Source organism: Giraffa tippelskirchi, chromosome 3 (assembly GCF_054371585.1).
Source record: "Giraffa tippelskirchi isolate mGirTip1 chromosome 3, T2T-mGirTip1v1.2.pri, whole genome shotgun sequence".
Classification (NCBI taxonomy): Eukaryota; Metazoa; Chordata; class Mammalia; order Artiodactyla; family Giraffidae; genus Giraffa; species Giraffa tippelskirchi.
In genome coordinates, this window is record NC_137277.1 from 48,643,622 (window position 1) to 48,708,513 (window position 64,892).

The following is a 64,892-nucleotide window of genomic DNA, read 5'->3' on the forward strand; positions in this document are numbered from 1 at the left end:
AACTAATCTAAATAATTATGTGCAGAAAAATATATGATACTACTAAGAAAAAAAATTAACTATCTTATAAATGGAGAGAGACACCATGTTTCTGGATGAAAAGATTGTGTCATAAAAATATCAGTTCCCCCACCCCAATAAAGTTAGTACTATCCCAGTCAAAATCATAGAAGAATTTTTCACAAAAATGGATAAGCTTATTCTAAAAGTTTATATGAAAGTCTCCCCCAAACCAACAATAATCGAGAAAATAAGATAATCTTAAGCAAAGCTGCAGAACTGAAGTGCAATTGGGTTAACTGGATTGTTCATATATATATTTTTAAAAAGTGATCTTGTCTCTTACCTCATACCACACAACAAAATCTGTTCCAAATAGGTTATAGACCTAAGTAAAAGATAAAGCAATAAAGCTTCTAGAAGATATGGTAACAGATAGCTTTATGATCTCCAGATAGGCAAGTATTTCTTAAATATCACAGAAGTATTACTGACCATTAAAACAGATAGGCAGATGGAATCTCATTAAAATTAGGAATGTTTCTTCATTGAATGACAGCATTCAGAGAGTGAAAAGAAAGCCACATTAGCAGAAGCTGTTTATAATCCATGCATACAACAAACAACTTGCATCCAGAATTCCTTATAAATCAATAGCAACAATTGATAACGTAACAGAAAAATGGGCAAAAGGATCAAGCAGACACTTCATAAAGGCAAAAGAAGTTGTTCAACAAAAATAACATCAGATTCTGGAAAAACGGTTTTAATTGTGTAGATTGCATACATTTTTGAGTTCTCTAAAATCTCCCCGTAAAAACACACACAGCTATCAAAATAGCAAACTTTAAAACACGCAGACAATTAAACTGCGGAACAAGGTATCCCCTCAAACTCCAAAATATGAGTGGATGAAAGGAGACACAACACCAAACTCCACCAGAGCGGAGGTGTCTGCCTCTCTGCAGAAATCTGTGGGAAGCAATGCGGTAACTGATGGAAAAGACTTGGGACATCGTTCCCGTGGGAACTTCCTGAGGAATCTACTAAGAATGGATTGTCAGCTAACCCAAGTACTGGGGAGATAGCAAAATGGGGACTAGCATGGCATGGCAACCCACCCCAGTATTCTTGCCTGGAGAATCCCATGGACAGAGGAGCCTGGCAGTTTGCATTCCATAAAGTCACACAAACTGGGACACGACTGAAGAGACTTAACATGCAGGGTAGTAGGTAGTACTCAAAGAACTTAGTATAAGGTAACTGTTTGAACTATTTGGGTATGTGTATGTTAAGCAGTTGAAAGGTTGGGCAGGACCAAGCATATTCCTGTTGAGCTGAGGAATTTGCGCAGGGCTCTCAGCCTTACTTGGTTGTGGAGCTGGTGAGCACACGTGGCCACAGCCATTGCTGATGCACTCTTCTCCTGCCGCGCAGTCCCGGTCTTCTCGACACTGCTCCACACAGACACCTTCACGATTAGAAAAGACTGGGTTGAGACACTTAAATACCATGAATCTTTATCTTGTAAATGACCATGACCTAATAACATCAGGATACACTTTGATCTAGGACTTCACTGTGTAAACATGAGCTCCAATAGAACCTCATCTGACCCTTCCAGTAAATAAGATCTGGGTTATTCGGATTTGAATTCAGGGTTGTTTACCATTAAAGCACATGTCCCTTGTGTTATGCAACTCAGTGAAATTAACCTTGAATACAGAGTTGAGCCCCCAAAGGTCAAGAAACTATTTTTTTTAATTGAAGGTTAATTGATTTACAATATTGTGTTTCTGCCATACATCAACAAAGAAACTGTTTCTGATGGAAGCATTTATTGGATTCTAGTCTTGATACTCACGGAGATAGAATTTAAAGATGGAGGCAGACCATCAAAGCTGCTTCAAAGTCTTGGGCAAAAGAACATCTCAACCAACAAGCACATCACCACCTACAAGAGGATTCTCACTGTGGTTCCTGCCAGTGGTTGACCTGCTTCTGCCACCCTCACTATGAATCTCATTCAGTTTCCCTGTTATCGTCTATAAATGGGGGTTGTCTGGAGTGTGGCTTGAGCAAGTAAAGAGAGGTTGGCCTAGATGAGTGACTCTCAAATGTGGCTGATGATCAGAATCATCTGGGAGCTTTCAAATGAACTACAGAGAGTAGGACCTGGTCCAGACCTGATTACTCAGGTTGTCCATGGTTGAGCCTATAAGTGTATTTTTTCATGAGGGTTCCGGATAATGCTGATGCTGAGGTGGACTAGAGATTCTCCCAGAGACAGCATGTCTCTGACATTTTAGGATGTCATAAGCTGTTGCCAATTTGTGGAGGAAGGTTGGGGATCACAACCCTTGTTAATATTCAGCCATTCATTCATTCGTTCATGGTTTATTTACTCATTCATTCCCTTGTTTCTAATTCATCAACTTATTCTTTAAAAAGTACCTGCTATATGTAAAGAACAGGGACTAGATATTTGAGGAAATAGAGGTATGAGTCAGGTTTCATATCAGCAAGGCAGAAATAATAAGGATGAGAAATCAAAGTTTGCTCTCAACAGACTGTAATTCACAACATTAAACATGTTTGATAGAAAGTGACATGAAAGAGGTTCTGAAAAGAGTGAAGAGGAGTGGTTAAACCATTGCTGTACTAGAGAATTATTAAACACACACACACACAAAGTGACAAAGACCATTCAATGGGAAAAGAATGGGATTTTTTTTTCAACAAATGATGCTGGTACAAATGGACATCCACATGCAAAAAGATAAATTTGGGTTACTACCTCAAACCATAAATGCATACATACATAGTATATACATACATACATACACAAAATTCACTCAAAATGGATCAAAGATATGACTATAAGAGCTAAAACTCTATAACTCTTGCTGCTGCTAAGTCACTTCAGTCGTGTCTGACTCTGTGCAACCCCATGGACGGCAGCCCACCAGGCTCCTCTGTCCCTGGGATTCTCTAAGCAAGAATACTGGAGTGGGTTGCCATTGTCTTCTTCAATGCATGCATGCATGCATGCTAAGTCGCTTCAGTCATGTCCGACTCTGTGCAACCCCATGGACAGCAGCCCACCAGGCTCCTCTGTCCATGGAATTCTCTAAGCAAGAATACTGGAGTGGGTTGCCATTTCCTTCTCCTATAACACTCTTAGAAGGAACCATCAGTGTGAATCTGTGTGACCTTGAATTGGGCAATGATTTCTTAAAAATGACACCCAAACCACAAGCAACAAAAGAGGTAAAGAGATTACACTTCATAAAATAAATGACTTTTGTCCATTAAAGAACACTATCGAGTAAATGAAAAGACAAATCATAGAACAGGAGAAAATATTTGCAAATCATATATCTAATAACAGTCTAATATCCAGAATATATCATGAATTCCTACAACTCAGCAACAAAAGGACAAACACTTCTATTTTGCAAAAGGAGGACTTGAACAGATATTTCTTGAATAGATCTAAGCAAATGATCATTAAGCATATGAAAACGTGTCCAACATCATTAGTCACTGGGGAAATGTGAATTGAAACCATAGTGGGATACCACTTCACAATCACTATCAAGGCTACAATCAAATGTCAGGCGTCAACAAGTGTTGGCAAGGATATGGGAGCAATTGGAACTCTCACTGGTTGTCGCGGTTAAATTGGTGCATGCTCTGTGAAAAACAGCTTGGCAGCTCCTCAAAAAATTAGACATAGACTTGCTATGTGACTATGCCCACTCCTAGCAATGTTTTGTCCTTTCCTAGCAATTTTACCCTAGAGAATTGAAAACACGTTCACACAAAAATTTGTACACAAATGCTCATAGCAGCATTAACTTCATACTAGCCACAAAGTAGAAATAACCCAAATGTCCATCAACTGATGAATGTATAAATCATATCTGGTGGATCTACACAATCCAGCCATGAAAAGGAGTGGAGTACTGATAGATGCTGCAACTTAAATGAACCTTGAAAATAGCGAAAGAAGCCAGACACAAAAGACCACATTATTAAATGACTTCCTTTATATGAAATATCTAGAATAGAAAAATGCTTAGAGATGGGAAGTAGATTAGAGGTTGCCAGAGGATAAGGGAAGGGCAGAACAGGGCGTTGGATAATGGTATGGGATCTCTTTTGGGGGTGATGAAAATGAGCCACAGTTAGATGGTGGTGATGGCTGCCCAACAATGTGAATATACTAAAACCACTGAGTGGTACACCTTAAAATGCTGAATTTTATCTCAGTAAGCACACTCACCCCACACAGAGAAAGCTAGAGCCCTCAGGTAGCCTGATTGGAGGATGTTGGCATTGGTCTCTTTTAACAAGCTTTTTGGGGTGATTCAAAAGTGCTGGCAGAGTCTCTTGTACCTAAAATGTGGTCTGTTGGCCAGGGTTATTAGCATCACCATGAAGCTTGTTATGAATTCATAATCTTGGGCCCCACTCCAGACCCGAATCACAGTCTGCAATTTAACAGGATCCTCGAATGATTCCTGTCATATTAAAGTTTGAGAACTACTGCCCTAATCTAGAAGGAATGAGTATGTTCCTTATGTTTATGGTGGAAATAGCCAGTAGAGTGGGGCTTTCAAGGATTAAGGAGATTTCCGCAGGCAGGAGTTGGGGAGGTCCTCACATTAGAGAACACATTTGCAGTATGAGGAGATCAGTCACCTGATTAGAGCTTCACTTGGGAAGAACAATCTCACATTCATGCATAGATTTGGCTGAAATTCAATACACAGCATGTGTTTTAGATGAGAGAGAGTTCCAAGAGTATTGCAAGGGTTCAGGTATGTAACTAGGGTGGTACAGGTCAGTTTGGAAAGGCTGTAAGAGAAATTGTGAAAGAAAGATTTCACAAAGACTGGTCATTGATTATGTAAAAGTGGGAGAAGCAGGCTTCCCAGATGGCACAGTAGTGAAGAATCCACCCTCCAATGCAGGAGACATGGATTTGATCCCTGGGTCGGGAAGATCCACTGGAGGAGGAAATGGCAACCCACTCCAGTATTCTTGCCTGGAAAATCCTGTGGACAGAGGAGCCTGGTGGGCTACAGTCCATGGAGTCTGAAAGAGTGGGACACGACTTAGTGACTGAGCTCAAGGAAGGAGCAAGGCAACCAGAAAAATCATGTTTGGCTGTGAGCCTATACAGTTGTTGTGGTGGGGGCCGGGGGCAGTGTCGGTAGAAAGAAAAGAAAGCCAAAGGCACAGAAAAGGAAGAGCAAAGAGAGAAGTCATCAGAGAGTTTCAGACTGAAAAGATCCTGAACAATGTCAGTTCTGCAGAGATACCAAGGAGATTGACAACTGAGAAAAATTATTAGATTGTCAACCGAGAAGGTATTGGTGCCTTTGGAGAGTGGAGTGTGGGGTAGGGGTGGGGGGTTGGTAGCAGTGGTGACTGTAATGGTGGTGGTTGAAGATATATTGGAAGGGTTCAGGGGTCAGGGGTTTGGAAGAAAGAGAAGACAGAAGAGGGTTCAGAAAAATGCTTTCTCATCAAAGCAGGAATTTATTTGTTTGTAGGTAGAAGCAAAAGAGTCGGACACGACTGAGCAACTTCACTTTCCCTTTTCCCTTTCCTGCACTAGAGAAGGAAATGGCAACCCACTCCAGTATTCTTGCCTGGAGAATCCTAGGGACGGCGGAGCCTGGTGGGCTGCCGTCTAAGGGGTCGCACAGAGTCGGACACGACTGAAGTGACTTAGCAGCAGTAGCAGGTAGAAGCAAATGGAGAGAAGAAGGTAGAGACTCTGGGAAAAGACCCAGAAGCTGATGGAGCAGAGTCAGAGGAGGAGGTGAGGGCAGTGCAAAGGGAGAGGTTGGCCTTTGGAGAAAGGGAGAGAGGAGGTTGGCAGACACAGAGGCATGCTGGCATGGGGACTCGTGGGGAAAATTAAAGTGTGCCCCAGCGTCTGCTTATGTGGACTGTTCTCCATGTCTACCCATCCCTGCTCCATCCCCTCTTTACACTGCACATGACAGTCCTAGATGTCCCACTTTCTGACTCTCTTGCTCTGAGAGGTGGGATGAGACTTACTGATTGCCTGGAGCCTTGTGTTGAGGGTGAGGAGGATGGCCAGGAGGAAGAGGCCTCCCAACTTCATGTTGCTAGTTGAGGACTGTGTGCTGATGATGGAGCAAGGCCCAGGCAACTGAGATATATACCCTCCTGAACAGAGGGCTGAGCCAGGTTTCATGGCCACTGTCAATATTTAGGTAAGTTGAATCAACCTTTGCCAAGCAGTGAACTTTTCTGGGAAAAAACAAACCCGCAAACTTTGTGGTGTTGGGCAATGTTTGTTTTCCAAACTAGCTTTTGAGACAAAGGGACTATATCTCCTTAGTAATAAAAAAATATATATCAGATGAGAGAGAGAAAGTAAGAGAGGGAGAAAGGGAAAGACAATGAGAGAAGAGAAGATAGATAGATAGATGATATATAAAAGAGGTAACTCCACAACCTCTGTGTGCAAGGTGCTTTCCTCTTTAAGCATCACAACTGAGGTATGACAAGATTAAATAGCTTACTTGAGGTTGTTGTTCAGTCACTAAGCTGTGCCCGATTCTTTGAGACCCCATGGACTACGGCACACCAGGTTTCCCTGTCCTTCACTGTCTCCTGGAGTATGCTCAGATTCATGTCCATTGAGTCAGTGATGCCATCCGACCATCTCATCATCTGTCCCCCCCATCTCTTCCTGCCCTCAGTCTGTCCCAGCATCAGGGTCTTTTCCAATGAGTCTGCTTATTGTGTCAAGTGGCCAAAATATTGGAGCTTGAGCTTCAGCTTCAGCATCAGTCCTTCCAGTGAATAGTCAGGGTTGATTTCCTTTAGGATTGACTGGTTTAATCTCCTTGCAGTCCAAGGGACTCTCAAGAGTCTTCTCCAGCGTCACAATTCCAAAGCACGCGTTCTTTGGTACTGAATCTTCTTTATGGTCCAGCTCTCACATAGGTACATGACTGCTGGAAAAACCATAGTTATGATTAGACGAACCTTTGTTGGCAAAGTGATGTCTCTGCTTTTTAACATGCTATCTAGGCTGGTCATAGCTTTTCTTCCAAGGAGCTAGTATCTTTTAATTTAATGGCTTCATTCACCATCCACAGTGATTTTGGAGCCGAAGAAAATACAACCTGTCACTGTTTCCATTTTTTCCCCCATGTATTTGCCATGAAGTGATGGGACTGGTTGCCAACCAAACTCGACTGATTGAATGTTGAGTTTTAAGCCAGCTTTTCCACTCTCCTCTTTCATCCTCATCAAAAGGCTCCTTAGCTCCTCTTCACTTTCTGCCATTAGAGGGGTATCATCTGCATGGAACACCAGACTGGTTCTAAAAAGGTAAAGGAGTACGTCAAGGCTGTATATTGTCACCCTGCTTATTTAACTTATATGCAGAGTACATCATGAGAAACCCTGGGCTGGAGGAAGCACAAGCTGGAATCAAGATTGCCGGGAGAAATATCAGTAACCTCAGATATGGAGATGACACCACCCTTGTGGCAGAAAGTGAAGAAGAACTAAGAACCTCTTGATGAAATTGAAAGTGGAGAGTGAAAAAGTTGGCTTAAAGCTCATCGTTCAGAAAACTAAGATCATGGCATCTGGTCCCATCACTTCATGGCAAATAGATGGGGAAACAGTGGAAACAGTGGCTGACTTTATTTTTCTGGGCTCCAAAATCACTGCAGGTGGTGACTGCAGCCATGAAATTAAAAGACGCTTATTTCTTGGAAGGAAAGTTATGATCAACCTAGACAGCATATTAAAAAGCAGAGACATTACTTTGTCAGCAAAGGTCCATCTAGTCAAGGCTATGGTTTTTCCTGTGGTCATGTATGGATGTGAGAGTTGGACTATAAAGAAACCTGAGCACTGAAGAATTAATGCTTTTGAATTGTGGTGTTGGAGAAGACTCTTGACAGTCCCTTGGACTGCAACAAGCCCAGTCCATCCTAAAGGAGATTAGTCCTGGGTGTTCATTGGAAGGACTGATGTTGAAGCTGAAACTCTAATACTTTGGCCACCTGATGCAAAGAGCTGACTCATTTGAAAAGACCCTGATGCTGGGAAAGATTGAAGGCAGGAGGAGAAGGGGACGACAAAGGATGAGATGGTTGGATGGCAACACCAAGTCAATGGACATGAGTTTGGGTAAACCCCGGGAGATGGTGGTGGACAGGGAGGCCTGGCGTGGTGCAGTTCATGGGGTCGCAAAGAGTTGGACACGACTGAGCGACTGAACTGAACATCTGCATATCTGAGGTTGTTGATATTTCTCCCAGCAATCTTGATTCCAGTTTCTGACTCGTTCAGTCTGGCATTTCTCTTGAGGTACTCTTCATATAAGTTAAATAAGCAGGGTGACAATATATAGCCCTAACATACTCTTTTCTCAATTTTAAATGATTCTGTTGTTCCATGTCTGGTTCTGACTGCTGCTTCTTGAGCCCCATGCATGTTTCTCAGGAGACAGATAAGGTGGTCTGGTATTCCCGACTCTTTTGTTCAAGGTTACAAAGCTACTAAATGGGATTCAAACTCAGATATTGTTGGCTTCATATTTCATGACTCCTTTCCTGTAACATTCTGTCTATGCATCAGCACCTGGGTCTAAATATTGTATTGCATCGTATGATACTGTTAAGGGACATATCTGTTCTCTCTCTTTCCTAAAGTGGTGCTAAATATTTGTGCATCTATACCCATGTAGCAGAAGAATTCTGGAACAATAACTTCTCAAGTAGTAATAGCACTTACTACCTCTTAGGAATAACTGAGTGAGTTGGGGGCTTTAAGTAATCAAGAGGTCTTTGATGTCAACTGAAATAAGACTAAGGTAAGGAAGAGACATTCATGTATCACTCGCACAATTAACAATTAATGACAAAAGAAAAAACCCCTAAAATATAGAGACTAGGTTGGAGAGTTGCACAACTAGTGTCAGGAAGTGCTGTTAGGAGGGCTTATGAATCATATCATGTTGCTATATAGAGAAACATATCTATCCAAACTGTCTCTCATATTCCTGACTTGCCCTAATCTGATACTGTGTTTACCCTACAGGACTTATGAACCCACCAACTGGTGCTCCTTTCGTTGCTGGGAGAGAGATGAACAAACCTGTTCCTGGATGGCAGGCCTCTTTCTGCAGTCTGGGTGCCACTGAAAGGCATTTACTCACTCTTCCCAGCTTCACAAATTCAGAAGAAATTAGAATTGGAATTCTTCTTGTGCAATCAGTCAAAAAAATGGCTGAGCCAGCTCTCATGTGTAAACAAGGTTTGGCTTTCCTTCCCTGCCCCAGCTGTCCTGCACAGAATGTACCACAGGGGGTTAGAATGTCCGAACTTTCACTTTCTCTGGGAAGACAAGGCTCTGGGGTGATGAATTAAAACTCAGATGTTCTTTCTAGTAAATCACGTGGTTGAAGATCAATGTAAACTCCTCTCTGCTTTCTATTTCTCTTTCTAACCTCTTTACCTTGAGGTACCCTAACCCTGTCCTCTGTCAATAGCACCTACTGACAAAACCCCACTGTTGGACACACCTAACTATGGACTTTATGATTCCCCACACCAAAGTACCAGCCAGGAGGAATGGGTTCCACCATAAATTCATGATCAACAGCTTCATATAGGACTTCAACTTTGCCCTCCAATTTTAGTACAATTACAACACAAACTCTTACTCTTGCAAAGGAGTATTGAAAATCTTGTCTGTGTTTCTCAAGCCTCAATCTCTTTCAGTCCCTCACACCTAGCAGATGTTCTTGCCTACTCCTTTACAGGAAAAAAAACCAAACAACAACAACATTAAAGCTACTAGTACAACTTTTAAGAGATACAGGGTTATCAGGTTATTTAGTTCTTCTTGAGTTAGCTTTGGTATGATACCAATCTGGATTCAACCAGGAGAAAGGGACCATTCAGTCACTTGAACAGAGTAAGTTTAATATAAAGAATGACTAACTGCAAGAGGAATTAGAGTAACAAAGGATTTACTTTGTTGTTATTGTTCAGACGCTAAGTTGTGTTGAACTCTTTGCGACCCCATGGATTGCAACATACCGGGCTCCTCTGTCCTCCGCTTTCTCCCTCCAAGAGTTTGCTCAAATTCATGTCCATTGAGTCAGTGATGCTGTCTAGTCATCTCCTCCTTTGCTGCTCACTTCTCCTTATGCCCTCAATCTTTCCCAGCATCAGTGTCTTTTCCAATGAGTCAGCTCTTTGCATCAGGTGGCCAAAGTATTGGAGCTTCAGCTTCAGCATCAGCCCTTCCAACGAATATTCAGGATTGATATGTTTTAGTATTGACTAGTTTGATCTCCTTGAAGTCCAAGGGACTCTCAAGAGTCTTCTCTAACACCACATTTTGAAAGCATCAATTCTTTGGTGCTTAGCATTCTTTATAGTCCAACTCTCACATTCATACATGGCTACTGGAAAAACCATAGTCCATCCTAAAGGAATTCAGTCCTGAATATTCATTGGAAGGACTGATGCTGAAACTGAAACTCCAATACTACGGCCACCTGAGGCAAAGAACTGACTCATTTGAAAAGACCCTGATGCTGGTAAAGATTGAGGGCAGAAGGAGAAGGGGACGACAGAGGATGAGATGAATGAGTTGGCATCACCAACTCGATGGACATGAGTTTGAGTAAACTCTGGGAGTTGGTGATGGACAAGGAAGCATGGCATGCTGCAGTCCATAGGGTCGCAGAGTCAGACACAACTGAGCAACTGAACTGAACTTGACTATATGAACCTTTCTGGGCAGTGATATGTCTGCTTTTTATTATACTGTCTAGGTTCATAATAGCCTTCCTTCCAAGGAGCAAGTATCTTTTAATTTCTTGGCTGAAGTTACCATATACAGTGATTTTGGAGCCCAGGAAAATAAAACATGTCACCTGTTTCCACTTTTCCCCCTTCTGTTTGCCATGAAGTGATGGGACTAGATGCCGTGATTTTAGTTTTCTTTTTAATATTGAGTTTCAAGCCAGCTTTTTCACTCTCCTCTTTCACCCTCATCAAGAGGCTTTTTAGTTCCTCTTCACTTTATGCCATTAGAGAGGTATCAACTGCATATCAGAGGTTGTTGATATTTCTCCCAGCAATCTTGATTCTAGCTTGTGATTCATCCAGCCCAGCATTTCGAATGCTGTACTCTTCATATAAGTTAAATAAGCAGGGTGACAATATACAGTCTTGATGTACTCCTTTCTCAATTTTGAACCAGTCATTTAGTTGTTCCATGTCTGCTTCTGATTGTTGCTTCTTGAACTCCGTACAAGTTTCTCATGAGACAGGTAAAGTGATCTGATACTTCCATCTCTTTAAAGAATTTTCCACAGTTTGTTGTGATCCACACAGTCAAAGGTTCTAGCATAGTAAATGAAGCAGAAGTAGATGTTTTTCTGGAATTTCCTTGCTTTCTCCATGGTCCAACAAATTTCGGTAATTTGATCTCTGGTCCCTCTAAACTTCCTAAACCTACCTTGTACATATGAAAGCTCTCAGTTCATGTTCTGCTGAAGCCTAGCTAGAAGGATTTTGAGCATAACCTTGTTAGCACTGAAATGAGAAAATTTGTATGGTAGTTTGAATAGTCTTTGATGTTACCTTTCTTTGGAATTGGAATGAAAACTGAACTTTTCCAGTTGTGGCCACTGCTGAGTTTTCCAAATTTGCTGACATATTGAGTGCAGCACATTAACAGCATCTTTTAGAATTTTAAGTAGCTCAGCTGGAATTTCATCACTTCCATTAGCTCTGTTTGTAGTAGTACTTCCAAAGACCCACTTGACTTCACACTGCAGAATGTCTGGTTCTAGGTGACCACACCATTGAGTTTATCTGGGTCATTAAGACCTTTCTTGTATAGTTGTTCTGAATATTTTTGCCACCTCTTCTTAATCTCTTCTGCTTTTGTTAGGTCCTTACCTTTTCTGTCCTTTATTGTGCCCATCCTTAAATGAAATATTCTCTTGATATCTCCAATTTCTTGAAGAGACCTCTGGTCTTTCCCATTCTATTGTTTTCCTCTATTTCTTTGCAGTATTCACTTAAAAAGACTTTCTTATCTCTCCTTGCTATTCTCTGGATCTTCACATTCAGTTGGGTATATCTTTCCCTTTTTTCCTTGCCTTTCACTTCTGTTCTTTCGTTAGCTATTTGTAAAGCTTTCTCAGACAAACATTTCACCTTCTTGTACATCTTTTTCTTTGAGATGGTTTTGGTCACTGCCTCCTGTACAATGTTTTGAACCTTGGTCCATAGTTCTTCAGACACTCTGTCTATCAGATCTAATCTTTTGAATCTATTCATCATCTCCACTGCATATCATAAGGGATTTAATTTAGATCATACCTGAATGGCCTAGTGGTTTTCCCTACCTTCTTCAAGTTAAGCCTGAATTTTGCAATAAGGAAATGATGATCTTAGCCACAGCTAGCTCCAGGTCTTGTATTTATTAGAGTTTTGCCAAGAGAATGCACTGGTCATAGCAAACACCCTCTTCCAACAACACAAGAGAAGACTCTACACATGGACATCACCAGATGGTCAACACCGAAATCAGATTGAGTATATTCTTTGCAGCCAAAGATGGAGAAGCTCTACACCGTCAGCAAAAATAAGACCAGGGGTGGACTGTGGCTCGGATCATGAACTCCTTATTGCCAAATTCAGACTTAAATTGAAGAAAGTAGGGAAATCCACTAGACCATTCAGGTATGACCTAAATCAAATCCCTTATGATTATACAGTGGAAGTGACAAATAGATTTAAGGGACTAGATCTGATAGACAGAGTGCCTCATGAACTATGGACAGAGGTTTGTGACATTGTACAGAAGACAAGGATCAAGACCTTCTCCATGGAAAAGAAATGCAAAAAACAAAATGGCTGTCTGAGGAGGCCTTACAAATAGCTGTGAAAAGAAGAGAAGCGAAAAGCAAAGGAAAAAAGGAAAGATATTCCCATATGAATGCAGAGTTCCAAAGAATAGCAAGGAGAAATAAGAAAGCCTTCCTCAGCAATCAATGCAAAGAAATAGAGGAAAACAACAGAATGGGAAAGACTAGAGATCTCTTCAAGAAAATTAGAGATACCAAGGGAATATTTCATGCAAAGATGCGCTCAATAAAGGACAGAAATGGTATGGATCTAACAGAAGCAGAAGATATTAAGAAGAGCTGGCAAGAATATGCAGGAGAACTGTACAAAAAAGATCTTCACGACCCAGATAATCACGATGGTGTGATCACTCATCTAGAGCCAGACATCCTGGAATGTGAAGTCAAGTGGGCTTTAGAAAGCATCACTACGAACAAAGCTAGTGGAGGTGATGGAATTCCCGTTGAGCTATTTCAAATCGTGAAAGATGATGCTGTGAAAGTGCTGCATTCAATATGCCAGCAAATCTGGAAAACTCAGCAGTGGCCACAGGACTGGAAAAGGTCAGTTTTCATTCTAATCCCAAAGAAAGGCAATGCCAAAGAATGCTCAAACTACCGCACAATTGCACTCATCTCACACGCTAATAAAGTAATGCTCAAAATTCTCCAAGCCAGGCTTCAGCAATACGTGAACTGTGAACTTCTAGATGTTCAAGCTGGTTTTAGAAAAGGCAGAGGAACCAGAAATCAAATTGCCAACATCCCCTGGATCATCGAAAAAGCAAGAGAGTCCCAGAAAAACATCTATTTCTGCTTTATTGACTATGCCAAAGCCTTTGACTGTGTGGATCACAATAAACTGTGGGAAATTCTGAAAGAGATGGGAATACCAGACCATCTGACCTGTCTCTTGAGAAACCTGTATGCAGGTGAGGAAGCAACAGTTAGAACTGGACATGGAACAACAGACTGGGTCCAGATAGGAAAAGGAGTACATCAAGGCTGTATATTGTCACCCTGCTTATTTAACTTATATGCAGAGTACATCATGAGAAAAGCTGGGCTGGAAGAAACACAAGCTGGAATCAAGATTGCCAGGAGAAATATCAATAACCTCAGATATGCAGATGACACCACCCTTATGGCAGAAAGTGAAGAAGAACTAAAGAGCCTCTTGATGAAAGTGAAAGAGGAGGGTGAAAAACCTGGCTTAAAGCTCAACATTCAGAAAACTAAGATCATGGTATCCGGTCCCATCACTTCACGGCAAATAGATGGGGAAACAGTGGAAACAGTGGCAGACTTTATTTTGGGGGGCTCCAAAATCACTGCAGATGGTGATTGCAGCCATGAAGTTAAAAGACGCTTACTCCTTGGAAGGAAAGTTATGACCAACCTTGATAGCATATTTAAAAGCAGAGGCATTACTTTGCCAACAAAGGTCCGTCTAGTCAAGGCTATGGTTTTTCCAGTGGTCATGTATGGATGTGAGAGTTGGACGGTGAAGAAAGCTGAGTGCTGCAGAATTGATGCTTTTGAACTGTGGTGTTGGAGAAGAGTCTTGAGAGTCCCTTGGACTGCAAGGAGATGCAACCAGTCCATCCTAAAGGAGATCCGTCCTGGGTGTTCATTGGAAGGACTAATGTTGAAGCTGAAACTCCAATGCTTTGGCCACCTCATGCGAAGAGTTGACTCATTGGAAAAGACCCTGATGCTGGGAAGGATTAGGGGCAGGAGGAGAAGGGGACGACAGAGGATGAGATGGTTGGATGGCATCACCGACTCGATGGACATGGGTTTGGGTAAACTCCGCGAGTTGGTGATGGACAGGGAGGCCTGATGTGCTGCAGTTCATGGGGTCGCAAAGAGTCGGACATGACTGAGCGACTGAACTGAACTGACTGAATTGAACTTGTATTTATTGATTGTGTGGAGTTTCTCCATCTTTAACTACAAAGAATATAGTCAATCTGATTTTCATGTTGACCAGATATCTAGTGATGTCCATACATAGAGTCATCTCTTGTGTGGTTGGAAAATTGTGTTTGCTATGATAAGCATGGTCTCTTGACAAAACTGTTGGCCTTTGCCCTGCTTCATTTTATATTTCAATGCCAAATTTGCCTGTTATCCCAGGTATCTCTTGATTTCCTACTTTAGCATTCCAATCTCCTGTGATAAAAAGGACATTTTTTTTTTTAGTGTTAGTTCTAGAAGGTGTTATAGGTCTTCATAGAACTGGTCAACTTCAGTTTCTTTGGCATCAGTAGTTGAGGCATTACCTTAGATTACTCTGATGTTGAATGGTTTGCCTTGGAAACAAACAGAGATCATTCTGTTGTTTTTGAGACTGCACCCAAGTACTGCATATTAGACTCTTTTGTTGACTGAGGGATTGACTAGCAGGAGTAAAGAGAATTCTAAAGAGTATGAGGGTGGCAGATATAAGAAACAGCCACTAACTTTAGGACTAAGATAGAGTGCCCGAGGCATCCTTACCCCCAGGGATGAGATGTGGACCTTCTTGGAGAAGGCAAGATCACATTCATGGAATCATGGTCAGTTTGGTGCTGCACCCACAGAACCTGCAGAAATCCACCCTATAGGGGTGGGAAAACTGTTCACCAAAAGGTATCTCAACAGAGGCACTTTGTTATTAAGTGTCCTATATCTCCTAAAGAAACTGATTTAATAGTTTAAATTTTTTTCCTGTAAAGGAGGAGTCAAGGTCAACTGCTGAGTATGAAGGACTGGAAGAGACTGAGGTTTGAGAAGCATGGACGAGATTTTCAATAATCCTGATAAAGAATGGGCTTCCCTTGTGCCTCAGCTGGTAAAGAATCCACCTGCAATGCGGGAGACCTGGGTTTGATCCCTGGGTTGGGAAGATCCCCTGGAGAAAGGAAAGGTCTGGTCTGGAGAATTCCATGGACTATATAGTCCATGAGGTCACAAAGAGTTGGACACGACTGAGTGACTTTCACTTCGCTTCACTTTATGAAGAGTGGGAGCTTGTGTTGAAATTGTACTAAAATTGCAGGGCATCGTTGAAGCTGTTGATCATGAATTTATGGTGGAACCCATCCCCGCTGGGTGGTACTTTGGTGCAGGGAAGCATAAAGTCCATAAGTGTCTCCAACAGTGTAGGTATTGCTAGTAGATGCTATTGACAGAGATCAGAGAGAGGGTACTTCAAGATATTGAAGGAGTTAGAAAGAGAAATTGAAAGCGGAGAGGAGTTTGCGCTGATTTACAACCATGTGATTTACTAGAATAAGCATCTGGGTTTTGATCTCCCCAGTGTCCCATCTTCCCAGATAAAGAAAGCAAAAGCTGAAGCATTCTGACCCCACTGTGGTACTTTCTGTGCAGGACAGCTGGGGCAAGAGGGGAAAGCCAAAACTTGTTTATGCATGAGACTTGGCTCAGCTGTTTTTTCGACTGATTGCACAAATAGGATTCCAATTTTATTTCTTCTGGATTTGTGAAGGTGAAAAGAGAGAGTAAATGCCTTTCAGAGGCACCCAGACTGAAGAAAGAGGGCTTGGCATCCAGGGACAGGTTTGCTCATCTCTCTCCCAGCATCAAGAGGAGCACTAATTGGTGGATTCTTAAGTCCTGTAGGGTAAACACCGTATCAAAGAGTTTAGGGGAAGTCAGGGGTATGGGAGATAGATTGGATAGATATCTTTCTCTATGTTGCAATATGATATGTTTAATAAGCCCTCCTAACAGCACTTCCTGACACTAGTTGTGCAACTCTCCAATCCAGTCTCCGTATTTTAGGTAGTTTTTCTTTATTCCATCATTCATTGTTAATTATACAAGTAATACGTCAATGTATCCTCCTTACCTTCGTCTTATTTCAGTTGACACTAAAGACTCCTTGAGTACCTAAATCCCCCAACTCACTCTGTTATTCCTAAGAGAAGGTGAGTGCTGGTACTACTTGAGAGGGTATTGTTCCACAATTTTTATGCACTCTCATGCATCTATCAATCCACAACCACATACATCTACAAGCATATAGATCCACAAATATTTAGCACCGCCTTTAGGGAAGAAGGAGAAAGGTGTGTCCCTTAACAGTATCATACAATGCAATGCAATATTTAGACCCAGGTGCAATGCAGAGACAGGGGGTTATAGGAAAGGAGTCATGAAACATGAAGCCAATAATATCTGAGTCTGAACCCCATTTAGTAGCTCTGTAACCTCAAGCAAGCTATTTAACCTTGTGGTACCTCAGTTGTGGTGTTTAAAGAGGAAAGCATCTTGCACACAAAGGTTGTTGAGTCACCTCTTCTATCTATGAGCTTCTGTGGTGGCTCATATGCTAAAGAATCTGCCTGCAGTGCGTGAGACTCTGGTTCCATCCCTGCATTGGGAAGATCTCCTGGAGGAGAAAATGGCAACTCGCTCCAGTATTCTCGCCTGGAGAATCCCATGGACAGAGGAGCCTGGCTGGCTACAGTCCATGGGGCAACAAAGAGTCGGACACGACTGAAGCCACGTGGCACGGCATGGCTTCTGTATATCTGTCTACCTGTCTATCTGTTTATCTATATTCATCTATCTTCTATCACTGTCTTCTTCGCCTGCCCTCACATCTCTCGCTTTCTCATCTGATAGATTATTATTTTTTAGTTACACTAAGAACTGTGTCTCAAAGAACTTGCTTGGAAAACAAACATTGCCAACACCACACAGAGTTTTTGAGGTTTTTGTTGTTGTTGTTCTTTTTTTTCCAGCAAAGTCAGCTGCTTGGCAGAGGTCCAAGTTTCAACTTTCCTAAACACCAGTGGTGGCCTTGAAAGCAGGCCAGGCTCTCTGTCCAGAAGCATATAAATCTCAGCTGCCTGGGCCTTGCTGCGTCGTCTGCACACGATGTCCTCAACTAGCAACATGAAGTTGGGAGGCCTCTTCCTCCTGGCCATCTTCCTCACCCTCAACACTAGGCTCCAGGCAATCGGTAAGTCTCATCCCACCTTTCAGAGCAAGAGAGTCAGAAAGTGGGAAATCTAGGACTGTCATGTGCAGTCTAAAGAGGGGATGGTGCGGGGATGGGTAGACATGGAGAACAGTCCACATAAGGAGACGCTGGGGCACACTTTAATTTTCCCCACGAGTCCCATGCCAGCATCCCTCTGTGTCCGTCGACCTCCTCTCTCCCTTTCTCCAAAGGCCAATCTCTCCATTTGCACTGCCCTCACCTTCTCCTCTGGCTCTGCTCCATCAGCTTCTGGGTCTTTTCCCAGAGTCTCTACCTTCTTCTCTCCATTTGCTTCTACCTACCAACAAATACATTGCTGCATTGTTGAGAAACATGCTTCTGAACCCACTTCTGTTTTCTGTCTTTCTTGACAGTTACCAATCACACCTGAGCCCTTCTAATATCGCTTCAACCACCACCACCACTACAATCACCACCAACATCTCCCCCCATCAGTTATCCCCCCACTTCTCTCTCCCAAAGCATCAGTATCTTCCTGGTTGACAGACAATCTAATAATTTTCTTCAATAGTCAACCTCCTTGGTATCTCGGAAGGATCTGACATTGTTGATGAATTTTCAATCTGAAACCCTCTCTCATGGCTTCTCTCTTTGCTCTTCCTTTTCCGTCCTTTGACTTTCTTTTCCTACATTTCCACAGCCAAAGATGATTTCTCTGGCTGTCTTGCTCCCCCCATATAATCAATGACCAGACTTTGTCAAATCTTCTTTCACAGTTTCTCTTACAGCCTTTGCAATCTGATTGCCACCACCCCAGTTACATACCTGGACCCTTGCAATACTCTTGAAACTCTCTCTCCTCTAAAACACATGTTGTGTGTTGAATTCCAGCCAACTCTATGCTTGAATGTGAGATTGTTCTTCCCAAATTGCAGCTCTAATCAGGCAACTGACTTCCTCAAAATGCAAATATGTTCTCTTATGTGACAACCTCCCCCACCCCAGACTGTGGAAATCTCCTTAATCCTTGAAAGCCCCATTGTACTATTTCCATCATAAACATAATGAGCACACTCAGTTCTTCTAGACTAGTGCAGTAGTTCTCAAACTTTAATAGGACAGGAATTACCCAAGGATCCTGTTAAACTGCAGACTGTGATTCAGGTCTGGGATGGGGTCCAAAGTTCTGCATTCTTAACAAGCTTCTAAGTGATGCTATGACGCTGGCCTACAGACCACATTTTGGGTAGGAAGAGGCTCTGCCAATACTTTAGAATCACCCCAGAAGTGTATTAAAAAGACCAATGCCAAGACCCTCGGCTGGACCAATTAAATCAGACTCTCTGAGATCTCCAGCTCTGTGTTTGCTTGTGTGTGTTTACTGAGATAAAATTTACCATTTTAAGGTGTACCGCTCAGTGGTTTTTAATATATTCACAACGTTGTGCAGCCATCACCACAATCTAATTGCAGACCATTCATCACCCCCTAAAGAAAGCCCATACCCATTGTCAAACCCCCCGTTCTTTCCTACCCCCACCCCCCTCTAATCCACTTTTCATCTTCGAAGCATTTTTCTATTCTAGATATTTCATGTAAAGGAAATTATATAATAATGTGGGCTTTTGTGTCTGGCTTCTTCAACATTTTCAAAGTTTATCTAAATTGTAGCATCTATCAGTACTCCATTCCTTTTTATGGCTGGATCGTATAGCTCTACCAGGTATGATTTATACATTCATCAGTTGATGGACACGTGTGTTATTTCTACTTTGTAGCTAGTAAGCAAGTCATGCTGCTGTGAGCATTTGCGTATAAATTTTTGTGTGAACATGCTTTCAGTTCCCTTGGGTGGATTTGCAAGGAGTAGAATAGCTGAGTCATGTGGCAAGGCTATGATTAATTTCTTGAGGAACTGCCAAGCTCTGTTTTCCACAGAGCCTGCACCAGTTTACCCAACATCAAGCTGTGAGAATTTTCATCCCTCCCACATCCTTTCCAACACTTGTTGACACCTGACTATTAGTTATAGCCATCATAGTGATTGTGGGATATCTTACTGTGCTACCTCATTGTGGTTTCAATTTGCATTTTGCTAGTGATTAATGATGTTGAGTGCTTTTTCATATGCTTCATGTTCATTTGTATATGATCTGTTCAAGGAATGTCTATTCAAGCCCTCCCTTTGCAAGATGGGAGTGTTTGTCCTTTTCTTGCTGAGTTGTAGAAATTCATTATACATTCTGGATTGTTGTCATTGTTTAGTTGCTAAGATGTGTCCGACCCTTTTGCAACTGCATGGACTATAGCCCACCAGGCTCCACTGTTCATGGGATTTTCAAGGCAAGAATACTAGGGTGGATTGCCATTTCCTTCTCCAAGGGATCTGCCTAAGGGAACCAACCCATGTCTCCTGCATTGTAGTCAGATTCTTCACCACTGAGATACCTTAGAAGCATGTTTTAGATATTTGACCTTTATCAGACATATAATTTGCAAATATTTCCTCCCACTCTGTAGATTTTCTTTCCATTTTCTTGACAGTGTTCTTTAACGCACAAGAGATTTTAATAATTTGAAGGCCAACTTATATGCCTCTTTTTTTGCTTTTGTTTTGGGTGTCATATTTAAGAAAACATTGTCCAATCCAAGGTCACAAAGATTTACACCTATGTTTCCTCCTACGAGCTTTATAGTTTTAACTCTTACATTTAGGTCTTTGATCCATTTTGAGTGAATTTTTGTATATGTGTGTGTATACTGTATGGGTGTGTGTTACTCACTCAGTCATGTCTGACTCTTTGCAACCCCATGGACTATAGTCCAACAGGCTCCTCTGTCCATGGAATACTCCAGGCAAGAATACTGGAATGGGTAGCCATTCCCTCCTCCAGGGGATCTTCCCGACCCAGGGATTGAGTCCAGGTCTCTTGCATTGCAGGCAGATTCTTTACTGTCTGAGCCACTAGGGAAGCCCATACTATGGGTATGTATGTATACATATGATTTGAGGCAGTAATCTCAATTTATTCTTTTGTGTGTGGATGTCCATTTTCTCAGCACCATTTATTGAAAAGACCATTCTTTACCCATTGGATGGTCTTTGTCAATGTGTATGACTATATTTGTGAGTTCAAATTCCAGCTAATTCTCTAGCACAGTAATCACTAAACCACTCCTATCTACTCTTTGCAGTCCCTTTCTCATGTCACTTACTATTAAACATGCATAGTGCTGTGAACTGTTGTTATTTCAGAGCAAACTTGATTTCCCATCCTACTTTCAATCTGCCCTGTTGATATGAAAACTAAACATCCCAATTTCCTGAAACATCTAGTCCTGTTCCTTACAATGAATTGATATTTTTCTTGGAATAAGCTAATTAATTAGAAACAAGGGAATGAATGAATGAGTAAATGAACCATGAGCAAATGAATGAATGGTTGGATATTGACAAAGAGTTGTGGTCCCCAACCTTCATCCACAAACTGGCAAAAGCTGATGAAATCCTAAAATGTCAGACATACTGGCTCTGGAAGAATCTCTAGTCCATCTCAGCATCAACATCAGCTGGAGCCCTCATTAAAATATACATGTATAGGCTCAACCCTGGAAAACCTGAGTAATTAGATCTGAACAGGTCCTACTATTCATAGTTCATTTTAAAGATGATTGTCATCATCAGCCACATTTGGGAGTCACTCATCTAGTCTGGCCTCTCTTGACTTGCTCAAACCGCAACACCAGACAACCTCCATTTACAGAGTATAAAAGTGAGATTGGAAGAGATTCATAATGTGGATGGCAGAGGCAGGTCAACCCCATGGCAGGAACCACAGTGAGAATTCCCTTGGTGGTGGTGATGTGATTCATGGTGGAGGTGTTATTCTTTTGGCAAGTCTTTGATCAGCTTCCAGGGTTGCCTCCATCTTTAAACTCTGGCTCTAGGAGTATCAAAGAGCCACACTGAGACCTTCTTCAGGGATCAGAATCCAATAAATTCTCTACTTCCATCTGAAATAATTTCTTGACCTTCAGGGGCTCTACTCTGTATTCAAGGTAAATTTCACTGAGTTGTATAGCAAAAGGGACATGTGCTTTAAAAGGAAATGTCCCTGAATTCAAATCCAAATATTCCTGCAAATACTTCAGATATTATTTGATGGAAGGGTGAGATGAGGTTCTATGAGAGATCATGTTTAAACAGTGAAGACCTAGATCAAAGTGTATCCTGATATTATTAGGCCATGGTCATTTATAAGATAAATATTCATGGTATTTAAGTGTCTCAACCCAGTCTTTTCTAATCGTGAAGGTATCTGCGTGGAGGAGTGTCGAGAAGACCAGGACTGTGCGGCAGGAGAGAAATGCATCAGCAATGGCTGTGGCCACATATGCTCACAAGCTGCACAAGCAAGTAAGGCTGCCAGCTCTGCCCGAATTACTGGGCTTAAAACGATTATGTACTTGGTCCTTCCCAACCTTTCAACAAATGTTCAATAGCAATTTATCTTGAGCATGGTTTTGAATGTTTTCAACATAAAACATTAAAAGGATGGGGTGTTCTTTGAACCCTTTCATCACGGTATCATTGTATTCAGTCCTTCTCAGTTTTTTCCAGCACAGTCACTTTATCCCCCCCAAATATGTATCTATGGTGGGAAAGCAAGACTCTATAACCAAAGCTATAGAAACAAATAAATGATACTCACACTTCCATTGCCCAAAGAAACATCATTGTTGGTTATTCCATACTTACTCTGTCCGTGTGTGTGGACATGATAGTGATTGCCCATTTTTTACTCATTAAGATATTTAGCCATCCCTCAGCACATTTTAGTTTTAACTTTTTATTATGGGAAATCTATGTACAAAGCAGACAGACTGGAATAATGATACACAATGTACCCATCACCCAACCATTATCAACATGTGGTCATTCTTCCTTCATGTCTATTCCCACTCACTTCCTCCATCCCTGTTATTTTCAGATTTCAGGCATTATTTTATCACATTCTACATGTATTCTACATGTCTCTCCAAAAGAGATGTATAAGGTTTATCTTAACTGTTTGGTTGTTATTTTATTTACTGTTGTAGATGTATTTATTAGACACTTAGTCTTTCATTATATAACCTATTCTCTTTGTGCAACCTGTCTATCCGTTTCCCTTTCTCTTATTATAAGTTCTGCATTTAGAAAGCTTTATGTTTTTTGTTCTAATAGGTACCTTATATCAAGACCTTAGAGTACTACTCATGGTCCCCACCTTTTTTTATTATTGCCTATAAATCTCCTACTATGACTAATAGTAAATAATACTATAGCATCAGTAAATAGTAAATAGTAAAAATAGCTCATTTCTTTCTTTCCTTCCTCCCCAATTCCCTATCCCCAGCAGTTAAGTTTAAGCAATATCCTTGCATTTGCACTGAATCTTGTTAAGGTACTTATCAAGCTTACTCTGCTTTTCATATGTTCTTTCCTTTGTCCTTCATGATACTTAACAGGTATATTGTCACAGCATATAGATATTTCATAGACTGTCTTCATAAACCATTACTGAGACTTCATTCTTCTGTAAGTATGTATTTAATGAACTTACTGGTCCCAATTTTCGTATCTCTCTAGTACTTTGGTTGGCAGAGGGTCAACCTCTAGTGGGTTCCTTAGGAAGTTCTCGTAGGAATGATGTCCCCAGTCTTCTCCACCAGACACCTCATTGCTTTCCTCAGATTTTTGCACAGATGCAGACACCTCATTGGTCTGGTGGAAGATGGTATTTTGTCTCCTTTCACCCACTCATATTTTGGAGTTTGAGGGGATATGTGGTTCTACAGATCTGTTATCTATGTGTTTTGCTATTTTGATTGCTCTGTTGTTATGGGGAGATTCTAGAAAGTTCAAAAACGATGCCAACATGCACAATAAAAACCATCTTCTCAGAATCTGACATTATTTTTGTCTCACAATTTCGAATCATCTCCTTTATGAAGTGTCTGCTCCATCCGTTCCCCATTTTTCTCTTAGTTTATGAATTGTTACTATTGACTTGTAAGGAATTCCCAATCCAAATTGTTTGTTGTATGTGTGTATTATAAACATTTTCTCTCAGTCAGGCTTTTCTTTGCTCTGTCTTAATGTTGTCATTCAGTGAACCCACTAGAGGTTGACTGTCAGCCAACCAAAATACTGGAGAGATATGAAAATTGGGACTAGTAAGGTCATTAAATACGTACTTACAGAAGAATTAACACTCAATAATATTCTGTGAAGACAGTCTTTGAACTATCTATATGCTGTGACAATATACCTATTGAATGTTTTCCACCCATCTATTTAATGCTCAGTAATATTTCTGCAAAGTTTAAGAAATACTTGCCTATCCCAAGGACTTGAAGCTATCTTTTATAGCATTTTCTAGAAGATTTATTGCTTTACCTTTCCCTTAGATCTATAACTCACTTGAACAGATTTGTTGTGTGGTGTGAGGTAGGAGACAAGGTTTCATTTTTTTTGTACGGAGAGCCCAGTTCATCCAAACACATTTCAGTCCTGCAAGTTTGCTAAACTTATCTTGATTCTTTTCGTGATAATTGTTTGTTTTGGTGAACATTTGCATAAAATTTCAGAGTCAGCTTATCCATTTTTGTGACAAATCCTTCTACAATTTTGACTGCCACTGTATTAAATTTCAGTTTGGGAATGAAACTGATATCTTTAAAACACTGTATCTTTTCATCCATGAACATGGCATCTCTCTGCATTTATCAGATAGTTAAAACTTTTTTCTCGTATCGTGTAGCTTTCTATACATACTGGATAGATGTGTTTCTAGGGAATTGATAGCTTTTGAATGATATTGTAAAGGCATTTGAAGTATTTATTTTCCGATTGTAAGAGAAGAGCTTTTAACCACATATTTCCACTCATCAGCTATCTGTAGCAGCGAGTGCAGTGAAGACAGGGATTGTGGGAGAGGAAAACAGTGCATCCAGGACGGCTGTCGGCGAATCTGCTCCCGGCTGATGACTGCAGGTGAGTCCTGACTTTCTCCAGCCTGCTCTGTCCTGCAAGAGTTAAGTGCATGACGTTATCTGATCTGGCATAATTGTGTGATCATCCAGAGAAACACACTGGAATGTTTATGATAATCAGCTCTTTCTGGAGTCACCTGTCTAGTCCAGCCTCTCTTCATTTGCTCAGGTCATACATCAGTCACCCAGTTACAGATGATAAAAGTGAGCTGGAAAGAGAGGAATAGTGAGGGGGGCAGAATCAGGTCAACCCTGTGGCAGGACCACCAGTGAGAAGTCTCTTGGTGGTGGTGATGTGATTGTTGGTTGAGATGTTGTTCTTTTGCCAAAGGTTTTGCTGCAGCTTCCAGGGCTGCCTCCGTCTTTAAATTCTGTCTCTATGAGTATCGAAAAGCCACATCGAGACCTTCTTTAGGGATTAGAATCCAGTAAATCCTCTAGTTGCGTCAGAAATAATTTCTGGACCTTTAGGGGCTCAACTCTATATTCAAGGTTAATTTCACTGAATTGTATAGAAAAAGGGACATGTGCTTTAAAGGCAGAGAACCCGAAATTCAAGTCCCAAATCTGCCTGGACCAGAGAATCTCTCAAAGGCCTCATCTATAAAATACCAAAAATAAAACCTACTGGTAAAGATCATTGGGGTTACCATTAACCTGCTTTCCTTGCATCTTTCTCTCCTACAAAGACTTCAGTCCTAAGAACTTACTCCAAAACCCCTACAAATACCTCAGCTATTATTTGCTGAAAGGGTCCTATGAGGTTCTATGTGAAATCATATTTAAACAGCGAAGTCCAAGAGTTAAGTATATGCTGCTATTGTTATGCCATGGCTGTTTATAAGTATTTATTTAGTTGTAGTGTCTCAACCCAGTCTTTTCTAATCGTGAAGGTATCTGCGTGGAGGAGTGTCGAGAAGACCAGGACTGTGCGGCAGGAGAGAAGTGCATCAGCAATGGCTGTGGCCACGTGTGCTCACAAGCCCCACAAGCGAGTAAGGCTGCCAGCTCTGCCCGAAGTCCTGGGCTTAAAAGAATTATCGATTTGGTCCTTCCCCATCTTTCAACAAATGTTCAATAGTAATTTATCTTGAGCATGGTTTTGAATGTTTTCAACATAAAACATTAAAAGGATGGGGTGTTCTTTGAACCCCTTCATCACGGTACCATTGCATTCAGTCCTTCTCAATTTTTTGAGCACAGCCACTTTATCCTCCCCCTCCAAATACATATCTATGGTAGGAAAGCAGGACTCTACAACCAAAGCTATAGAAACAAATAAATGGTACCCACACTCCCACTGCCCAGAGAAACATCACTGTTGGTCATTCCATACTTACTCTCTCCGTCTGTATGGACATGTTAGTGATAGCACATTTTTTACTCATTAAGATATTTAATGGTCCCTCAACATGTTTTAGTTTTAGCTTTTTATTATGGGAAATCTATGTACAAAGCAGACAGATTGGCATAGTAATACACCATGTACCCATCACGCAACCATTGTCAACGTGTGGTCTTTCTTCCTTCATGTCTAATCGCACCCACTTCCCCTCATCCCTGTTATTTTCAGATTCCAGGCATTATATTATCACATATTAATTCTATATGTATCTCCAAAAGTGATGTATAAGGTTTCTCTTACCTGTTTGGTTGTTATTTTATTTACTATTGTAGATGTATTTATTAGACACATAGTCTTTCATTATATAAACTATTTTATTTGTGTAACCTATCTACCCCTTTCCCTCTCTCTTATTATATGTTTTGCATTTAGAAAGCTTATGTTTTTTGTTGTAATAGGTACCTTATATCAAGACCTTAGAGTACTATCTGTGGCCCATGCCCTTTTTTATTATTGCCTATAGACTTACTACGATGAGTAATAGTCATAATAAAACTAGCTTATTTCCTTTTGTCCTTCCTCCCCAGTTCCCTATCCCCAGCAGTTAAGTTTAAGCAATATCCTTGCATTTGCACTGAATCTTGTTAAGGTACTTATCAAGCTTACTCTGCTTTTCATATGTTCTTTCCTTTGTCCTTCATGATATTTAATAGGTATATTGTCACAGCATATAGATAGTTCATAGACTGTCTTCATAAACCATTACTGAGTCTTAATTCTTCTGTACGTATGTATTAATGAACTTACTGGTCCCAATTTTCGTATCTCTCTAGTAATTTGGTTGGCGGACAGTCAGCCTCTAGTGGGTTCCTTAGGAAGCTCTCGTAGGAATGATGTCCCCAGTCTTCTCCACCAGTCACCTCATTGCTTTCCTCAGATTTCTGCACAGATGCAGACACCTCATTGGTCTGGTGGAAGATGATGTTTTGTCTCCTTTCACCCACTCATATTTTGGAGTTTGAGGGGATATGTGGTTCTACAGATCTGTTATCTATGTGTTTTGCTATTTTGATTGCTCTGTTTTTATGGGGAGATTTTAGAAAGTTCAAGAACTATGCCAACCTGCACAATTAAAACCATCTTCTCAGAATCTGACGTTATTTTTGTCTCACAATTTCGAATCATCTCCTTTATGAAGTGTCTGCTCAATCCGTTCCCCATTTTTCTCTTAGTTTATGAATGTTACTATTGACTTGTAAGGAATTCCCAATCCAAATTGTTTGTTGTATGTGTGAATTATAAACATTTTCTCTCAATCAGGCTTTTCTTTGCTCTGTCTTAGTGTTGTCATTCAGTGAACCCACTAGAGGTTGACTGTCAGCCAGCCAAAGTACTGGAGAGATATGAAAACTGGGACTAGTAAGGTCATTAAATACATACTTACAGAAGAATTAAGACTCAATAATGTTCTGTGAAGACAGTCTTTGAACTATCTGTATACTGTGACAATATACCTATTAAATGTTTTCCACCCAGCTATTTTAATGCTCAATAATATTTCTGCAAAGTTTAAGAAATACTTGCCTATCCCAAGGTCTTAAAGCTATCTTTTATAGCATTTTCTAGAAGCTTTATTGCTTTACCTTTCCCTTAGATCTATAACTCACTTGAACAGATTTGTTGTGTGGTGTGAGGTAGGAGACAAGGTTTCATTTTTTTGATATGGAGAGTCCAGTTCATCCAACCACATTTCAGTCCTGCAAGTTTGCTAAACTTATCTTGATTCTTATCTTGATAATTGTTCGTTTTGGTGAACTTTTGCATAAAATTTCAGAGTCAGCTTATCCATTTTTCTGACAAATCCTTCTACAATTTTGATTGCGACTGTATTAAATTTCAGTTTGGGAACAAAACTGATATCTTTAAAACACTGTATCTTTTCATCCATGAACATGGCATCTCTCTGCATTTTTCAGGTAGTTAAAACTTTTTTGTCGTATCGTGTAGCTTTCTGTACATACTGGATAGATGTGTTTCTAGGGAATTGATAGCTTTTGAATGATATTGTAAAGGCATTTGAAGTATTTATTTTCCGATTGTAAGAGAAGAGCTTTTAACCACATATTTCCGCTCATCAGCTATCTGTAGCAGCGAGTGCAGTGAAGACAGGGATTGTGGGAGAGGAAAACAGTGCATCCAGGACGGCTGTCGGCGAATCTGCTCCCCGCTGATGACTGCAGGTGAGTCCTGACTTTCTCCAGCCTGCTCTGTCCTGCAAGAGTTAAGTGCATGACGTTATCTGATCTGGCATAATTGTGTGGTCATCCAGAGAAACACACTGGAATGTTTATGATAATCAGCTCTTTCTGGAGTCACCTGTCTAGTCTAGCCTCTCTTCACTTGCTCAGGCCATTCGTCAGTCACCCAGTTACAGATGATAAAAGTGAGCTGGAAAGAGAGGAATAGTGAGGGGGGCAGAAGCAGGTCAACCCTGTGGCAGGACCGCCAGTGAGAAGTCTCTTGGTGGTGGTGATGTGATTGTTGGTTGAGATGTTGTTCTTTTGCCAAAGGTTTTGCTGCAGCTTCCAGGGCTGCCTCCGTCTTTAAATTCTGTCTCTATGAGTATCAAAAAGCCACATCGAGACCTTCTTTAGGGATTAGAATGCAGTAAATCCTCTACTTGTATCAGATATAATTTCTGGACCTTTAGAGGCTCAACTCTATATTCAAGATTAATTTCACTGAATTGTATAGAAAAAGGGACATGTGCTTTAAAGGCAGAGAACCCGTAATTCCAGTCCCAAATCTGCCTGGACCAGACAATCTCTCAAAGGCCTCATCTATAAAATACCAAAAATGAAACCTACTTGTAAAGATCATTGGGGTTACCATTAACCTGCTTTCCCTGCATCTTTCTCTCCTACAAAGACTTCAGTCCTAAGGACTTACTCCAAAACCCCTACAAATACCTCAGCTATTATTTGCTGAAAGGGTCCTATGAGGTTCTATGTGAAATCATATTTAAACAGCAAATTTCCTAGATCTAAGTATATGCTGCTATTGTTATGCCATGGCTGTTTATAAGCATTTATTTAGTTGTAGTATCTCAACCCAGTCTTTTCTAATCGTGAAGGTATCTGCGTGGAGGAGTGTCGAGAAGACCAGGACTGTGCGGCAGGAGAGAAATGCATCAGCAATGGCTGTGGCCACGTGTGCTCACAAGCCCCACAAGCAAGTAAGGCTGCCAGCTCTGCCCGAATTTCTGGGCTTAAAAGAATTATCGATTTGGTCCTTCCCCATCTTTCAACAAATGTTCAATAGTAATTTATCTTGAGCATGGTTTTGAATGTTTTCAACATAAAACATTAAAAGGATGGGGTGTTCTTTGAACCCCTTCATCACGGTACCATTGCATTCAGTCCTTCTCAATTTTTTGAGCACAGCCACTTTATCCTCCCCCTCCAAATACATATCTATGGTAGGAAAGCAGGACTCTACAACCAAAGCTATAGAAACAAATAAATGGTACCCACACTCCCACTGCCCAGAGAAACATCACTGTTGGTCATTCCACACTTATCTCTCCGTGTGTATGGACATGTTAGTGATTGCACATTCTTTACTCACTAAGATATTTAATGGTCCCTCAACATGTTGTAGTTTTAACTTTTTATTATGGGAAATCTATGTACAAAGCAGACAGATCGGTATAGTGATACACCATGTACCCATCATGCAACCATTGTCAACGTGTGGTCTTTCTTCCTTCATGTCTAATCGCACCCACTTCCCCTCATCCCTGTTATTTTCAGATTCCAGGCATTATATTATCACATATTAATTCTATATGTATCTCTAAAAGTGATGTATAAGATTTCTCTTACCTGTTTGGTTGTTATTTTATTTACTATTGTAGATGTATTTATTAGACACATAGTCTTTCATTATATAACCTATTTTATGTGTACAACCTATCTACCCCTTTCCCTCTCTCATATTATATTTTTGCCTTTAGAAATCTTTATGTATTTGTTGTAATAGGTACCTTATATCAAGACCTTAGAGTACTCTCTGTGGTCCATGCCCTTTTTTTATTATTGCCTATAGATTTACTACTATGAGTAATAGTCATAATAAAAGTAGCTTATTTCCTTTTGTCCTTCCTCCCCAATTCCCTATCCCCAGCAGTTAAGTTTAAGCAGTATCCTTGCATTTGCACTGAATCTTGTTAAGGTACTTATCAAGCTTACTCTGCTTTTCATATGTTCTTTCCTTTGTCCTTCTTGATATTTAATAGGTATATTTTCACAGCATACAGATAGTTCATAGACTATCTTCATAAACCATTATTGAGTCTTAATTCTTCTGTACGTATGTATTTAATGAACTTACTGGTCCCAATTTTCATATCTCTCTAGTACTTTGGTTGGCAGACAGTCAACCTCTAGTGGGTTCCTTAGGAAGTTCTCGTAGGAATGATGTCCCCAGTCTTCTCCACCAGTCACCTCACTGCATTCCTCAGATTTTTGCACAGATGCAGACACCTCATTGGTCTGGTGGAAGATGGTATTTTGTCTCCTTTCACCCACTCATATTTTGGAGTTTGAGGGGATATGTGGTTCTACAGATCTGTTGGCTATGTGTTTTGAGTTTTGCTATTTTGATTGCTCTGTTTTTATTGGGAGATTCTAGAAAGTTCAAAACTATGCCAACCTGCACAATTAAAACCACCTTCTCAGAATCTGACGTTATTTTTGTCTCACACCTTCCAATCATCTCCTTTATGAAGTGTCTGCTCGATCCTTTTCCCCATTTTTCTCTGAGGTTTTGAATTGTTACTATTGACTTGTAGGGAATTCTGGATCCATTGTTTGTTGTATGTGTGTGTTACAAGCATTTTCTCTCAATCTGGCTTTTCTTTTCTCTGTCTTAATGTTGTCATTCAATGAAGAAAAGTTCATAATTTTAATGAGATTCCATCTACCTATCTATTTTCATGGTCAGTAATATTTCTGTAAAATTTAAGGAATATTTTCCTATCCCAAGGTCTTGAAGCTATCTTTTATAGCATTTTCTAAAAGCTTTATTGCTTTACCTTTCCCTTAGATCTATAACTCATTTGAACAGATTTGTTGTGTGGTGTGAGGTAGGAGACAAGGTTTCATTTTTTTCATACGGAGAGCCCAGTTCATCCAACCACATTTCAGTCCTGCAAGTTTGCTAAACTTATCTTGATTCTTATCTTGATAACTGTTCATTTTGGTGAACTTTCATATAAAATTCCAGAGTCAGCTTATCCATTTTTGTGACAAATCCTTCTACAATTTTGACTGGGACTGTATTAAATTTCAGTTTGGGAATGAAACTGATATCTTTAAAACATTGTATCTTTTCATCCATGAACATGGCATCTCTCTGCATTTATCAGATAGTTAAAACTTTTTTCTTCATCGTATCATGTAGTTTTCTGCACAGAACTGGATAGATGTATTTCTAGAGAAATGATGGCTTTTGTTTTTAAATTAGTTTATTTATCTACTTTTTAACTTTACAAGATTGTATTTGTTTTGCCATACATTGACATGAATCCACCATGGGTGTACATATCTTCCCCTTCCAGAACCCCCCTTTCACTTCCCTCCCCAGCCCATCCCTCTGGGTCATCCTGGTGCACCAGCCCAAAGCACCCTGTATCATTCTTCGAACCTGGACTGGCGATTCGTTTCACATATGATAATTTACATGCTTCAGTACCATTCTCCCATATCATCCCGCCTTCGCCCTCTCCCATAGAGTCCATAATACTGTTCTATTTATCTGTGTCTCTTTTGATGTCTCACATACAGGGTTATCTTAACCGATTAACTAAATACCATATATATGAGTTAGTATACTGTATTGGTGTTTTTCTGGCTTACTTCACTCTGTATAATAGGCTCCAGTTTCATCCACCTCATTAGAACTGATTTGGATGTATTCTTTTTAATGGCTGAGTAATATTCCATTGTGTATATGTACTACAGCTTCCTTATCCATTCGTCTACTGATGGGCATCTAGGATGCTTCCATGTCCTGGCTATTATAAACAGTGCTGCGATGAACATTGGGGTACACGTGTCTCTGTCAATTCTGGTTTCCTCAGTGTGTATGCCCAGCAGTGGGATTGCTGGGTCATATGGCAGTTCTATTTCCAGTTTTTGAGGAATATCGACACTGTTCTCCATAGTGGCTGTACTAGTTTGCATTCCCACCAACAGTGTAAGAGGGTTCCATTTTCTCCACACCCTCTCCAGCATTTATTGCTTGAAGACTTTTGGATAGCAGCCATTCTGACGGGCGTGAAATGGTACCTCATTGTGGTTTTGATGTGCATTTCTCTGATAATGAGTGATGTTGAGCATCTTTTCATGTGTTTGTTAGCCATCTGTATGTCTTCTTTGGAGAAGTGTCTGTTTAGTTCTTTGGCCCACTTTTTCATTGGGTAGTTTATTTTTCTGGAATTGAGCTGCAGGAGTTGCTTGTACATTTTTGAGATTAATTGTTTGTCCATTGCTTCGTTTGCTATTATTTTCTCCCATTCTGAAGGCTGTCTTTTCACCTTGCTTATAGTTTCCTTTGTTGTTGAAAAGCTGAATTGATGGCTTTTGAATGATATTGTATAAGGCATTTGAAGTATTTATTTTCCGATTGTAAGAGAAGAGCTTTTAACCACATATTTCCGCTCGTCAGCTATCTGTGGCAGCGAGTGCAGTGAAGACAGGGATTGTGGGAGAGGAAAACAGTGCATCCAGGACGGCTGTCGGCGAATCTGCTCCCCGCTGATGACTGCAGGTGAGTCCTGACTTTCTCCAGCCTGCTCTGTCCTGCAAGAGTTAAGTGCATGACGTTATCTGATCTGGCACAATTGTGTGGTCATCCAGAGAAACACACTGGAATGTTTATGATAATCAGCTCTTTCTGGGGTCACTTGTCTAGTCCAGCCTCTCTTCACTTGCTCAGGCCGTACATCAGTCACTCAGTTACAGATGATAAAAGTGAGCTGGAAAGAGGAATAGTGAGGGGGGCAGAAGCAGTTCAACCCTGTGGCAGGACCCCCAGTGGGAATTCTCTTGGTGGTGGTGATGTGATTGTTGGTTGAGATGTTGTTCTTTTGCCAAAGGTTTTGCTGCAGCTTCCAGGGCTGTCTCCGTCTTTAAATTCTGTCTCTATGAGTATCGAAAAGCCACATCGAGACCTTCTTTAGGAATTAGAATGCAGTAAATCCTCTACTTGCATCAGAAATAATTTCTGGAACTTTAGGGGCTCAACTCTATATTCAAGGTTAATTTCACTGAATTGTATAGAAAAAGGGACATGTGCAAAGAACCCGGAATTCAAGTCCCAGCTCTGCCAAGAATCAGACAATCTCTCAAAGGCCTCATCTGTAAAATACCAAAAATAAAACCTACTAGTTGAAGATCATTGGGGTTACCATTAACCTGCTTTCCTTGCATCTTTCTTTCCTGCAAAGACTTCAGTCCTAAGGCATTACTCCAAATACCCCTGCAAATACCTCAGCTATTATTTGCTGGAAGGGTCAGATGAGGTTCTATATGGGATCATATTTAAACAGCAAAATCCTAGATCAAAGTGTATGCTGCTATTGTTATGTCATGGTCATTTATAAGCATTTATTTAGTTTAAGTGTTTCAGCTCTGTCTTTTCTAATCGTGAAGGTATCTGTGTGGAGGAGTGTCGAGAAGACCGGGACTGTGCAGCAGGAGAGGAGTGCATCAGCAACGGCTGTGGCCACGTGTGCTCACCCGCCCCAGAAGCGAGTAAGGCTGAGAGCCCTGCCCGATGTCCTGGTCCTAACATGAATATATGCTTGGTTCTGCTCAACTTTTCAACAATTGTTCAATAGTAATTAACTCTTGAGTATGGTTTTGAAGAATTTCATCATAGAATATTTTTGAAAAGGAGATCTTTTGGACTCTTCCATCATGATCTCATTGCATTCTGTAATTGTCAGGTTTTTTCAGCCTGGGCACTTCTTTTTAAGGACAACTCTTCTTTTTATCCCCTCCCCCCACCCAATATATATTTATGGTTGGAAAACAATACTCTACAGCTAAAACTATATAATCATATAAATGACACCCACAATATCATCAACCCGAGAAACATCATTGTTAATCTTTCCACATTTACTCTGTCTGCCTGTATATGAGCATGTTAGTGATTGCACATTTTTTTACTCATTAAGGTATTTTGAATGTCCCTGAGCAGATTTCAGCGGTCACTTTTTATTTTGGGAAGTTCTTCACACAAAGCAGACACTTTGTAGAATGATAGACCATGTACCGATCACCTAGCTTCAACCATTATCAACATGTGGTGATCCTTCTTTCAAATCTAATCCCACCCACCTCCCTTCATCCCCTGATATTTTTAAGCAAATTCCAGACATAATTTTTTTACATATTATTTCTATATACATATCTGAAAGAGATACGTGAAGTTTATCTTACCTTTTTTGGTTGCTATTTTATTTACTGTTGTAAATATATTTATCAGTTGTATAGTCATTGATTATACAACCTATTTTATTTATGTCATCTGTCTCTCCTTTTCCCTGTCTCTTATTTCATGCTTTGCATTTAGAAAGCTTTATGGTTTTTGTTCTGATAGTTACCTTATACCAAGGCCTTAGAGTACTATCCTTTGCTATTGTTCAGTTGCTGAGTCATGTCCAACTCTTCGCAACCCCATGGACTGCAGCATGCCAGGCTTCCCTGTTCTTCACTATCTCCCAGAGTTTACTCAAACTCATGTCCATTGAGTCGGCCATGCCATCCAACCATCTCATCCTCTGTCACCCCTTTCTCCTCTTGCCCTCAATCTTTCCCAGCATCAGGGTCTTTTCCAATGAGTTGACTCTTCACATCAGGTATCCAAAGTGTTGGAACTTCAGCTTCAGCATCAGTCCTTTCTATGACTATTCAGGGTTGATTTCCTTTAGTATTGACTGGTTTGATCTCCTTGCTATCCAAGGGACTCTTGAGAGTCTTCCCTTTGGTCCCCCTCTTTTTTTAATTATCATCTATAGGTTTCCTACTATGAGTAACAGACATAATAAAATTAGCTAATTTCCTCCTTTCCTTCCTCTCCATGCCTCTGCCCCCAACAGCTGATTTTAAGCAATATCCTTTCATTTCCCCTGAATCACGTTAAGTTATTTACCAAGCTTACTCTGCTTTTCGTATGTTCTTTCCTTTGTCCTCCCTGATTTTTAATAGGTAGATTGTCAAAGCATATAGCAATTTCATAGACTCTCTCCATAGACCACTACTGAATCTTAATTTTTCACGTGAATAACATACTTACTACAGAAAAGTCAGAAACTACAGAACAAATTGTGCTTCCGAGGTGGTGCTAGTAGTAAAGAACCCACCCGCCAATGCAGGAGACGTAAGAGACATAGGTTCAATCCCTGGATTGGGAAGATACCCTGGAGGTGGTATTCTTGCCTGGAGAATCCCACAGACAGAGGAGCCAGGCATGCTACAGTCCACAGGGTCGCAAACAGTAGGACAGGACTGAAGCAGCTTAGCATGCCTGCACAGAACAAATTGATGAAAGATGTGCCTATAATGTTATTACCCAGAGATAAACAGAGTTACATGTATATTCATGTTCTTCCACATATATATTCAGGGGTATGATGCCAAATAATTCTGGCATCACCCTCCACAAATATATTTTTAAATTTTCCTTTATCTTTTAACACTCAATAATATGTAGTGAATAGTTTGCCACAAGCTTGGACATGTGTTATACAACTTTATTTTTTTTAAAGATTTCAAAGCATTTTTATTGTAAATATACCACATTTTGCTTGCTAATCCTTAATCAATGGGCTTTTCAACTTCTCTAATCCTTTTCTATCAAAGGATCCCCTTGGAACTAAATCTTTACGTGTATAACTTGATTCTTTCCTTAGGAAGCATTCCTGGAAGTGATATTGCTGACTCAAAGGGCATGTATGTTTGTTTGTTTTTTTAATTCAAACATACTTGGCTAATTTGCTTTTCTAAGGATGTATTGTTTAGGTCAAAAAGTTTCATGAACTTTAAAATGCTGCATATAGTTTAAGTTTTCACTGTTTGACAATGATAATAATTTCATATGAGTTTATTGTTTTAAACTGCATGCAGTTTTAAAACAACACGAGTGATGTTTATGAAATACGGCTCTTAGGGATTATTTCAATGATCCTTCGCAATGAGTTGGCATCCCAAAGAATAGGAAAAGAGGAAAAACCCCATATTTTGCAACCCCTCTGTGTCAGGTCTTTTCAAAGTTCGTTCTCTTGATTAATCTTGAGAACTTCAGGTATGAAAGAGGTAGGTATTCATCTCACCTACATTTTCCAGATGAGGAAACTTATGAACCAAATGTATTTTGTTACTCTTTCTCATTTTACCGTGATTTGTGCCCACCCTCTTCCTTAAGTCACCTGGCTTACACTGCAGACAGTGACACCAAAGGGTGCCTTAACAGCGCCCCCAGCTGTGGCCCCCCCCCCCGCCCCCCTCAGGAAGGGCGATGCCGGAGCGCCTGGCTAGGAAGCTAAGTCTGTAGTGTGAGCTACCGTGGCGCCATCTGCTGGCTGCCACTGACCATTGCATGACCTCCCCAATCAACACAGTACTAGCTAAAGCAGATAAGGTAGAAATGTCTGTAGACCTCACTTTTGCATTGTATCTTCATTACACCTTCAAGAAGCAAATCTTATTACCCGCATTTCAAGTGCTTGGAAACTGGGCCTCAGGGAGATTATATGCCCCTCCTATGTCAGGCAGTTAATAAACAGCAGCGGTGGTCTCTTCATACCCAATGCCAGAGTACTTCCCAGCTGATCACGCTGCCTCCCAAAGAAGTAACAACAAAGGGACATTATCCAGGTGGCCTGTATTTTCCTCCACATTCAAACTATAAGGAAAAAACCCACCCTGCATCTTTACATGAAGTGGCCACAAGTCCTGGCATGACAGCTGCTGGCCACACTCTGACTCATTCTCACGGCCACGCTGCCCGCTTAGGACATCTCCTTCCTGCTTAGATCTTCTTGTCCTGTTCTTTGCAAAGCCAACTGGAGCAGCTGCCTCTGTCCCAGGGCGGGTGTTTCCCCACGTCTGGCTGGCTGACGGGGCTTCCCCTGGGACTCCCCTCCTGACCCACACAGCCCCACTCCGTGGAGCTAGGACAGGAGGCCCTGGGGCTTCTGATGGGAAAGGCTAGTCCTGGGGCTGACATCACTGTCCCGGTTCACATGAGAACACGGCTGCTAGCTCCAGAGAGCCTTTGCAGCAATAGAGGGTAACGAGGAGGCTTGAAGTCACACAGATCACATTCAAACCCTGGCCCCTCCTTTTCCCAGCTCTGAGATGGCTGCAAGTTACTCATCCTAAAACAAGGATAATAGTCCCTATCTCATAGGGTCATTCGAAGGATTAAATGAGATTGTGCTAAATATGTAGCCAGGCGCCTGGCACTTAGTCAGCGCTCAATAATTGGTAGTCCAGAAACAAGTGAAGAGTGAGTGCCAGATATGTGCCTTCCCCAAGGTTCCCTTGGTCGGACAGGAGCATTAGCACAGACAGACATCCTCTTGGCTTTTGGCTGGGCCACTAAGGATGGATGGAAATCACCACTAGCTCAAATGTCACCTTCGGGAGAATGAGAAAAAGGCCTCTTGCAGTGGGCAGAGTCCAGTGGGTGCTCAGTTTGGTGACCAAATACCTTTATCCATATGGAAAAATTGCCCTTCTCTCTGGGTGGAGGCAGTGCCCAGGTGGAAGGCTTCAGGATGAAGATGGGATGGATTATAGTCCTACTCATCTTGTCACCAGACATAATTGTACAGTGCACAACCTGTAAAACCATACATGGCAGCCCTGGGTGGAGTGGATGAGGGGAAAGTGTGAGTGCCTTGGCTCCTCATAATATCTTTTTAAGCTGTCATGTCACGCTCATTTCCTAGACATAGAAATTTAAGCTCAGAAAAGTTATGTGACTTGTTAATACATGGCAAAGCTGGTGTCCTCAACTTGAAAAACCCGGAACACTTTCCTACAGCCTCCCTGCAGGAAGAACTCTACAAGAGTCACCATTTACCCACTTCTCTGTTTTCATTTCCTCAAGGCACAGAATGCTGAATAGAAAGGACCCGCATCTGTCATATTGTGCTCTGTTCTTTTTTCTCAAAGTCCCAACTGGACCAAGCGGGCCCTGTCCCAGTGGGATTTCCCCACGTCTGGCTGGCTGCCTGCCTTCCTCCACAGCTCCCCTCCCTTCGCTTAGTCAGGATCCACAGCGCCATCCTGAGATGGTCTTCTGATAGAAGCAGCTTTCTGGGGCTGTCCTCCCATCCTGGTTCATGGGTGAACACAGATGTTAGTGCTATAGAGAGGTGGCAGTGGTAACGAGGAAGCTTCTTTTCAAATCTTTCTTTTGAAAGATTTGTGTGTCTCAGATTCTGTGTCTGCTTTTTTCTAGCTCTGGGGTCTTGTGGAAGTTACTCAAGCTCCCAGAGTCTCGGTTTCTGTACACTGAAGTTACTCAAGCTCCCAGAGTCTCGGTTTCTGTACACTGAGATCAAGAAGGCCCATCTCCTCGTGATCTTGTGACAAATAAATGAGATCATGGATGTGAGTCACTTGCCTACAACTGCCACAATAACAAGGGCTCACTAAATGGTAGGAAAAGACCCTGGCAGTGTGGGAGCCAGATATGCACCATTTCAGAAGATGCCCTTCATTGAAAGGTAGCATCACTCGCATGTGATTGTGAAAAACCAGGATATCCGGAGTCCAAAAGTCTCCAGTGAAATCCCAGCCTTGCCATGGGCCCTCCCCTGTTTTCACCTTGATCTCTGTTTGGAGGACAATTAACAAGCCTTCAGTCCAATCTAGAGATCTGAACACTTGTAAGTGTTTCCATTCAAATGTTCAAAATTGCCCCATGAGGACAGTGTAATTATGTTAAAAGTGTCAGGCAGTCCACATGATGGTTGATTATACAGTTAACTCAGTGATGCTATTAAACTGTTTTGTAATTTATTGAGTATAATAGTTTCCACCTGAGTTTGAAGACTTGCCGTGTCTACTATACTTGGTGTCTGGAAGGATTTACCAACCTTGTGCATTAACTGATTCCTTGACAGATACATAGTCACTGTGGGAAGAAACATCAAATTCTGAGTTCCTGCTATTTTCCAGGCATGTTCTGAGATTGTTGCTTTTACATCTCAGAAGTAAAGTAGTAACAGATATTGTTATACAGATGAGGAAACCAAGGCTTATAGTAGTGAAAAGACTTACCTGTGCCACATAGACAATGAGAGAGAAACTGGGTCTGTCTGTTAGCCATAGTGAAATCAGCATAAGCCCTCTATTGTGGCCTCCAGTTGCACAAATTAGCATATATCCTATTCTCTTGTATAAAGTATCCTATCATGCATGACATATGTGCTGTGCTATGCTTAGTCACTCAGTCATGTCTGACTCTTTGCAACTGTAGCCCGCCAGGCTCCCCTGTTCACAGGGATTCTCCAGGCAAGAATACTGGAGTGGGTTGCCCTGCCCTCCTCCAAGGGATCTTCCCTACCCAGGGATCGAACCCGCATTGCAGGCAGATTCTTTACAGTCTGAGCCACCAGGGAAGCCCTGCATGAACGTATGTCTTTTACAATTTAACATGAGTTGTGGACACCTTCCCATGTCCACATTGGTAGATTTCATAATTTTAGGATTATATGATGACTAGTGAATACATTTACTTTAATTCATTTAACCAGTTCCCTTTTGATGGTCGTTTTATTTGCTTGACATTTTTTTGCTGTTGCCCAGGATGGTATAATGAACGTGGTTTTATAGTTTTGTCCATCAGTGGAAATGTTTCCTGTAGAATATATTTCTTAGGAGTGAAATAAAAAGGTCAAGTTTATGAATGTTTGTTTCCATAAATATTCTCTCCCTTTCTCCTCTTTCTCCCTCCCTCTCCCTCTGCCTCCCCACCCTCTCCTTCCTTTCTGATACCCCCTTCCTTACCCTCTCTTCCTCACTGACCAGAAGGACTTTCCTATTTCCTATGGGATGAGAACTCACATCATCTCCAGTGTCTTCTGTCTGCTCAGATTTCTAAGCCTTGCATGAGTAAAGAGGCACTTCTGAAATTAAGAAAATCTTTTCTCTCTCAGCAGAGCCTGTTGTCTAATTCAACAAAGTCTAATTCAAAACTCACTGCCAAGCCCTGGCCTTTTTATTTCAGGCTGGTGTGCCTTCCCCACAAAGCAGGGGTTGCCTTTGACTCGATGAGGTGGTGGTTGTGGGTGGGGATTGGAAAGCCAGAAACTAGGAAGAATCAGGAACAAAAAGATATATGGGATCAACATCTCTGAATAATATCATCTCTGTTAAATCCTGTACATTGTGAAAGCGGTCTTCAAGCTATAAAGTTCTACATAGATTGTGAACTTTTTTGCAATAGTAAACATTTTGTAAATTACATAATTTGTTAAAGTGATAAAATGCAGATGCTGCCTCTTAAGAAGGATTCCATTTATTCTCTGCTGCAGCCCCTTCCTAGTACGGGCTTCTGAGACTTCAGTTTTTGATGCATCTTCTCTCGCAGGCATCTGTGAGTCCCAGTGCTTCAGAGATCGGGACTGTGGAGCCGGAAGACAGTGTGTCAGCGAAGGCTGTAACCGGGTCTGCCGCCCCGCACCCGAAGCATCAATAGGTAAGAGGAAGAGCCCTGCCTGATTCCCTAACCAGGTGTGCCAGGACTAGCCCTGCCTGGCCTTTTCAAAACTGTGTTGCTGATCAGAAATGAGACAGAAACCCATCAACGTCCTTGGGGCCCCTTCCTCCACTCTTGCCCTTATAGGGGGAAAACAGGTCAGAGGGCCAGGTGCCTAGCATCTCATCAATAAAGATCCTTAAAAAGACCTTAATCATTTCCTTTTTTTTAAACAAGTGACACTCATTATATAAAAATCAGAAACTAATGATGAGCCTATATATGTGTGTGTGCATATATATATGCACACACTATGATTATGATATAATTATTTTATATATATAGTATGCTTTTGTAAGGACTTCCCTGGTGTCTCAGTTGTAAAGAGTCTGCCTCCCAATGCAGAATATACAGGTTTGATCCCTGGTCTGGGAGAAACCCCTGGAGAAGGAAATGACAACCCACTCCACTATTCTTACCTGGGAAATCCCAGGACAGAGGAGCCTGGTGGGCTACAGTCCATGGAGTCAAAAAGAGTTGGACATGACTTAGTGACTGAACAATTGATAGCTTATGGTGAACAGTGTTGGATTTGTGGCGTCCATAGGAGAGAATTTTGATCCAGTGCCAGAGATGAAGTTTGACCACTCAGCTTTTGTGTAGCAGAGCTTTATTACAGTGAAAAAGTGATAGGGAAAGCTTCTGACATAGACATCAGAAGCAGGCAGAGAGTGTCCCACTTACTAGTTCGGGTGGGGCTTTATATACTTTTTTGCATTGGTTACTAACAATAGAAAGGTCTTACCAGACTCACTCCCACAACAGGCATCTTAATATAACAGGATCAGTCAGAAGGTTTTTGTTAAGAAGGAGAAACATGTCCTCAAACAAGATACATTGTTTTATATAATCATCAGAACAGAGCTTAAGAAAAAACATACCCTTGAGCAAGATGTGCCGTTGTGTTGTGAAACCATTCAGTTCAGTCGCTCAGTCGTGTCCAACTCTTTGCGACCCCATGGACTAGAGCACACCAGGTCTCCCTGTCCATCACCAACTCCCAGAGCTTGCTCAAACTCATGTCCATTGAGTCGGTGATGCCATCCAACCATCTCATCCTCTGTGGTCCCCTTCTCCTCCTGCCCTTAATCTTTCCCAGCATCAGGGTCTTTTCAAATGAGTCAGCTCTTCGCATCAGGTGGCCAAAGTATTGGAGTTTCAGCTTCAACATCAGTCCTTCCAATGATCTCAGTCTTCCAAGACTGATCTCCTTTAGGATGGGTTGGTTGGATCTCCTTTCAGTCCAAGAGACTCTCAAGAGTCTTCTCCAACACTATAGTTCAAAAGCATCAATTCTTTGGCACTCAGCTTTCTTTATAGTCCAACTCTCACATCCATACATAACTATTGGAAAAACTATAGCTTTGACTAGACAGACCTCTGTTGGCAAAGTAATGTCTCTGCTTTTTAATATGCTGCCTAGGTTGGTCATAACTTTTCTTCCAAGGAATAAGCATCTTTTAATTTCATGGCTGCAGTCACCATCTGCAGTGATTTTGGAGCCCCCCAAAAAATAGCCATTAGCTCTGGGCTTAAAGAAAGTTAGTCTTAGGAGAAATAGATTGTTGCCATAACATCTCAGAGGTTAAGAACAAACATCTTATATGACTAAGATACAGAAATGTAAAAAAAAAAAAGTTTGTCCTTTTCTCCTCCTGGAGAGCCGGGAACTCCTTATCAATCTACCTAAGAATAAGCTCTCTCACAATGCTTATATAATCATATTTTGACTGCCTAGAAAATAATGAACATTTCTACAGCATTATGCTTATTATTTGCATTTATTAAATATTAATAATATTTACCATTATTATGTTTTTAACCCCTAAAAGTCACCCCATATTTTTTTGTCACTTAAGTTTTATGGGAGCATCTTTCACTGTCAACACTTAATGTAGTTAATTTTACTTTATGTCACATATTTACTTATTAAATTTAATAAATTTATTTATTTAAATAAATTTACTCTATCCCACCGTATAGAATATACTACATCACCTCGGTAAATCACCTTCTAGTGGACATTTCAGGTGGGATTTTGTTTACTGTTGCTATTCTATGCAATACTTCAATGCTGGTTCTTCTCATCAGATTTTACATATCTCATTATAGTGGATGAAGAAACTGAAGTTTCTTGGGTCTAAGTGACTGTGAATTGCTCATGGTTATAAAACCAGTGAGTGGCTGAGTCAGGATTGACCCCAGGTCTATGCTTGGCATAGAGGGAGGTGGAGGGCAGGTCTCCAAAAACTTCAAATTCTCCCTTTGCAGCTCACCAACGTGGGGTTCAGGGCAAGTTACTTAACTTCAAGTTCCTCTGCTGTTACATGGGTCAACATCTATGTCAGAGGAGATGGTGATGGCTCAATGAGCTAATGTAGATCTGTATTTGGTCCTGACCACAGCACATACTTTCTAAAAAAAATTAACGGTAGGGAAAAGAGTGGAGTAACAGAAAACACTGTAAGGAAGAGGCAACACTGCATGCAATTAGGAATTTATTTTGAAATGTTGTTCTGGGGACACTGGGGAAAGGTATGTAATTTAAAAAAAAAAATCATTTATTTATTTATTTTATTTTTGACTGCGCTGAGTCCTTGCTCTGCATGAGCTGTCTCCGGCTGTGGTGTGTGGGCTTCTCACTGTTGTGGCTTCTCTTGCTCCAGAGCAGGGGCTCTCGGTGCTCAGGCTTTAGTAGTTGCAGCACACCGGTGCATTAGTTGTGGCTCTTGGGCTCTGGAACACAGGCCCAGCAGTTGTGGTGCATGGGTTTAGTTGTTTCATGGCATGTGGGATCTCCCCCGACCAGTGATAAGAACCCATATCTCATGCATTGACAGGCGGACACCCATCCACTGCACCACCAGAGAAGCCCGTATGTAATATTTTGTTACCCTCAGCTCCACATCAAGGAAACCCAGAAAATGATATCTCTGTTACTGCATTGTGTGAGGACTAAATGAAATATATGAACTTATACAATATTGTCAGCTTTTTACAAGAAAATTGTAAGCAATTCAGCCAGCAAAATCAAGTTTTTTGAGAATAGCAGAGGACTTAGAATTGGAGACAAGAAAAACGTGGTAAACTAGCGGCAAGTCAGGAGAGCAGCACTTTTATAGAGGACAGGAGAAAGTTGGGAAGGGTTGTTTTGAACAGAAGTTTATTGGAGGAAAGTGAGAGTCCTAAGTGGTGATGGCTTCTCATTGGCTGCAGGCAACGATGGCTCCCAGTTGCCAGCCAACAGGAACTCTTCCTCTTTCCTGCTGGAGAATACAAGCTGCCTTGAGTGGTACCTGTGTTTGAGCCCTCCCTTCATGGTTTCCTCACTCTATTTTTTTTTCTGAACTTTTTATTTTATATTAGAGTATAGCTGATTGGAATCCCAGGTGGCTCAAACAGTAAAGAATCTGCCTGCAATACGGGAGACCTGGGTTTGATCCTGGGTTGGGAAGATCCCCTGGAGGAGAGCATGGCAACCCACTCCAGTATTCTTGCCTGGAGAATCCCATGGACAGAGGAGCCTGGAGGACTATAGTCCATGGAGTTGCAAAGAGTAGGACATGACGGAGCAACTAACCCAACACAATAGCTGATTAGCAATGTACGGTAGACAGCAAAGGGACTCAGCCACACATATACATGTATCCATTCTCCCCCAAACTCTCCTCCCATCCCCACTCTGATTTTGAGTTAGGTTTCCTTAACACATTTTCACAGTATAACCTTTTGGTAAAGCATATCTACTCAGATAACTAGTGACTCCCTGCATGGGGCCATCCTGTACCTGAACTCATGGGAGCTGGGACAAGCAAAAGGAATCTTAGTGTCCACTCCACCTATACCTTTTATCCCTCTAAACCTGGCTAATTTAATTCAGGTCACCAGAAGAGGGAAACGAAATAAAAATTGGAAAGGAACAGATGAGACTCAGCTTTGACACATAGTCTGTTGGATACGGATCAGCCTCTACTCTCAGATGACTTTCTTTGTGTAAGAAACTCCACATCTCGGATGACAAATCTATCCTGGAGAAGAAATAGATGCTACGGGAAGCTGGTGTGAGCGCACAGGCTCAACTTGCAGAGCTTTCACAGGGATTACTTTTTCTTCTCTTCCCTTAATGGCAAAGTTCTGGAAACCTTACAGGAGATGAGCTCATTCATGGAACAGTCCCACCAGACCAGAGAATTAGGGTGTGCAGGGTTAGACCATTCTCTAGACAGGAGCCAGGAGCTAGAAACCTGGAATGTGAACTCTCTTCCCGTCAGGCCTGGGGACCTCTGACCAGAACCCCAACCCAAGGTTTCCCGGCCAAACTCACTGGGGGTGAGCTGGTGCCACATCAGCTTGGTTTCTCAAAGCCACAGGGATGCCAGTCTCACTGTTGATCAAAGATGTCCATTTTCTTGCATGCTGCTGGGACTTGACATTTCCTCCTCTTGCCTTCTACTTCTGGGGCCCCATTCCCCATCCCCTAAAAAGGCTTTGGTGACACATTCCCTTTAATTTGGCTCACTCTTTCAGGGCATCCTACCCTGCCCCCTGCCATCTCCCTAGAAACCATTCTGCTCAATTCTCTGCACAGCTGGATCAGAAGAAAATTTGAGAGGTCCGTTAACAAGTTACATCCTCAGTTGTTCCCCCACTTTGCCCTCAAGCAAGGGCCCTAGATCAAATCTTTGTTCTTCTGAGTGATTTTCTTTCTTTTTTAAATAATTTTTTTAAGATTTTTTAAAATGTGGACCATTTTTACAGTCTTTATTGAATTTGTTATAACATTACTTCTGTTTTATGTTGGCGTTTTTTGGCCAGAAGGTATGTGGGATCTTAGTTCCTTGATCAGGGATCAAACCCGTGTCTCTTGCATCTCCTGCACTGGCAGGAGGATTCTTTACCACTGAGCCACATGACTCTAGAAGCACAAGCAGCAAATTCAGTCAAGTTGCTTAAAGAGGTGACATTCCTTTGAACCAAAAGGCCACTGGTTACAGTGACCTCCATCCTGTTCTCCACAGTGACTGTACCAATTTACATTCCTACCAACTCACTGATCCTTTTCTGATGTTAGGAATCTGTGTGCAACACTGCCGAGGAAACTGGGACTGTGCGGCTGGAGAACGATGTATCAGGAAGGGATGCAGTCGGGTCTGCTCTCTAGTCCGCACAGCAGGTAAAAACACCCAGCCCTGCCCAGGTCCCCAAACCCCACACAACCCAGGGAGACTGTGTGCTTAGCTCTGCTCCGACTTCCCTCCTTAGATGGTTAATTCCCACAGTCTCCATGTTCAGGCCTGTCCTTCCAGAGGGAAAAGCATGTCACAGAGCTGTGTCCTAACTTTTTGAACATAGAAACTCCTTCTTTTATTTTGTTATACAACTTATAATGTTCTTTATTAAAAAAAAAAACTCAGAAATATTGCTAATTAGAAAGATAAATGATCCATGATCCCATAACCATGTTAGCATTTACAATAAAAGCTTCCATATTTCATACGCACAGAGATATATTTTTTTCAGATTTCACAGGGAATAGATGTTGATTTTTGTGGTTACTGCATGCCTAGGACTGTGCTGAGTGCTGGGAGATAGCAAAGCAGAGATCTGCATCTTTAAAGATCTCATGGTAGCAGAGACAGACATACAAACAAACCAACAAAAATCCAGGGTATATGATTTTTACAAACATGGTGTCATAGACCATCCCTAATCAATAAACACAATTCTATCACACATTTTAAAAAGCTTCTTTGTTTCCCAGTATGTGGATATGCCTTATTTGCATGCCCTCTTCTACTATTAAAGAATTAGATAATCTATTGTTTTGAGTTACTTTTTAATAACAAGTACAAGATAAATGTCCTTGAGTTAAATCACATTTCATAGGATAAATTCCTAAAAGTGGAATGGCCAAATTACATTTGAAAGCTTTTGATATACATTGCTAAATTGCCTAATGAAGACACCTTTCAATACCAAAAAAATGTATAGCCTCATGCCACATATTTGTAATGTAATAGACAAACATCTACTTGCATTGTGTTTGTACATGTGTGCATTATTGGTGTGCTTGCCTTTATATTTATAAAAGCACAAAGAAGATTCCAGAAGAAGCTACAGGAAATAGTAAATATCTCCTGGAAAATGGGCTGAATGGGTTGGGGGAAAGAGAGACTTCCTTTTTACTTCATATAGTTGAGAATTTTTTGTTTTAAAACTTTTTAAATGTACTACTTTCATGATCATGCAAAATATGTAGATAGCTTGTCTATATTTTTTGAATTGAATAGAAGTTTAAAACAAACAAACCTTCTCACAGCCCTCCTCTGCTACCCTGCCAGGCTTAACGGTTTTCAGCTGAATTTTCTCTAGGGGTAGGTATCTGCTTGGACCAATGCCAAGGACACCGGGACTGCCCGGCAGGAAGTCGATGTGTCAGCAATGGATGTGGCCGTGTCTGCTTACCCACCCAGTACCGGCGAGGTAAGAACTGCAAGGCTTCCACGACCCTGACCCACTAAATGCTCAGCCCTGCTAGGACAATGGCTATCAGACCCGCTGCACATAGAGAGAGGAGGCTGCTAACGTGGGGCCAAAAGAGCCTCTGATAGACTAGGAAAAGATGCCCCATCTCCCAAATCTAGAAGACCATGCAGACAGATTGATAATATCTTGCTTTAGAAGTATTTGAAAACTTGAAAAGGCTGGAAATACTCGTAAAACAAAAGTGAAATAACGTTCAGGTACCAAATTATTCTTCCACAAGGGCTGGAAAGAACACGGTTATGAACAAGATAGCTGATGTCTCACACCCAAACACCAGTGTGACACAGGTCCATTCATTCAGTCCACCAGTATGTATGCGTTCTCAGGCTGAATCTCTCTTTCTCTTTTTTTTTTTGTTTTAACATTTTTCCATATTTGCTTCATATCTTTATTTTAGATAGATAAACATTTCAAATACACTTGAAACCACTTGAACAAATACCTTTTTTCCCATTCCATTCTTCCCTTCCCAGAGGTCATAATGAACTTGATTTGGTTTTTAATCTCTTCTTGCTTGTTTTTATAAGTTTATACATATATGTGATTTCATGAGCATGATAGAGTTACACATACTATTATATAAATATTACATCGCATGTATTATTCTGCAACTTGTGATTTTTCTCAACATGGTTATTTTAATATTTTTCTATTTTAATACATCTTGATGGCTAAGCTTATCATAAACCACTCTGTGCACTGTCCCATTTACCTCATGATCCAGGCTGATACTTGCCAGCAGTGGCTAGCAGGTGCTCTTTCCCCATAGAAACTTCAATTCCCTTACTTTCTTGACTGAAGGCTAGGGTTGAGCATTGCTGCTGTAATTTTGGTGGGTGAATCGAAGTGGCCTGAGAGGGACTTCCCTGGTGGTCCAGTGGTTAAGGCTCTGAGCTTCCAATGCAGGGGGGTGTGGGTTCAATCACTGGTCAGGGAACTAAGATCCCACATGTTATGCAGCACAACCAACAAACAAATAAAGTGGCCTGGGAACTAAGGAGGCTATAGAGTTAAGACTGCACGTATGATCCAAAGAACATCTTACTAATACACCTCTCCATTGTCTCAGGCTCAAGGACCACATTAGATGTTTTTTAGGGGGTGTGTGATGGAGGAGTATGTAAGGGAATCCCACAGATCAAGGAGGTCTCTGCCCAACATGGAGTAGAGAGAATTGTCAACCCCTGTTTCACTTGATGCACAAAAGTAATATACAGCCTGCATTTTCCTTGCCCCCAACTCCATAGGGTAGACTGTTTTGGGGGATGATATACAGCAGAGTTTCTCCAATATCTACATGTGTAAGAATAATCTGGGGGGAAGGCTTGTTAAATCCAGATTGCTCTGCCCCAACCCTAGAGTTTCGGTAGGTCTAGTGTAGGGCCCAAGAATCGAATTTCTAACAAATTCCTAGGGGATGCTGATCCTGCTGGGTCATGGGGCCCAGTATGAGTAGCACTGGATACTGGACTGGGGATCTAAGTTCCCTGACCAAGGATTGAAACCAGGCCATGGCAGTGAGAGTTCCGAGTCCTAACCACTGGACTGCCAGGGAGCCCCCTTTTAAAAACTTGAAACCTGGCCTTGTGTTTTTTATCTGCTATTTCTTTCCAAATACAGTCATCGGAACCCTGTCCTAGAATGATGCTGCTGATGGTCTGATGATTTTTCTCACTATGGGACTCAGTGTTCATTGGTATCTGAAGGCATGTAGAACTGGTGGGAAGCTGGTGCTCTTTGTGATCTGGGATTTAATTATCCAGTTTCAACTGGAACAAAAAGAAGGGGGTTAGTGCAAGGCTCCCTCCTCATCTCCCAAGACGCTACAGCGGTTGGTCATCAGTGTATTTTCCCATAGATGAAGCAGTCCTGTGTGCCTCCAAAGTTGAGAAAGGGGGGCGACTGGGGACATCAAGAAGGGAAGAGGCTAGAGGTCCCTCAGCAAGTGAGACTCTTAAGCTCTCTATCTCTCAGCACTGGGTCCCACTCCCTTAGACAGAGCCAGCCTGGGTTATGGAAAGTCTGTTTTGTTTTTTAGTGGAACAGAGACGTGGAACGTGTCCAAGGGTGCCAGAAGGAATGGGTGGAATTTGTGCTAAAATGTGCACAGGAGATGGGTCCTGTCCCCCGGGCCAAAAATGCTGCAGCAATGGTTGTGGAAAATCTTGCCAAGTCCCTGTGAGTATAGGGGAGCTACTTACAGGGAGGCTGAGTCCCTACTGGCCTTTGCCAGCCCAGAAGGGACTCCAGCTGCCCCTCTGCTCGTGGGAGTCTGGGTGGCACATGGAAAAATCTGGTTGGTAGCAAAGAGCAAGAATTTCTGGAAAGTAACATAATTATCTTTGTGTTTTAGGATCTGGGCCTCACTATCCGTTTGGATGATAAATGAACCTTGGCCTCCTTCAGCAATTGTTTCCAAATGTCGTCTTTATTCTGCGATCTGTGCTTTCTTACTGTCTTTTCCGGAACCCCAGGATCACAGGATGTGGATCCAAAATAACTCAGTTCAAGTGTTGAATTCTGGCAATTGTTTGATGATTCATGGCGTGACTGCTTCTAAAGTTATCTTTTTTTCTGAATAAAATGATTTCTGTGGCATTATCCAACCTGAGTTATTCTTTCTATGTAAGATTTCTAGTTTACTTACATTAGGACCTCCACTGCAAACGAGTATTTAACCCCAATCCATGGACCTTCTCTCTTTTTCATTATCCATCACCATTCATGGCCTGTTTCCTCCTCATCCTTTTTCCTGGGACCAGCCCAGGTACTCAATACTGCCTGAATATCTATCCACACTTCCCCCCCAGAAAATTCACTCTCCCAACCTCCAAGATGACAATGTCACACTTCTCTTTCTTCAAACACCCATGTCATCCATCTCTCACTCCAACCTCCACCCTTCTAGTCTCACCATCTTTCTCGCCACATCTTTCATTAAGAACAGAGCTGTGGGACTTCGCTGGTGATCTGATGGTTAAGAATCTGCCTTCCAGTGTGAGGGATACGGGTTCAATCCCTGGTCAGAGAACTACGGTCCCACGTGCCACTCTGGAGCTTACACGCCTCAACTAGAGAGACGCCCACATGCTGCAACAAAGACCAAAGAGCCACAACTAAGGCCTGATGGAGCCAAAAATAAATCAACATTTAAAAAAAAAAAAAGTGGCAAGTTTACAACTTGTGATCGAAATTCCCTCCTTTTCTATCCCTGTACATTTGTACCCACTTACTCTTCTTTATGGGCTTCCCTGCTTTCCTGGTGGCTCAGTGGTAAAGAACCTGCCTGCCAAGCAGGAGACGGGGGTCTGATCCTTGGATCAGGACCATCCCCTAGAGAAGGAGGTGGCAACCCACTCTGGTATTCTTGCCTGGAGAATCCCATGGACAGAGGAGCCTGGCGGCTATAGTCAGTCATGACTAAGGCTTAACTTGCCTCCTCATACAATCTGGATAGCACCCCTTCTTATCCATCAAAGACTTCTCTAATTGTCATCTCCAGTGGGTAGAAGTCTCCCTTGCTACTGAATCTCTCTACTTGTCACACAACTATGCCTTGACTTCATATTTCCTTTTTTTTTTTTTTGAGATTTTTTTTTAAAAAGACTTTTTGATGTGGACCCTTTTTGAAAGTCTTTATTGAATTTGTTACAATATTGCTTCTGTTTTATGATTTGGTTTTTTGGCCCCAAGGTCTGTTGGATCTTAGTTCCCTGACCAGGGATCCACAATGTACCACCTGCATTGGAAGGCAAACTCTTTTTTTTTTTTTTTTAATAAATTTATTTATTTTAGTTGGGGGCTAATTACTTTACAATATTGTAATAGTTTTTGCCATACATTGACATGAATCAGCCATGGGTTTACATGTGTTCCCTCTCCTGGACCCCCCACCCACCTCCCTCCCCATCCCATCCCTCTGGGTCATCCCATTGCCCCTGCCCTGAGCATTTGTCTCATGCATCGAACATGGAATGGTGTTCTGTTTCACATATGATAATATACATGTTTCAATGCTATTCTCCCAGAACGTCCCACCCTCACCTTCTCCCTCAGAGTCCATAAGATTGTTCTATGCATCTGTGTCTCTTATTCTGTCTCGCATATAGGGTTATTGTTACCATCTTTCAAATTCCATAGATATTCATTAGTATACTCTATTGGTGTTTTTCTTTCTGGCTTACTTCACTCTGTATAATGGGCTCCAGTTTCATCCATCTCAGTAGAACCGATTCAAATGTATTTTTTTAATGGCTGAGTAATATTCCATTGTGTATATGTACCACAGCTTCCTTATCCATTCGTCTGCTGATGGGCATCTAGGTTGCTTCCATGTCCTGGCTATTGTAAACAGTGCTGCGATGAACATTGGGGTACACGCGTCTCTTTCAATTCTGGTTTCCTCGGTGTGTATGCCCAGCAGTGGGATTGCTGGGTCATATGGCAGTTCTATTCCCAGTTTTTTAAGGAATCTCCACACTGTTCTCCATAGTGGCTGTACTAGTTTGCATTCCCACCAACAGTGTAAGAGGGTTCCCTTTTCTCCACACCCTCTCCAGCATTTATTGCTTGTAGACTTTTGGATAGCAGCCATTCTGACTGGTGAGAAATGATACCACCTTGTGGTTTTGATTTGCATTTCTCTAATAATGAGTGATGTTGAGCATCTTTTCATGTGTTTGTTAGCCATCTGTATGTCTTCTTTGGAGAAATGTCTGTTTAGTTCTTTGGCCCATTTTTTGATTGGGTCGTTTATTTTTCTGGAATTCAGCTGCAGAAATTGCTTGTATATTTTTGAGATTAATTGTTTGTCTGTTGCTTCGTTTGCTATTATTTTCTCCCATTCTGAAGGCCGTCTTTTCACCTTGCTTATAGTTTCCTTTGTTGTGCAAAAGCTTTTAATTTTAATTAGGTCCCATTTGTTTATTTTTGCTTTTATTTCCAATATTCTGGGAGGTGGGTCATGGAGGATCCTGCTGTGATTTATGTCGGAGAGTGTTTTGTGGAAGGCAAACTCTTAACCACTGGACCACCAGGGAAGTCCTATGACTCCGTATTTCAATCCAGCTACCATCCACTCCACAGATGAAATCCCAGCTACCATTGTCTGTCTATGTTTACTTCTTTACCTCCTTGCCACTGTCCCCACCCACTTTCTCTCCTCAAAGTGCATGCCTCCTGCTTCCTTGGGATTGGCTCCAAGCCCCATCTCACCTCACTTTGGGACTCCAACCAAAGTTCTTGTGGTCTACCACACACACTGAAACTTGGATGAGGCCAGTCATGTAGTCTAAATAGCACTTCCCAAGGGGACCCTCTGAGCAGGACACATGGAATGGAAAGCTAGCACACTCCAAAACGAATGATCTCTGGAGATAGCAGAGTAGCTGAGGGCCTTGTTGGACCCCTGGTCTGGAGGATGATGCCCAAAGTAGTGACTGACAACTAAATTCTTTTCTTTTTTTTTTTTAATAGGTAAAATTAATGTTTAGCTCAACATTCACATGTAGTCAGTGCAAAAAAATTAATGAGATATTTTGCCTTCTTTTTTTCACAGTAAATCTTTGAAGTTAGTGTGTATTTTGCATTTATAGTGTATCTCAGTCTGGGCTTTAAATTCTCATCAAAAATTCTTGACCTGTATTTAGAGTTCATAAAATGTACAGTTGAAAAAAAAGATTCATGTATCAAATTTGTTCCAAACATGCTTAAATGTTTCCAATGACTAAGCTGAATATCTGTTTATAAAAGTAAACTTAAATGACTTAACAGCTGACTAAGTAAAAGTAAACCTCTCCTGCTCCTTGGTTGCACAAGCCACATTTCAAGTGCTCACTTGCTACGGGTAACTATGGCCGCCATATTGGATATCCAGGCCTGGATCCTCAGGGCAGCTCTCAAACCTGTGGTTGTTTTCATGGTAACAGATGCTCCAGAGAGGTCGCAAAGGATAGCCTCTTGCCTTTAGGAGTTTAAAATCCAACTGAGGATAAGGAAGCATTTAGAGGAGAAGGAAAATATTTTATTTGGTATATTATTCATGTCAGATACTTCCCCAATGTTATTTCCTTATCTTTACAACAGCCCCATGAGTTGAGTATGCTGAGCCTCTAACTCTTGATGGAGAAACGTGGAGAGATTAATTGTCAAGGTCACATGGCCAGGATGTGGTAAAACTTGCATTTAAATCCAGATTTTAGTGGCTCCAAAACTCCTTTTTCTTATACTATGTGCTGTGCTGTGTGGTGCTTGCTTAGTTGCTCAGTCGTGTCCAACTCTTTGCAACCCCAGGCTCCTCTGTCCATGGGGATTCTCACTATACTACGTTCAAAAATGCAGGATGCATGTGCGTGCTAAGTTACTTCAGTTGTGTCCGACTCTGTGCGACCCTATGGTCTGCAGCCTGCCAGTCTCCCCTGTCTGTCTGGAAATTAAATTCCAACCAACCACTTTAAAAGCTATTGTACTCACCACACTCCTACAGTCGGAAGCACTCATAGTGTCTGAGGCCTTAGGAATTGACACAGCAGGGTTTCATAACACTTGGTTAGTGACTTGCTACAGGATCTGTGCTACCATTTGGGCCACCCAGAGCTTGAAACGTGAAAGTGAAAGTCACTCAGTTGCGTCCAGTTCTTTGCGACCCCATGGACTATACAGTCCATGGAATTCTCCAGGCCAGAATACTGGAGTGGGTAGCCGTTCCCTTCTCCAGGGGATCTTCCCAACCCAGGAATCAAACCAGCATCTCCCGCATTGCAGGCGAATTCTTTATCAACTGAGCTATCAGGAAAGCCATCAGAGCTTGAAAGACCTGGAGCAATTACGTAGTCTCAGGGCCAAGGTAACCAAACAGTCCCTAACAGAGAGGGTATGGGTGCTGGGTCCTCCTGAACTTCGAGAGATAAAGAGGGAACCTCTGGGACTTCCCTGGCAGTCCAGGGGTTAAGACTCCATGCTTTGAGTGCTTCCACTGCAAGGAGTGCTGGGCCATCCCTGGTCTGAACTAAGATCCCACATGCTGCATGATGCGGGGAGGGGAGGGAGAGGGAACCTCCAATGTTGGGTTGTGAGAATAGCACCATCTCAGCTGACAATGGATTGCAATGTCCCTGGCGTTTAAAGCTTATGTGATGCTACCTGGGGAAGCAGCTTGCTGGCTGGTACATTTGTATCTGTGCAATGGAAAGTCACCGGTAGCCAAGAAATCTATACTTATTTCCAGCTGGTCCAACTCCAAAATATTTGTCTACCTTACCCTTTTCTCCCCTTCACTGAGCTTCACTTTCTCAACCTCAAGCTGAAATCCGAGGACTCAGAAATACTCCCTCTCCTAGGCCAATAAAATGCACAATGGGGTCACCCCAAAGTCCTCAGCATCATAGCCTATAAGGAAGGAAGGAAATCACATCTGAATTATAGCACAGTCTGGCACTTCTTGAATGCAATAAGAATGCAGTATTCCATAATGGCTGCACTATCACCATTATTCAGGAAAAATAAGTGACTTCAAGAAATTGGAATTTCCACCCCTCCTCAAATATCTTTAGGAGTGGAGTGTGTGTGTATGTCGACTGGTGGGGGGAGGATGGGGCAAGAGATTAAATGGATTTGTCAAGAGTGATTTGATACAGAGGAGTTCCCCAGTGGCCTAGTGGTTACGGTTCAGCGCTTTCACTGCAGAGGCTGAGGTTTGATCCTTAGTTGGAGAATCATCCTGCATGTCATGTGATCAAAATACAAAAATTAAGAAAGAGTGATGTGACTAATTAGAGTTCACAGTGTATTAAATAGCTGTCGGAACAAATAAATCTGCAAATCTTACTGGCTTAACTCAGTTATGTTTTTTCATCATTTATGTGAAATCAAAAATGGGTATTCTTGAACAGCAGGCAAGTTTTCCTCCAAGTCGTATTTTGGGAACCAGCAGTTGCAGTACTTGGACTCATTAGTTGCGGCTCTTGGGCTCTAGAGTGCAGACTCAGCAGTTGTAGCCCAAGGCCTTAGCTGCTGCACAGCATGTGGGATCTTTCCGGACCAGGGATTGAACCCATGTCTCATGCATTGGCAGGTGGAAAAACTAAGTCCACATTTCTGAGAACCTGTGATAAAAGGGGGCATGAGGATTCTGTACAAGGTAGAGGGAGGGAAAACAGCCATTATACTCAGATATGGGGTTTTCCTTCCACCTGAGCATGGCATTAAACTTAATTTACCAAAGGGAATTTCTACTTGCTAGCATTTCAGGTTATGTGACTCAGGAAGGAATTCTAGAGTTCCATGGAGGTTGGGGGAAAGGAGAGGGTCCCAGTGCCCATTCTTAGGTCAAGCCTTGCTGCTGCTGCTGCTAAGTCGCTTCAGTCGTGTCCGACTCTACGTGACCCCATAGACGGGAGCCCACCAGGCTCCTCCGTCCCTGGGATTCTCAGACAAGAACGCTGGAGTGGGTTGCCATTTCCTTCTCCAATGCATCAAACTGAAAAGTGCAAGTGAAGTCACTCAGTTGTGTCTGACTCTGTGCCACCCCATGGACTGCAGCCTACCAGGTCCCTCCATCCATGGGATTTTCTAGGCCAGAGTACTGGAGTGGGTTGCTATTGCCTTCTCTGGTCAAGCCTTGATCCCTGTAGAATTAATATTTGGGTCTAGAATCTAGTGAGTGGCAATATGTAAGGAAAAGGCAGAAACAGTGTTGGGTGGAGGAGAGAGCTTGGGATTTGAAGTCAGAAAAACTTGGGTAATTAAGAAGCTGTGTGAATCTGACAAAGTGATTATCTCCACGTGTGTGAAATGGAGATAACCCTCGAGAGAGCATTTTTGATCTTGAAAAGGAGTGAAGATAATGTATGTGTATACATATATAATTATATGTACATGTAATTATATATATATATTGGGGCTTCCCAGGTGGCGTGGTGTTAAAGAATCTGCCTGCCAATGCAAGAGGTGTAGATTTGATCCCCTGCCCAGGAAAATCCCCAGGCACAGGAAATGGCAACCCACTTCCGTATTCTTGCCTGGAAAATTCCATGGACAGAGGAGCCTGGCAGGCTACAGTCCATGGGGTTGCACAGAGTTAGACGTGACTGACCGGCTGAGCACATGCACACAATCATATATATTTAAAATACATATATGTATCAGTGTGCGTCTGTTTATAAAACCTGGCACGTAGAAGCGCCTAGTATATACCAGGTCCCTTTCTTCCCACCTTCTTTTCGTCTGTCACTCAAAGTGGCCTCATTCTCTAGTAGTTTCGATGATTAGGCAGAACAAGCTATTCTTCTGTCTCAGAGAGCTTGTTTGAAAGAACAACATTCCTCAATGCTAAACCCAGGTCTGATTAATCCAGAAAGGTCAGCTGCCTATCAGGGATTACAGTTGCAATTACCTGTGTCCTGATCCAGGTTCCATGATGCAGAGCTCAGAGAAAATGAGTATAACTCATAGCCCATTGCTGCCCATGTGCATTGTCATCAAAGGAGAGTCCACTCAGCAGAATGATGTGAATGCAGGGGTTCAAGCCTGTCATCCTCCTCACCATCAACACAGAGCTGTAGGACCTGCTCTCAAAATTCCCAAAGGGTGTCCTGGCAGTGAAACCATTTACCTCAGATTGAAACTTGAACCCATGTGCTGGGGCTCAAACCCAGCCAAAATCTTGTTTGGGACTTGAACCCACATGGCCAGGACTTGACCTCGGCCAAGACCCTGCTTGGGACTTGAGCCCACGTGGCTGTGACTCAAACCCAACCAAAACCACCTGTACCTGGTTTCAGGACCTAAAGAAGCTCAGGTACTTGATGTCTCATTGCAGAAAGAATTCAGTGAGAGACAAAGTGATAAATAAGTAGTTGATTTATTCAGATTTAGAGAAGAGTACACTCCACAGACAGAGTGTGGGTCATCTCAGAGGGTGAGTGTGGCAGGTTAGTTTTTATAGGCTGGGTAAATTCATGTGCTAATGAGTGGGAGATTACTCCAACTATTTTTGGGAAGGGGTGGAGATTTCCAGGAATTGGGCCACTGCCTACTCCTTGGCCTTTTGACAGTGCCTTGGAACTGTCATGGCGCCTCTGGGTGTGTCATTTAGCTTGCTGATTGAGGATCAAGGTCTAATCAAAATCCACTTGTCTGCCATCTTGGACCCATCTGATTCTAATCAGTGTATGTTGTGTCCTTCAGTCAGTTCAGTTCAGTCACTCAGTCGTCTCTGACTTTTTGCGACCCCATGGGCTGCAGCATGCCAGGCTTCCCTGTCCATCATCAACTCCCAGAGCTTGCTCAGACTCCTGTCCATCGAGTCTGTGATGCCATCCAACCATCTCATTCTCTGTCACCCCCTTCTCCTCCTGCCTTCAATCTTTCCCAGCATCAGGGTCTTTTCCAGTGACTCAGTTCTTCACATCAGTTGGCCAAACTAGTGAGGTTTCAGCTTCAGCATCAGTTCTTCCAATGAATATTCAGGACCAATTTCCTTTGGGATTGACTCGCTTGATCTTTTTGAAGTCCAAAGGATTCTCAAGAGTCTTCTCCAACACCGCAGTTCAAAAGTGTCAATTCTTCTGTGCTCAGCCTTCTTTATGGTTCAATCCTCACATCCATACATGACTACTGGAAAAACCATAGCTTTGACCAGATGGACCTTTGTCAGCAAAGTAATGTCTCTGCTTTTTAATATGCTGTCTAGGTTTGTCATAACTTTTCTTCCAAGGAGCAAGCGTCTTTTAATTTCATGGCTGCAGTCATGTGCAATCACTGCAATCATCTGCAGTGATTTTGGAACCCAAGAAAATAAAGTCTGTCACTGTTTCCACTGTTTACCCATCTGTTTGTCATGAAGTGATGGGACCAGATGCCATGATCTTCATTTTCTGAATGTTGAGTTTTAAGCTAGCTTTTTCACTCTCCTCTTTCACTTTCATCAAGAGGCTCTTTAGTTCTTCTTTGCTTCCTGCCATAAGGATGGTATCATCTGCATATCTGAGGTTATTGATATTTATCCTGGCAATCTTGATTCCAGCTAGTGCTTCATCTAGCCTGGCATTTTGCATGAAGGACTCTGCATATAAGTTAAATAAGCAGTGTGACAATATACAGCCTTGACGTACTCCTTTCCCAATTTGGAACCAGTCTCTTGTTTCATATCCAGTTCTAACTGTTGCTTCTTGATCTAAATACAGATTTTTCAGGAGGCAGGTAAGGTGGGCTAGTATTCCCATCTCTTTCAGAATTTTCCACAGTTTGTTGTGATCCAACAGTCAAAGGCCTTGCTGTAGTCAATAAAGCAGATGTTTTTCTGGAACGCTCTTGCTTTTCCGATGATCCAGTGGATGTTGGCAATTTGATCTCTGGTTCCTCTGCCTTTTCTAAAACCAGCTTGAACATCTGGAATTTCTCAGTTAATGTACTGTTGAAGCCTGGCTTCGAGAATTTCTAGCCTGTGAGATGTGTGCAATTGTGTGGTAGTTTGAACATTCTTTGGCATTGCCTTTCTTTGGGATTGGAATGAAAACTGACCTTTTCCACTCCTGTGGCCACTGCTGAGCTTTCAAAATTTGCTGGCGTATTGAGCGCAGCACTTTAACATCATCATCTTATAGGATTTGAAATAGCGCAACTGGAATTCCATCACCTCCACTAGCTTTGTTCATAGTAATGCTTCCTAAGACCCACTTGGCTTCACATTCCTGAATGTCTGGCTCTAGGTGAGTGATCACACCATCATGGCTATCTGAGTCATGAAGATCTTTTTTGTATAGTTCTTCTGTGTATTCTTGCCACCTCTTCTTAATATCTTCTGCTTCTGTTAGGTCCACACCAATTTTGTCCTTTATTGTGCTCACCTTTGCATGAAATGTTCCCTTGGTATATCTAATTTTCTTGAAGAGATCTCTAGTCTTTCCCATTCTATTATTTTCCTCTATTTCTCGGCATTGATCACTGAGGAAGGTTTTCTTATCTCTTCTTGCTATTCTTTGGAACTCTGCATTCAGATGGATATATCTTTCCTTTTCTCCTTTGCCTTTCACTTCCCTTATTTTCTCAGCTATTTATAAGGCCTCCTCAGACAACCTTTTTGCTTTTTTGCATTTCTTTTTCTTGGGAATGGTCTTGATCACTGTCTCCTGTACAATGTCACAAACCTCCGTCTGTAGTTCTTCAGGTACTCTATCAGATCTAATCCCTTGAATCTGTTTGTCACTTCCACTGTATAAGTGTAAGGGATTTGATTTAGATCATATCTGAATGGTCTAGTGGTTTTCCCTACTTTCTTTAATTTAAGTCTGAATTTTGCAATAAGGTGTTCATGATCTGAGCCACAGTCAGCTCCTGGTCTTGTTTTTGCTGACTGTATAGAGCTTCTCCATCTTTGGCTGCAAAGAATGTAATCAATCTGATTTCAGTATTGACCATCTGGTGATGTCCATGTGTAGAGTCTTCTCTTGTGTTGTTGGGGGGGGTGTTTGCTATGACCAGTGTGCTCTCTTGGCAAAACTCTGTTAGCCTTTGCCCTGCTTCGTTTTGTACTCCAAGGCCAAACTTGCCTATTACTCCTACTTTTGCATTCCAGTCCCCTGTGATGAAAAGAACATCTCTTTTTGGTGTTACTTCTAGAAGGTCTTGTAGGTCTTCATAGAACCATTCAACTTCAGCTTCTTCAGCATTACTGCTTGGGGCGCAGTCTTGGATTACTGTGATATTGAATGGTTTGCCTCAGAAATGAACAGAGATCATTCTGTTGTTTTTGAGATTATACCCAAGTACTGCATTTTGGACTCTTTTGTTGACTAAGAGAGCTACTTCAATTCTTCTAAGGGATTCTTGCCCACAGTAGTAGATATAATGGTCATCAGAGTTAAATTCACCCATTCCAGTCCATCTTAGTTCGCTGATTCCTAAAATGTCGATGTTCACTCTTGCCATCTCCTGTTTGACCACTGCCAATTTGCCTTGATTCATGGACCTAACATTCCAGGTTCCTATGCAATATTGTTCTTTACAACATCAGACTTTACTTCCATCACCAGTCACATCCACAACTGGGCATTTTTTTATCTTTGGCTCCGTCTCTTCATTCTTTCTGGAGTTATTTCTCTGATGATCTCCAGTAGCATATTGGGCACCTACCAACCTCGGGAGTTCATCTTTCATTTTCATATTTTTTTTGCCTTTTCATACTGTTGTGTCCTTGGGCTGTGTCATTCTTTCAAAAGTTGTGCTGTGCCCCTTTCCCTCCTGTTACAGCAGCAACTACCTATTAGCATCAGGAGGAGGAAGTCAGGGGCCCACGACAAAGGCAAGAAGAGCAAAGGAGTGGGAAAATCAAGGGGCACATTGTATAGGAAGAAAAAGTACAGGGGGACATCTCAAGTAACCCCTCTGCATCTGCTCACACACTTGCCCTCCAAATGCACTCCTCACCCTTCCCACAAGCCTCCTCTGCTGCTGCACACACCTGTATTCACCAAGCTGTCTTGCTGGGCACATAATGAATCCCCAATAATACCAGTAACACAGAGTTCCTTTCATTTAAAGGAGAAGCATCCTTTAAAAGGAAAAGCTGCTGGGGACTTCCTTGGTGGTCCAATGGTTAAGACGCCATGCTTCCAGTACAGGGGGCACAGGTTTGATCCCTGATCAGGAACTAAGATCCCACATATCGTGAGGCCAAAATTTAAAAAATAAATGAAAAAATAAACAGAAAGGCTCTCACACCTGTGGAGGTTTAAACTAATAACCTTCTTAGAGATGAGGAATCATGAGCCATAGAGAGGGCATGACTTAATCCAAGGTCACACAGTGACCTTGATGACCTTGGTGACTCTGACAATTAAGCCTGGGTTCCCTGAGTTACAAGCAAGATTCCTTTTTAAAATAAAACTATCTTGAATCCTTGAAAACAGTAACATTTAATGGGTGTTTGCTATCTTCCAGGCACTGTTCCAAATATAATTATTCAATTGAATTCTCACTCCAACAGCGTAGGGCAGGTACTATTCTTAAGTTAATTTTTTAGAGGGGAGGAAACAGAACTCAGAGGGCTTCTGTGAGCTGTCTATGGTACAGGTTCCTAAACTCAGACTCTTGCCTGCTGTATGATCTAGATGCACAGTACAAAAAGGCCCAGGTGATAGGACACGGGCTTACCGTTTCATGGTGTCCAGATCTTATACTGCAGTCCCTGCCAGTCATCTCAACCTTGGACTCACGCTCTAATTACAGAACACAAGGAACAACAGATCTGGTATATGGAGCAGTCATTGCTGGTAAGAAGCCGCTGTTGTTGGTGATCATAATGTTACAAAAGCTCTCACTGGGAGCAGGAACTCTTTGGGTGGGGACAAATCCTTCCAGACACTGGCCAGGCTCTTGAGCGTCTTTTGGAAAAATGATGATTGTCTGTGACTTAGCTGACCTTCCTCTAGCTAATGACTCTTTAGACAGAAATTGGTCACCTGCTAAGCTTCCTGACCTCCATACCAGAATCATGAACTCACAGATAGTCACTGAGCTGACAGTAACACCAGCTTAAGCCCTGCAGTCTCTTCGTGATTCAGTCTATAATTTCCAGCAGAATAAAATATAGAAAGATTTTTATTCCTCTTTCTCTATTGGTATTTCCTTAATGAACTGATACACTTTGGCCTAAGTTGTCTGCAGGTGCCCTAATACAGGAAATAGAAAGGCATACATTCTCTTTCACAGAAATTAATAATAGTAGCTGCCAGTTCTGAGGACTGTATCCATATAAATCCATATACAACAGTCTGCTCAACAACCCTATGAGGAGTTGTTGCTTATCCTTGCTTGTCAGATGAGGAAGCAAAACCCAGAAAAGGAAGGCAATTTTCCCAAGGTCACACAGCTAGCAAGTGGTGGAGCCATATGTAAACTGGATCTGTCATACTCTAGAGTCCTCATTCTTACCTACAGTACTATATAAGCATTGGTCTCATTTTCACAACCTCAGAATGACCTAGTGAACAGCCAGGAATAAGGGCCATCTGTTGTTCCTTAACTCTCCTAAAATCAAAGTTACAGTTTTAGGTGGATGAACCCTCCCTTTGATCTGACTCTGTGCTCAGAATCCTCTCTAGCTCACTGCTGTTGTGCTCTGCTAATGAAAGCTTGACAATTAGTGCCTACTAGGTGAAGTAGAATTCTGTGTCCTCAAAAGCTCATTTATGTGTGCCACAGAGAGGAAATTTTCTAAGAATTTAGACTTAACCTGATGGTAATGAGTTCTAGAGAAGGGCACTATCTTTGGAGTTTAAGCTTGGTTCTGCATTGAAATGCTATTTGGGAGATGTTACTAAACCTCTCTATGACTTAGTTTGCTCATCTGTCAAATGGCAATAATCCTGTCTGTATTGGAAACCATATTGTGTGTCTTCCTAAATACAATGGCTCCCTACATCCCTCTCCAACACACACACACACTCACTCAAACATACAAATATACACAGAGCCCTCAGCAGCTTTGTTTGTATTGTTAGTTTGAGGGGGTGGAGGTGACTGACTCAAACCAGGCCAAGGAAATTCTCCCCCCTGGCATTTTAGATTTGGGATTGGGAAAATTCTAGCGCTTTCTGGACTCATCTTGAACTCAAGGGCTCAGAGGAGGTCATATTCCCCCTACCATATGGTTTGACAAACTGAGAAAGATGGTCAGCAGAGAAAAAAAATGATGAAATAGATGTGAAAGTGAAGCAGAGATGACTCCTTACATTTTCATACTTAATTTCCTCTTTTAGCAATCAGACTCCTAACCGACAAACCACCTCACAGCCTTGTTAGAATTAAATATGAGGAGGTCTTTAAGGAGCCAAGCCAAGAATAAAACCAGTGCTCACTATGGCATGTAAAAGTTGTTATGCCCTTCGCTCACATCTGCAGTGGGCTTCTGTTCAGATACAGGTTTTGTTGACATTTTTTTGTGACAAAGCAAAAAGATTTTTTTGACTTCATAGACCTATAAGGTTTAAATGTCTGTTTAGCTCACAGCACCAAATAGCTACATGCCAAGGCAAATCCAGGGAAGACTGAAGCCTCATTACTAAGGCTCCGAAGGCCCTGCTCGGCTCTAAGGAATCTAGAGGGCAAGCTAAGCATGTACTTTCAGCACCAGCAAAACAGAGAATGCAAAATAAAATCAGAAAATAGAACATCTAAAAAGAAATGAATTTAATTTCAACATACTTTTGAATTTAGGGCAGTTTTTAGAATTTTTTAGCCTTTTTTAAAATTTGAAATTACATATAGAGTGATATTCTTTTCACTGTTTAGCACCTCTAAAAGTTTCCTTTTGGCTCTGACGTCTTACAGAAATTAGACAGCAATCAATCTTACCTTTGGGATAGGTAGGAGTGAGTTCAGGTAGTTTGCCATATTGCTTGATGAATAACCCATAAATGTAACCCTTAACCCACCTAGGGGTATTCGCAATGAATGAGGTCAGTGGTTTGCCCAAAGGACCTCTGACTCGTGTATTTCAAGAACTGTGACAAATTGAGCATAACAAGGCAAATCTCTCCCTGTAGCCCCAGAATTAGGAACCAGGGCCCCTGGTGAAATGTCAAGTACTGCACTCTCTAAAGGGAAGTCAGCCATCCCCCCAGGGCCATACTAAGAGACTATAAACTGGTCCTGCCATTACCAACCAGTCCAGTCATCCTCATCTCACATTACGATAGCGATCATACGGGACACAGTATTGATGACCAAAATTCATACATGCCTCCCATCCATTCCTGCTGCCACTGGGGAGGGAAGAGGGCCCATTCCTCCAAAACCCAAGGGGAGTGTGAGTTTCAGAGAATCACTCCTCTAGATGAGGAGTGGGGAATGAAATTCACTCCCTAGCTGGTTGGTTACTGCAGCCCTCCCTCACCCCAGGGCTTCATGATGAGAGACATTCTGGAAGAGTTTAACACGTGTATCGGGAATCTGGGTTCTCAGAAATGAAGGTGGACAGCATGAGGTGGAACGCCTTGCCAGGAAAATGACACCGATCATACAGGCAAAGGCTACCATACCATACCACCTTTACTTAGGTCCTCAGCAGAAGAGAGAATCAGACCCCGCCTCAAGGAGACTAGAGTCACCTCCTTACCACCAGCAGGTGACCGAGGAGCACCCCTGCTTGCCGTCTTACCGCTCCTCCCTGCCCTCAATACCAGAGAGGCCAGGGCCCAGAGCAAGGTGGGGTGAAG

The 64,892-nt window shown here is 41.8% G+C and overlaps 1 protein-coding gene across 2 annotated transcripts; it reads left to right on the top strand.

Moving 5' to 3' along the window:
* The first annotated feature begins 17,820 nt into the window (after positions 1–17,820).
* Positions 17,821–50,277, top strand: LOC145543327 (uncharacterized). Of its 2 annotated transcripts, none has more exons than XM_081584492.1 (13): positions 17,821–17,921; positions 22,219–22,320; positions 24,841–24,942; positions 25,835–25,936; positions 28,425–28,526; positions 29,420–29,521; positions 33,016–33,117; positions 34,002–34,103; positions 40,963–41,070; positions 46,202–46,303; positions 47,488–47,613; positions 49,715–49,854; positions 50,030–50,277. In XM_081584492.1, exons 1-13 carry the CDS (start codon positions 17,837–17,839, stop codon positions 50,063–50,065), a joined length of 1,311 nt encoding a protein of 436 aa, XP_081440618.1. In that variant the 5' UTR covers positions 17,821–17,836; the 3' UTR covers positions 50,066–50,277. The 2 variants fall into 2 exon arrangements, with proteins under 2 accessions (XP_081440618.1, XP_081440619.1); XM_081584493.1 differs by having other exon boundaries at positions 47,503–47,613.
* Positions 50,278–64,892: the final 14,615 nt, after the last annotated feature.

Coding starts and splice junctions, on each gene's coding strand:
- LOC145543327 (XM_081584492.1), top strand. CDS start 17,837: ATGTCCTCAACTAGCAACATGAAGTTGGGAGGCCTCTTCCTCCTGGCC. Junction 33,118..34,001: donor CTCCCCGCTGATGACTGCAG/GTGAGTCCTGAC, acceptor CTAATCGTGAAG/GTATCTGTGTGGAGGAGTGT. Junction 49,855..50,029: donor GAAAATCTTGCCAAGTCCCT/GTGAGTATAGGG, acceptor TTTGTGTTTTAG/GATCTGGGCCTCACTATCCG.